We start from the raw sequence: 60948 nt of genomic DNA, 5'->3' as shown, positions 1-60948 counted from the left end.
TCGTTGCCATTTTTGAAAAAATTCGTTTTCTGTTTTTTTTTTTATTAAACTCAGTAAACCGTTTTACAACAACCATCATGCGGTTTTTGCCACTGTAGCTGCTGTACCGATTGTGTTCTGTCATGCTGTATGTTCTGCACAGCCTTCCATTCACTCCACAACTGTTTCGCTTTGAACCCCAAACACCTTCCCGCTTCCGACGAGTAATTTCATACACTGTATTCCACAACTCCCACAATAGGTTGATCAATGCTAATTATTAGCACTAATGAGAGAGATTTGGATCAGTTTTTCTGAGTTTTGTTACTAGAAAGCTTTTGTAACTTTCAAAAATTAATGAATAAGACGGTGTATTTTGCAGAATTTTACACTTTGTGTGAATTGAGAGTATTGTCTCTTTTTTGTTCTAGTTTGGACCAAGGTTTCGATCTTATCAAGAAACCAAGTTTCTTTTGGTGATCCTCATTTTGACTTATGATCCTTTTTTTTTATCAGATAGCCTAATGACTAGAAATATTCCACCGTTAAGGTGGATAAGTCGGGTGTCTGGGGTTCGAACCCCGTCCCTTGCATATAATATACTGCTTATGATCTTTTCTAATCAATAGAAAGAGTGTGGCGCCCCATTTCTAATCTTTTCCACAATTCTTCACTCTATTTCTATGTTTGCATTCTATCATAAACTAAATTTTATAAGTAATTTTTATGCTCCATTTTACTCTTTACAAATACAAGCTTATACTTCATCAAAAATTTTCCTCTCCAAGAGTTTATGCACTCCCATATCTTGTCCTTTACATAAGGAAAAATATCTTTCTTCTTTTTGCCAACGATTAAGGGAAGTCCAAGATAGTTACTCGTCCAAGATAGCTATTAGACTACGTTTGGTTGAAAAGAAAAAGAAAAGAGAGAGAAACAGTAGAGAGAAAGACAAGAGAAATAGACATTTTCTTTTGTTTGGACATCATAGAAATAGGGAAGAAAGATTAAATATTGATGGGTCCTACAACCTTTTTATTCTCTGCAAAATAGATAAGAAAGTGGGAAGAGAAGTCGCTTTTTGATTCATTTCCATTTTTGCCCTTTACATTTTTCAATTATTTACATATTCATAACAATTTATCAAAGACACATTTGGTTGGGCCCCACAGTTTTTAATTATTTTTTTACAAGGATATTATTGTCTTTTAAAAAATTAAACACATTTTTCTCTCTTTTATTTCTCTCTTATTTCTCTTATATCAATCAATACATTAAATCTACTCTATTTTTCATTTTTTTCTCTCTTCTCATACTCTCTCTCTCTCACCTATTTCTCTCTTCTAATTTTCTTCTCTCAACCAAACATACCCTTAAAGTTAAGTTGATTACCCCATATTTATTTTTAATTTTTCAATTTAATATCACATTTTGTTTCACATAATATTTCTTTAGGGATGATGATTAAACGGGGGCTCTACACCGTATATGTATCTAACTTCCAATTATGGTACTTACTTAGACGTCATAATGTTTATAGGTATTACCCTCTTATTAACCATAAAATCGTTGTTCAATCATCATCCACAAAAGTCAATCTTTTGATCCATTTCGAATTTATGTCAAATATGTGGGTCAACTATCAGTGTAATTTCTCATTTAGAACCATGCTTGTGAAATTTTTTAAAAACATTCTTTCATAGTATTAAGTATTAACTACTTGAGTTTATATAGTAAAAAAAAAAAAAAAAACTACTTGAGTTTTTGACCCCTAAAAATCACAATTGTGCACCATTAACCCTAGTTATTTAGAGCAATTTATGTTTTCCTCTTTATGATTTGATAGTCCTGTTTTCAATTTCCACAATTTTTTTTTATTAACTTGACATTATTTATTAATGTGACACTCTTCTTCAAAAGAAAATGTGACACTCAACTACTCTCATGAAAAACATGATTTTCTTTCTGATAAAAAAAAATAATGTTAATAAAAAAATAATAATAAGGGTTTTAAATTAAAACTGAGGTATTACCGTAAAAAAAAAAAAAAAAAATTTTTTTTGAGTAATATTGTGCAGGCTTCAGTTGACGTGGCAACAGTGGATTGGTGACATGACGTCGAAGCAACATAACATTGAAGCTGAGATCTTTGAATGTTATTGTTAAGACGAAGCTGAAGCAGCATTAGAATCGCGTTTTTGTATGTATAGGTGTCAGAGGTTTAAGAAAGAAAATAAAAAAAAATAAAATGAGGTCATTGTTTTTGTTGTTGATCGCTTTGTCTTTCAGCTATGTCTTTGGTGAACAGATTTTCCCTGTTCATATCGGTAATTTTCCACTCTTTTGAATCCCTTACTTTAATTTCTTAGGGTTTTCAAATTCAGTTGTAAAGTTTTAATTAATTAATATTCTTTATTTTGGGAGTTTAATATATGATAAGAATTTGAACAGGTAGTATATTTGGTGGTGGTGGTGGTGGTGGTAGTGGTGTTAGTAGTGGCAGCTCTCGTGAACCCAAATACAAGATCGAATTCCACCCTGAAGAATCCCCTTTTCACCCTGTAAGCTTTCTTATGTGTTATTGTGTGCACCATTTCTTATGGGATGTGATATTGGTGTTTCTTTTTAATTTTTTAAATAAATAATACTTCAAGATAAATATTGAATGTTAGCATGGTTGAAATGTTGTGTATATTGTTGTATCTATGCTGGTTCGGAATCAAACTATGGTTTTAACAAGGATCTTGCTGACGAGTGCCCCAAGGTACTCTTTAAGGATTCCTTACTATTTAAGATCCTCAAAGAATGCTGGCACTCCTGTTTAACAATGGTGTTGTGTATTGATGATATCGGAGAGCTTGGGAATAAGAGTGGGTTTCGTCATTTTTGTTAGGTTGGAAATTTAAGCGGTTTTAGAAATGTTCACTTACATTAAGGAAAAGATTGACTATTATAAAGAAACAGATATGAAATAATGTTTTTCTATATTATTCACATTGTATATTGGTACAATATATAGAAGCAGTTTTGATATCCTAATCATTGCTTCCTATAATTATTGCTTGATTTCCTCTAACTAATTACAATTTGATTTGATTGTTTGATCCTAAAATAACTCTCATCTTGAATGGTGAATCTCATAATATCTCTTAACTTGACTGTCTTGATTCTGTAACCTTAACACGCCCCCGCAAGATAGGGGTACCGTCAGATACTCCTATCTTGAATCGAAGGTCTTGATGTCGATGCCTGGACAGGGGTTTTGTGAGGCAATCTGCAAGTTGATCTTTAGTGGAAACATGTTGAACCCGAATCTTATTATTGCGAACATGATCTCTAACAAAGTGAATGTCGATAGCAATGTGTTTCATGCGACTATGGAAGACAGGGTTGACGGTGAGGTAAGTGGCACCGAGATTGTCACAGTAAATGGTAGGAATTGTGGGTAAATTTACATGAAGCTCAGAGAGAAGTGATGACAGCCATAGAACTTCTGCGGACGCAGATGCTAGAGCTCTGTATTCGGCCTCCGTGGATGATCTTGCAACAGCTTTTTGTTTAAAAGACTTCCAAGAAATGGGGTTCCCACCAAAGAATGTAATATGTGCAGACGTGGATGTATAGTCATCCCGATTTCCAGCCCAATCGGCATCACTGAATGCGTAAAGATTGTGGGAAGAAGAATTCTTCAAATGAAGTCCATGAAAGATGGTGGCTTTGAGATACCGAAGAAGTCTTTTCAAGGCTGTGAAGTGTGTTGATGATGGATGTTGCATGAACTGTGCAAGCTTATTTACGGTGTAGGCTATGTCAGGTCTTGTCATGGACAAATATTGAAGAGCCCCTATGATGCTTCGGTATTCCGTAATATTTGCTGCACTTGTACCATCATTTCTAGTAAGAGGAGAGGATGTTGACATTGGTGAATGAACAATCTTTGCATCTTTCATCTTTGTGCGATCAAGCAAATCATGAATATATTGGTGTTGACTTAGAAATAATCCTTGAGTAGTAGGAATGACTTCAACACCAAGAAAGAAGTGAATGGATCCTAAGTCTTTGATTGAAAACTTAGTGGCTAGTGTTGAAATGCACTTAACAATTGCTTGATCGTTGTTACCTGTAATTAAAATGTCATCAACATATACCAAGGTGTAGAGTTTGACATCACCTTTGAGGTAGATGAATAATGATGGATCAGACTTGGAGTTGACAAACCCGTAGGAGAGTAAAAAGGAATGTAAGGCGGTGAACCAAGCTCGAGGGGCCTGTTTTAGGCCATACAAGGATTTCTTTAGCTTGCAAACATGGTCAAGGTAATCTGGATGATGAAATCCTGGTGGTTGTTGCATGTATACAGTTTCTTGAAGTTTACCATGCAAGAACGCATTGTTCACATCCAACTGGCGAATGTGCCAACGTTGTTGAATGGCAAACGTAAGAACCAATCGGACTGTTGAAGGTTTAATCACGGGGCTGAATGTTTGATCATAATCTAGTCCAGGACGTTGATGAAATCCTTTTGCGACTAGTCGTGCCTTGTATCTATCAATCGAGCCGTCTGGCCGTCGTTTAACTCGAAACACCCACTTACATCCCAATGATATTAGAAGCCGTGTTTTTAGGGACAAGATCCCAAGTTCCTTGTTGCATTAATGCATTGAATTCTGATGCCATGGCGGCACGCCATTCAGCCGAAGCCATTGCTTGTGATACACATGTAGGTTCATGCGATGATGGTAAAGGATGTTTTGTGACCAATAAATATTTTTTGTTCGGCTTTTGTATGTTATTCATGGATCGTGTGATGGGTCTCAAAGATTCAGAGGATGACGTTGATATGCGTTCCAATGGTGGTGTGGTTTGTGGTGAGGAGTTATGTGTGGGTGATGGTGAATGTTGGATGTTATTTGAGTTTGAAAGTGTGGGTTCGGTTGATTGAGGTGTGGTTGAATTGGCATGGGTAATATTGGAGCTAGTTGGAGGGGATGAGCTGGAGATTTGTGGGTCTGCAATAGGAGGGATTGGTGGCATGGAAGTGTGAATTATGGTTTCGGTTGTGTTAGGTTGATGTGGGTAGGCTAGTATATTGGGGAGTGGGTGCCAAAAACTTTGTGGCAGTAATGGAGGTGAGGGTTGAGGGTTTGGCAAGGAGAAAGGGAACTCATCTTCAACAAAAACAACATGACGAGATAGATGCACCCTTTGAGTGGCTCGATCTAGACAAATGTAAGAGTGGTATTGAGTAGAATAACCAAGGAAAACACATGGTGTACTACGTGGGGATAATTTGTTTGAAGCATATGGACGTAGCCAAGGATAACAAAGACACCCAAAGACTTTGAAATTTTTATAGGATGGGAGTTTGTTGTGAAGACATTCAAAAGGTGATTTGAAACCAAGTAAAGGAGTGGGCATTCTATTAATGAGATATATAGAGGCTTGAAATGCATAACACCAATAATTTGAGGGAATAGAAGCATGACTTAATAGTGTGAGAGCGGTTTCAACAATATGTCGGTGTTTACGCTCGGCTAGTCCGATGTGCTCCGGGGTGTATGGTGGAGAGATGAAATGAGATATTCCATGTGTGGAGAAGTAGGATTTTACTTTGATATATTCTGTCCCTCCATCAGTGTAGATGGATTTAATTTTAAAGGAAAAATAGTTTTCAATAGTTTTTTGGAATTGAGGAAAGATTGTAACAACTTCAGTTTTTTGTTTTAATGGATATAACCATGAATAACGAGTGTAGTGATCAACAAAAATAAGGTAATAACGATAACCATTAACAGAGGTTACAGGAGAGGGGCCCCATACATCAGAAAAAATTAATTCAAATGGAATAGAAGTTTTTATTGATGATTCATGAAATGGTAATTTATGACTCTTATTCAAGAAACACGAGTTACATTTGGTACTAAAAATATTTGAACTTGAAGGTAGAAATGTCTTGAGAGCTTGGTGAAGTGTCTTGGGCGAAGGGTGGCCTAGTTGGGCATGCCAAAGGTTGTTAGTGGACCGTGATGCGTGAAGGTTGGTTGGTGGAGTAGGAAGTGAGGGCTGGAGGGTGTAGAGATCACCACTAGTTGGACCGCACATCAATGTTGCCCCTGTCTTGAGATCCTTCACAAAGAAAGAGAAAGGGTGAAACTCAACATACACATTATTTTGTTGACAGAATTTGGCAACAGAAATTAAATTGTGACTTGCTTTTGGAACACACAAAACATTTTTAAGATGAAAAGCAGTAGAAGGAGTAGAGAGATGAGTTGAACCCATGTGTGAAATGGCTAAACCTGAGCCGTCTCCAATCGTGACTGAGTCGGGGCCTTCATAGTTGGAGTGAAGACTTAAGTTGTTCAAGTCTGCAGTGATGTGATGATTAGCGCCACTGTCAAGGATCCAGTTTGCATTTGTAGTGGCATAATTAGCAGCAGGACTGGATTGCATAAGCTGTGGGCAATTCTTGGCTATATGACCAGAAAAATCACATAATTGGCAGCATGAAGGTGAACGATTTGCTCGTGGGTTGAAGTGGCCTTGGTTCCTTGATGGTACTTGATTGAGGGACCGATTCGAACCATGATTATTTGAGGCATTTTGGCGGCGTGGGACTGACTGCATCGGGTGGAATGAATTTTCCGGAAGATGATTCATATGTTGGTTCGACCCATGGCGACTGCCTCGACGAAAGGAGCCGCGTCCACGGAAATTCCGAGATCCATTTCGCTGATGGAAATTTGCTGTTGGAACAGCAACATCTGCAGGTGCATCTTCTTTCTGCAGGAATTCTTCATGTGCAATGAGATGGCTATGTAACTCCTCAAAGGTGAAGGAGCGCTCTCTAGTACGGATGGATGCGGCGATGTCGCGATATTCAGATCCAAGTCCGTTAAGTACATAGAGAGTGACGTCGTCATCAGATATGGCAGTATCCAAGACTGCTAGTTCATCAGCGATTCTTTTCACCTGAAATAAGAATTCAGTGACAGTTTGAGAACCTTTACGACTTCGCTGCAGTTGATTTTTCAGAGACATCACATGAGCTCGTGATGGATTTGCATACTTTGCTTCAATGGCCAGCCACAATTGACGAACTAATGTTTTTCTATATTATTCACATTGTATATTGGTACAATATATAGAAGCAGTTTTGATATCCTAATCATTGCTTCCTATAATTATTGCTTGATTTCCTCTAACTAATTACAATTTGATTTGATTGTTTGATCCTAAAATAACTCTCATCTTGAATGGTGAATCTCATAATATCTCTTAACTTGACTGTCTTGATTCTGTAACCTTAACAACTATCTATCAGGGTTATTGATTGCCGATGGCAAACCATGGAGGAAAGCCAAAAATCCGCCATTTTAAGCTGCCATATCTGCCATGGCACAGGCATCCTTCACAAAATGTCCTGGTGGTTGTTAAAAAGTCAGGCTTTGTCGATATTTGACAACACTGAAATCTATTTAGTACTGACACTTCATTTATGTTAGCATGTTTGTGTCGAGCCAGACATAAACCCATGTGGTTACATTCAATCACTTATATTTTTTCATTTTAAATTAATACTGGTGTTTTCATACAAGTGGTGTGTCCGTGTCTATGTCATTATTCCTAGTAGACAATTCAATAACAAATTTTTATGGATATAACTGAATGTCCCCCATCCGTCCCTTTGGGTGTGGTCGTAGTCAACTTTGTATATCTTTATCATATCGGCTTCTGATAAGAAGTTGCAATGTTGAATTTACAGGATGGTGACCAGGAATCTTTAGTTGTACCAGATAAAAATGGACAGAAATTTATATGTTACTTGCCTAAGGTGGAAAAGGAAAAAAGTGGAAAGCCTCTTATCCAGCACAATGTTAGCAGCATGATTGTTGAAACTGAGAAAAGGGTTAAACAGAAGACACCAGATGAACTGTTAGAAATATTGAAGGGTCCATGCTTTCTCAGAGTTAGTATTTTCATCTCTGTATTTACTTTGACCGGTGATATGTTAATCTTTATTAAATTTTATAAAAAGATAGTTTGGTTCCTAGAAGTCTTATTTACATTGGGTCATGTGTTTTTGCAGCAAGAAGGTTGGTGGTCTTATGAGTTTTGCTATCAAAAGAAGTTGCGACAACTGCATTTGGAGGATGACAAGGTATCCCCTTGATTGCATTCAGTTTTGGCCCTTCATTATGTTTTTGCAAACTTCTATTTGCTCCATCCTTTGGTTAGTAGCCCAATGTGATGGATTTGTTAGAGGAATTACATTCATGAATGAGTTTGAATCAATTCATTCAATGTTGCTGACGTGGCTGGTGCATTCTAAGAGTTGGGTCAGTTTATAATTTGAATAGCAACATTTTCATCATATTATCAAAAAAGTTTGAACTTCATACGGGGTTCAATCTTATTGGCTTTGGACTCTCACTTTTTACAAACTTATATAGACATAAATAGTGCATTTGCGTAAACTTTTTGGACCCCAACACAATCAAGTTGGGTTCCTTCCCAAGAAATTTGTATCATTCTCTCTTATAATACGATTCTTGTGTTGTTCTTGAGTAAAAGGCCAATTGACTTCAGAACATGGAAATCTGTCCTTTAGATTGCAAATGTTTTGCTCTATAAATACATCTTGGGAAGCAGGATCCATATGGGGAAGTGTGAGGATTGGCCAGCCTCCTTAATGTTAATCTCTGAGCTGAGGGTTTGTTTTGTCATTGTGGACGGCTTGCTAGGTGTCTATGTTATGAAGTCACCAGCCAGGTAAAGGAAATGTGGAGTGCTGATTTGGAACTCCAAACTGGGCAAGTACAGTACACTAACCTTCTCAGCTCTTAGCTTAGTAGGTGAAACAGCTGTAGGTTGAGCTTCCTATTCCAACTAAGAGAAGGTCGAGTATGGCAGTTGCCAGTTCCATCCGAGTGCTTATTGCGAGAACCTCTTAGAATATTCCAGTGTTCTAATAAAACACTCAACCTTGCTAGGTGCCACCCCACTCCTCCAACGCCCCCAAACAAATATTTGGCACTTGTTTGAATTTGAACTGTTCAGTTGGTTACGTTCAATGAATCTGACCATTAGATTCACCAACCTTTGGCTTTCCAACTTAGGAATCATTTCAAAAGGTAACTATTTACTTCTCTTCTTTTTCCTTCAGAGCCAAGGGTGATTTTTGTTTTGGAACTGGAATTTATCTCTATGTATGAATTGTTTTGATAATCGCCAAGTCATTGGGTATATTTGGTGATCATAAATGGCTTGCTGAGCATCCAGACCACCTTGTCACAAGAAAGGTATGGAAATATGATGGGCTGACTTGGAGCTCCAACTGGGTCTCTATATTGGGAAACCCTGTTGTTTCCAGACTAAATTCTTATACAGCTTCCATGAGGTTTGGGCCTTTGGTTCATTAATCGTTCTGGTGATGATTATTGATAGTAGAAGTCATTGAAGTGCTTTTAGAAGTTTCATTTATATGCTTCTGTTGTTTTATTTTATTCTGAATCTTGTAAAATCATATATTTACACATAATAAACAATAATCAATGTACATTTTTCTCCGTTACAGGTAGTCCAGGAGTTTGTCTTGGGTGTGTATGATTCGGAAGCAACAGCTGCATTTAACCAAAATCTTTCTGACATTTCTACATTTAAGGATCCCCGCTCAAAGGATGCTTCACAAAGGTACCTTCCCTAAATAGCTATTAATATGAATGGTTTCACTTGCATTGCATATGGTGTGATGGGAACAAGGATTTAATATATCATGTTCATTTAGGTATCATGCTCACCAATATACTAATGGAACCACATGTGATCTTACGAATAAACCAAGAGAGACTGAGGTATGAAGTCACATAAATCTAGTTCTGTTTTCTTTCCCTCGTCATACTGATTTCATAATATTATCACAGGTGAGGTTTGTTTGTTCTGAACCCAGAGCAATGATCAGTTCAATCACAGAGATTTCAACTTGCAAGTATGCACTTACAGTTCATGTCCCTACGCTATGCAAGCACCCGTAAGTCCTCTCTCTCCCCATCTTTATCTTTTTGTGAAGTTTGTGTTACCAGTTACCTCTACTAGTGCGCCTACCATGCATTTGATCTTTTAATTTATTTTTTTAGACTGTTTCAAGAGGAGAGACCAATATGGTACACCATTGACTGTAATGTGCTTCCAAAAGATTACAAGGATGCTAAAGTGAGACCAGAAAATGGAGATATGGAGATTGTTATGGTCACAGATTCAGAAATTAATGATTCAAAACAATGATGTAAATATACACAATGTGGACAGGTAAAAAGAGAAAGAAAAGGATGTAGTCAGCATGTATGATCTAACAATGAACAAAAAGCGACATTTGATCACGCTCTTTCTACAAGCCTTCCTTCCTAACAGTGGATAGACAGTGCTTTTTAATCTTTCATTATATCAGATTTCTAGAGATGTATATTTCATCTTATGGAAACTCTTGGAGCATATGCAAGATTTGTATTTTCTTCTGCGCATATTGTTATTATTTGGAAATAAGAAGAAAAACCATATTATCTGTGAACTCTTGAACTTGTGACACACGTTTAGCACTCGAGGGGCCTTAAATTTTGTTAGTAATAACGTCATTTCTTAGCACTTCGGCAATTGTTAGCATTTTGACATTGATCCTCTTTTTGCTAATACCATAAAACGAAATTGTTTTATTTTCAAAAGTTAAAAATTGTGTGCAAAAATTATTTTATTACAGTATAGAAAATGCTGATGCGTGAGTTTTGAAGATTTTAGGCATAATGGTGCTAAATTAGGGTTGGGAATAGGCCAGGCGGCCTACAGGGGCCTTTGGCCTGGCCTGTATAAGCCTGGCCTGGCCTGGTTATTAAAAATGTCAGGCTTAGGCTTTGAAAACGGCCTGTTTACGTAAATAGGCCAGACTTAGGCTTCTAAAAAGGCCTACGAAGCCTGATAGGCCGGCCTGTTTATAATAATAATTATTTATATAATATTATTATTTATATATTATAAAAAAATATTATTTATAATAATTATTATTTTTTGTAATCGTATTTGTTATTTTATTAGTTTTTAATTATTGTGTTAATCATATTATTAGCTTTTTCTTAATGTTGTAGAAATTATAAAAATTTAAATTCAAACTTTTTAAGGCCTGTTTAGCCTATTTAAAAAAACTATATAGAGAAGCTTTAATGTAACACATGCTTTTAAACAGGCTACAAGGTCAGGCCAGGCTTTTAAAAGGCTCAGGCCAGGCCAAAAAAAATAACATTTGATAGGCCGCAGGCCAGGCTCAGGCCTAAAAAAAATCGTAGGCCAGGCTTAGGCCTGTCAAGGCCTGGCCTGGCCTGTTCCCAACCCTATGCTAAATAAAAGAGGAAAAGTGAATTAGGATTTTAAGCATGTACTATTAATCTAAGACAAAAAGTAGGGACAGAATTGTCATATCCATATAACATTAATCATATTGCTCCTCACAAGCCTTTTCAACACTGGGTCGATTTTACCTTTGCTGAATTGAAGTAATTTTTTTTAGCCAATGCCTGACAAGGATTTTCGGGTTTGTACAGTACCTTATACATACTGCCCAATTTTAAATACAATTGCCTTCTATGATGGAACTATTGCATTGATTTAAGAAAGAAGGAATTTTCTAACCTTTGCAATTTTGCTCAGGATATTAAGCATTTCTCTTTGTTTTTTTCCTCTTTCGCTTTCCTATTTTTTCTCAACAATTTTTTCCCTCCTAATCTGTTTTCCCTCCATTTTATCTTGCAATTTTTATTAAAAAATAATACAATTTTGTCTTGACTAGAATTCGAACCCGCAAACCTTCGGTGTAAGGCAATATTTTCAACCACTATGGCAAGTATAACAATTGTAATTAAAATTATGTACAATAATTGATAAGCACCATCAATTTTAAAAGTATATCATATCAAAATTATTGTTGACTATATTATTCATCACGAAATATTTTTATGTCTTTCCTGATCAATGATTTTTTTTTTCTACCGGATCATAAATTTAGAGAATAATTATCAAGTGAGATTTGGAAAGCAATGTTTTAAAACCCGGACCGGTGATTGACCCGGTCGAGGCACTGGTTCACTGGTCTGACCAGTGTGGGTCACTGGTCAGACCGCACGACTATTGACCCGACATATATAAAAAATTTAAAATATTAACTTGAATTTCATAACAATAAAATTTAATAAAAAAAATTCCCTCCAAACTTTTTTAAATAAAATTTCAGTAATAATAGATAACTAGTACAATAATATTAAATATATTTCAGTAATAATAGATATCAAATAAATGCAAGTGGCCTAGTGGTGATAGATATAAATATAAGGAGTAATATTTATATTGGATTGACCCGCCATGAGAATTCTACATAGTAGAAGTTATGAAACGTGTCATAAGATATTCTCATAGTGATAGTGGTGTATTCCACCCTTTGACCTGAAACCACTATGTACCCTAGATGTAGGAGTTGAGTGCTTTATCACCATTCAAACGTTGGCTGTAATAGGATGATCATAAAGTTGGTTGATGGGTACTCCACGAATCATGCTGAGGGACATGAGTGATCTAGATGGAATTTGTCCCTCCTACATAACAGGAGAAATGTCTATGGGCCCAATATTGAACTAGACAAGGGTGACATGCTATGCCTTGTGTTCAATATAGACATGAGGACAACAGGGTAATTATACACACAATCATTATCACAGAAAGGTTTCGTCAGATCACATGACATTCTCGTCACTTGGGTAGCAGTGATGTGTTGCTAGATACCGCTCAGTGTTTATAATGTTAAATATGTGATTTAATATTATTGCCAACGTTACGAGAACCTATAGGGTCACACACAAATGATAGATAGATGAGAGAAATAAATAAGTAAGACTTATTTATAAAATAATAAGTAGGACTTATTTATAAAATAATAAGTAGGACTTATTAGTAATTAAATAATTAAGTATGACTTATTATTTAATTTATGGAAATAGAGAAATGCGGTCCACTGTAAGGTACGGTGTATTTAAGTGCTTGACTTGATGGTCACACAAGTGGTTCTATAAATATAACCCTTGTGGTGAAGTCTTAAAAGTTTAACCTAATTCATAAAGTTAGAAACTTAGCCGCCGCTCTCTAAACCCTATTCTCTCTGAATCTCCGTTGGAATTGGCTAGCACCGGTCATCGGAGAAGTTCTGTTCGTGTGGACGGAGTAGAGACATCGCTATTTTGCTTTGTTCGTGATCAGAAATTGTTTCTGAAGGTGTGAAAACACAAGAAGGGGGGGGGGGGGGGGTTGAATTGTGTTTTAGCCAAGTTAAAACTTTTTCAAGTTCTTAACTCAACTACGTTAGCAGCGGATAAATAACACAAATAAAAGCAAGATAGAGAGAGAGAAATCACACAAGCAATTTATACTGGTTCCTCTCACAAAATGAGAGTAGTCCAGTCCCCTTGCACTTCCAAGGGAGTTCACTATAATCACACAAGATTACACCTGCTCAAGCACACAAGCAAGAGACTTCTCAACAATGCTCAAGCACACAAGCTTAAGACTTCACACTTAAGCACACAAGCTTAAGTTTCCTCAAGTAATAGAAAAGTATACAACAATATACAAATGCTCTTAGATGAACCTAAAGAGAGCAAATACAATTAGTACAGAGTATTTGACTAAAGTGCAAAAACACTTAAGAGCGGTTCAGAGCTTGTATATCTCAAAGTTCAGAGTTTGTTCAGCGTACGTTCAATCCTTAATAATTGTATATATTGTAGCTGAATCTTCTAGTATATATATACTACTAGAAAAGAGTCGTTGCAAAAAAAGAACCGTTGGAGTTGATAATCTTTTGTCTTCAAGCAGTCTGTCTTGATGCAGTTTGGTTGTATCCAAAACTAAGAAAGAGTTTCAGTTACTTTGACTACTGCAGAGTGGACTTTCCTTATTCAGCTAACAAAACTGAAGACCCACGTTCTCAAGATAGGACAGACAAAACAGAGGTAGCTGAACTGATCAGGCTTGAAAGGTCCTTTTCTTCATTGGTAGAAGAGTTGACTGGAAAAGAGAATCTTCACAGCTTACAAAGAGATCTTCAGAGGTTGATGAAGATTGTAGACAGACACGAAGTTCTGAAGACTTCATCCTCTGAATGTTGTAACCTCTGAAGTCCAACATCTTCTGAGCGCTTGTGAACTTCTGAATTCACATCTTCTGAACTCCACTCAGGACTTAAATGATGCTTATATCTGCGCACTTAAAATAAATTTTTAGTCCTTCCAATTGTTAATTAATACTTTGTTATCATCAAAACCTTTATAGATTTAGGGGCAAACATTTTTAAATCAATTTTGTTCCAACAATCTCCCCCTTTTTGATGATGACAAACATCAGTATTAATTGACAATTGTTGTTAAATTAACTTATCATGTTTCTCTTAGGTTTATGAGGTTTGCAAGCTCCCCCTAAGATTGATACTCCATAAAGTCTGAACTTTATGTTTTATCCATGATATTTTAATTTAGTATAAAATTAAGATGGTTAGAAATAAAACAACTTTCATATCTTTCTTCAGAGTGAGAGGTTTGCAAGCTCTCCCCCTAAGTCTCATAAGGCTAAGTTAAAATTGCACTCTTAACTTATCCTTACTTATGAAATTTATTTTAGTTTCAACTAACTTAGTCTCCACCTTGAAATACGTAAAACAACTTAAACGTAACAACTTTTAACATAACAGATAAAAGCGAGATAAACGGCGTGGTTTCAGTTTTGGAACTTATCAATTAATGCGTAACTACTCCCCCTTTTGTCATTATCAAAAAGTAAAACAAAGTTATATAACCAAGACAGTCAAAGAAAAAAAAAAAAAAAAAAAAAAAAAAAAAAAAAAAGGAGTGGTTGTTACAAAGGTGAATTAATTGCAAAAACGAAAACCAACGCGCTCAAAGGTTTATAAAAGGTGAGCGAGTTAACATGCCTTCTTCACGTAAAAACAAGAATAAACGAGTAAATCAAGAGAGATCAGGAATAATGAAAAGATTTAGTTTACGCATCGCAGAGTTTAAGAGAAAGAAAGAAGGCGAAAAACGCGAAGACGATGAAAAGAAGAAAGAAGACAACAAGAAACCACAAGATGCTGAGATAATAATCATCTCATCAGATTCTGAAGCTGAAGAGAATGAAGATGATGCTGACTATGTTGAGTTCTTGGCTAGCTATGTTCCAGAAGAGGAACAAGAAGAAGAAGATCAAGAGCAAAACCCAGATCCCATTGAAATTTCATCAGAGGATGCTGAGGAGAAATCAGAGATTTCTTCTGAGTTTTATCCATCTGATTAGGATTAGGTTGTCTTTTTCTTTTTCTTTTTACCAATGTACTCAACATGGTTAGAGCATTAACAAAAATTTTCGTTTTAAAAAGCATCTTGTTTTCTTATGGTCTTATTTAACAAAGAAAAAAATAGCACAAGCAAAACAAACAAAACATATAACAAACCACATAATCAAGAAAATCAAACATAGCTTAAAAGAAAATTGTTCAGAGGATAAACAGAGAATAAAGAAAGAAAAAGGGCTTCTTGAAACATTTGCAACTGATCCGCCATAGCAGGAGCTCGATCTTCAATCACAGGTGCTGGTTCTTCAATCAAAGGTGCCTTGCCTTTATCAGAGGGTTCACCTTCCTCTGGATAATCTATCATCAGGACATCATCCTGGTTCAGCACATTCAGTACATCCTCGCCTGTGGTATCCTCATTGTGTAGCTCATTTGCCAACGCGGCAACTCTAGCAGCAGCTTCTTCCAGACGTTCATTCTCAATCCGTTGATCCTCAAGACGTTGCAGAAGAGTAGAATCAACCCAGCAATCTTTGAATTCAGACATACGCCTCACAGCAGCAGCTATAGCGACAAGCTTAGCACGCTCATGCTCTTCATGATTGAATGGTGTTAACCTTTTCAACTCAGCCCTAGCCAGACTGTTCCTCATGAAGCTTATACCATCCAGATCCCGCTTACCAATAACAGCCTTAATCCCTTCAGCAGCATCATCCAAAGCATTGCAAATCCTTGCCTTAATGCTTGAAACTTCTAGGTCCACATCAGAAGGACAAACTAAAAACCTGTCCTTTATTGTAGATAATCTAAGCAAATCTTCATGAAATTGAGTGGATAGATTACTAAAAGTGTTGGATGATGAGGGTGAAGGATTGGGAATGGTAGAGAGAGTAGGTGTTTCTGTAGCAGGGTTGTCAATAACCACAACTTCTGTATCTGAGGGCTTGGGAGCACAAGTGTGAATATGCTCAGGAGAAACATGTTCAGCACTTGGGTTAGGATGGGGTTCAGGGGTTGGTTCAGATGATGAAATGTCAGAAGTTGATTCAGGGTAAATATGTTCAGGAGATGGTTCAGGAGATTTATGTTCAGGGGATTTAGATTCAGGGTTTGGTTCAGGAGCAATTTGTTCAGGGATTGGTTCAGGAGATTTGTGTGGAGAGGGTTGTTTTGTGGGAGAGGTTGGTTTAGTGACAGGAATATCTGGTTGAGGTTGAGGTGATGTAGGTTTAGGAGGTGAGCTAGATTTGTGTTGAGTTGCATGAGAAGGAGGGTGATTATTGAGAGGGTCAGGGCTCAGATGTTTTTCAAGTTCAGATAGGGGGTTATCAGAGGTTGGAGTTTCAGAGGCTGGTAAAACAGTTCTGAGAGGTTTGGTGTAACCTAATCCAATCTCATTTTCATTAAAGACATACTTAGAAGACTTACCTTTATCTTTGGAAATAGGAGCAGGTCTTCTACGAAGTCTTTCAGCTAGTGTCTCTTCATCAGACTCAGTTTCATCTTCAGACTCAGATTCTTCAGATGAACTGTCTTCCTCAACAACAATAGGCTTTTTAGAAGCTCCCTCAGCAGCCTTGTTTGCAATTTCTTCATGCTTCCTCTTAGTTCTTTGCTCAGCCAAAGATTGCTCAACCTTAACCTTCTTTTGAGCCAAAAGATCTGGCTTGGGTAGATCCTCTTGAGTTACAGCCTTTCTCTTTTGCTTCCTAGAAGGATTATACTGATTTGCAGGAGCAGGAGGAATCATACTCCTGTCAACAACAAAACCTTCTTGTCTGAGCACTTCCAAGTAGTCCTGAATTACATGCTCAGCATCAGCTTCAGAAATAACTGGGTAGCCTTCTACATACAGACGATCTTCAAGTGTAGTAGTTATCTCTTGTGGAGGTGCAACAGGCTTAGAAGCAATAAGGCGCATCTTAGTAAGGAAACTAGCATGAAGAATTTCAGGAGTGAACTTCTTCTCCACAAGCTCTGGGTGAAATTTCTTTAGGTTCTGAACAACATGACCTTGATGCAGAAGGTCTGACAACAACCTAGGATAAACTATAGTAGTTTTCCTCTGAGATTTACTTGCAAAAATTGCTTCACAAATCCTTTCAAAGAAGTAATCTCCAAGATTTACCTTCTTTCCTGTCAGAAGGAAATACAGCAGATGACGATGAGTCCAAGAGATTGTATCAGTCCCTCCAACTCTTGGACTGATAGCTGCTATGATGATCTTGAAAAGAACTCGACATTCATCAGTCAAACCCTTTACTTTCCCTTTTAAGGAGAAGTCTGTGCATATGAGATGCAGAAGATCATCTCTGAATCTTGTATCCTTTTCAAACACATCTAACTCTATCCCAGAGTTAGGCAGACCAAGAAGAGCATTGAAATGAATAGGCGAGAGTGCCATGTTCATCCCACAGATATTTGACCTAATCTGTACACCTGTATAATCCAGCAAACCCATTTCCTTCCTAGTTTTACCTTTCAGACTAGGATCTCTTTCTATTGCAGCAAGCTCTTCCTTCTTAGCTTCATGCTTATCAAACACCTTTGCCTTCATCCAGAATTTCTTCAACAAATCTGGGTAGATAGGACCGTTAAGCATGTCGAAGTACTTATCCCAACCTTGAGTGATAAAGTACGGCTTAACGTCGAAACCATTAGCTTTCAAACCGTCGAAATCAACTATCTTTTCTGACAGAAACGTGAGTTCAGATTCTGGGAATTCCATCTCGTTCCCAACAATCTGAAGGTTCTTGAAAATAAACGGTGGAATCCTTTTAGACGAAGAAGATGAAGTACCAGCCATTGTTGGAGATTAGGGTAAGGTTTGGAAAAACTAACGAGAGAGAAAGAAAGTTTGTTGGAGGTTTAGAGAGAATATGAAAGTGTAGGTTGTGAAAGTGAATAGTGTGCAAGTGTATTGTGTAAGTTTTATTTAAATGCACACAGTTAACACGAAAATAGCAAATTTGGGAAGTTACGCTAATTGACAGAAAGTTGAATACCAAAAAATCATCATTAACCACCCACTACCTGACACACGTAGACCACGTGCAGAAATTTGCTCGGTAACTGCTATTTTAATGGACAACTGTTCAGCAGTGAATACTAAACGTTTCCCACTAAAATAGTTCAGAGCCTCTGAGTTATTTAAAATTCTCTATCAGAGTCAAGTACTTCAGAGCTTGTGTTTCAGATGATCTGAATCATAAGTTCTGATATACATAACCTCTTACACTTTAATTGCCAAAACAATTTTTTTATTCAGAGATTGAAAACATGTTCAGATGTTTCTTTATAAAATCAAATCTTTCAACAGATAAAGCTTTAGTAAATATATCAGCCCATTGATTTTCAGTATCAACAAACTTAATATCTATAATGCCTCTCTGAACATAATCTCTGATAAAATGGTGTTTAATTTCAATATGTTTGGCTCTAGAGTGTAGAATAGGATTTTTAGATAAATGAATGGCTGCAGTATTATCACAATATAAAGGAATATTGTTACTGCTTACCTGATAATCTTCTAACTGATATTTTAGCCAGAGTAGTTGTGTGCAACACTTAGCTGCTGAAATGTATTCTGCTTCTGCTGTAGACAAAGCTATAGTAGTTTGTCTTTTACTAGCCCAGGAGATAAGGTTTTCACCAACAAATTGACAATTGCCACTTGTGGATTTTCTTTCAATTTTATCTCCAGCATAGTCAGCATCACAAAATCCATTTAGCACATAATCATTTGATTTCTTATAGAGAAGTCCAAGATTAGTTGTTCCTTTCAGATACCTAAAGATTCTCTTTACAGCTGTAAGATGAGATTCTCTAGGATCTGACTGGAATCTTGCACATAAGCATACACTGAATAAAATATCTGGTCTAGAGGCTGTCAGATAGAGTAAGGAACCAATCATACCTCTGTAGACCTTCTGATCTACTTTTCCTTCATCATCTGACTTGCTCATGTTGGTAGTTGGATGCATAGGAGTATTCATTATCTTGCAGTCATCTAAATTGAATTTCTTCAGAAGTTCTTTAGTGTATTTTGATTGATGAACATAAGTTCCTTCCTTCTTCTGATTGATTTGAATTCCAAGAAAGAACTTCAACTCTCCCATCATGCTCATTTCAAATTCATCCTGCATTATCTTAGAAAAATTCTTGCACAAAGCAGCATTAGTTGAACCAAAAATAATATCATCAACATAAATTTGGATAATTAAAATGTCTTCTTTGGTTGTTTTTCTAAAGAGTGTGCAGTCAACCTTTCCTTTTTCAAAACCCTTTTCAAGAAGGAAATTACTGAGTCTATCATACCAAGCTCTTGGAGCTTGTTTCAGACCATACAGTGATTTCTTTAGTTTAAAAACATGTTCTGGGTTTGAGACATCTTCAAAACCAGGAGGTTGCTTAACATACACTTCTTCAGAAATAAAACCATTTAAGAAGGCACTTTTAACATCCATCTGATACAAGGTTATTCCATGATTAACAGCATAGGATAGAAGTAACCTGATTGCTTCAAGTCTAGCAACTGGTGCAAAGGTTTCAGTATAGTCAATCCCCTCTTGTTGACTATAACCTTGTGCAACCAATCTAGCCTTGTTTCTTACCACTTCACCTTGTTCATTCAGCTTGTTTCTGAATACCCATTTTGTTCCAATAATGTTCTTGTGTGAAGGCTTAGGCACTAGAGTCCACACATCATTCCTTTGAAATTGATTCAGCTCTTCTTGCATTGCTACAATCCAAGCATCGTCTTTCAGAGCTTCATCAATCTTTGAAGGTTCCATCATTGAGATAAGACCAACTAAAGATTCCTCATTTCTTAGTTGAGATCTTGTCTTTCTTGGACTATCCTTGTTGCCTAAGATCAGTTCCTCTGGATGTGATGATTTGTATTTGAAAGTATTTCTTGGGGACTCATCATCTTCAGACTCATCAACATTAGGTTCAGCAGTTGCTTCAGTTCTTTGTTGTTCAGAGTCTGTAGGAACTGTTGTGTTCAGAGGTTCTTCAGAGAATGGATGTTCCGAGTAGTTTGGAATATCTGAATATTGATCCTCTGATACCTGAAATCTAGACAAACCTTCCACAAGCTCTGACACTTGGTCAGGCTCTTTGTCATCAAATTTGACATGCATAGTTTCTTCCACAGTATGTGTTTCAGAAATATACAGTCTGTATGCTTTTGAGCGTTCAGAGTATCCTATAAAAATACCCTTATAACCTCTAGCATCAAATTTCTTTAGATGGACTTTGTTATTTAAGATGTAACAAGTACATCCAAACTGATGAAAATAAGAAATATCAGGTTTTCTTCCTTTGAACAATTCATAAGCAGTTTTGTTCAACTTAGATCTGATATAGATTCTATTTTGAACATAACATGCTGTGTTTACAGCTTCTGCCCATAAAAACTTTGCTACATTTGTTTCATGCATCATGGTTCTGGCCATTTCTTGCAGAGTTCTATTCTTCCTTTCTACAACCCCATTTTGTTGAGGAGTTCTGGGAGAAGAGAATTCATGCAAAATGCCATATTTTTCACAAAAGTTTTCAAAGGGTTCATTTTCAAATTCTCCACCATGATCACTTCTAACTTTTAAAATAGTGTAGCCTTTTTCATTTTGAATTTGTTTGCAGAAGATGCTAAACTCATCATAAGCTTCATCTTTTGTTCTTAGGAATTTTACCCAAGTCCATCTACTGTAGTCATCAACAATCACTAATCCATACTTCTTTCCATTGATAGAGGCAGTGTGAACTGGCCCAAAAAGATCAATGTGAAGAAGTTCCAATGGTCTTGAGGTAGAGACAATGTTCTTAGGTTTAAAAGATGATTTTGTAATTTTCCCTTTTTGACATGAACCACAAAGTGTGTTTGAGTGATATTTAATTTTAGGTAATCCTCTGACAAGGTCAAGCTTACTAAGCTTAGAGATTAACCTCCAGTTAGCATGGCCTAACCTCTTATGCCAGATCCATTTTTCTTCACTCAAGGTCAAAAGACACATCACTTTTTGTTCATTCAAATCAGAAAGATTAATTTTATAAACATTGTTCTTTCTCAGACCTTTGAATATCATGGTGTTATCAGATTGTTTAGACACAGTACATGATTCCTTATTAAAGACAACTACATAACCATTGTCGCAAAATTGACTTATGCTCAATAGATTATGCTTAAGTCCATCAACTAACCAAACATCATTAATAGATAGGGAAGAATTACCTACTGTACCTGTACCTATTATCTTTCCTTTTTGATTACCTCCAAAGCCAACAGATCCTCCTTCTTTCATAGTCAGCTTGGAAAATAGTTGTTTGTCACCGGTCATATGCCTTGAACATCCACTATCCAAATACCATGAATGATTCATGATACTTCTTTGAGTGGCAGGCTGTATGAGAAACAACTTTAATCATTGCGATAGAACTCTTCATCAAGGTTAATGATAAAGTCATCCCAGTGTTCTTCCTCTTCATTTTCCAAGTTCTGATTGTTAACTTGAGAACTTGTCAGCCATGTGTCCAGGACATAAGCCCTTCTTCCTTTGCATAGGACTTGTTTCCATACTTTAGGTAAGACATATCCTTTCCTAGTTGGTAAATCTGAATGGTACATAATTTCAGCTTTTGGTACCCATCTTCTGGGTCCACGCTTGTTAGTCCACAAATGCTTATTATGTTGTCTAGTGTTTGAGAAAGATTTTGGTTTGGAATAATAACCTTTTTGAAATCTTTTCTTTGTTTGAAATTTGTTATTGTTCCAAGATTTGGATTGTTTATGATTCCAGGGTTTGTATCTATTATCAATCCCATGTTCTGATTGATTATATCTACTGACTCTAGAATCATAAATAATCTGAGTCTTGTACTTCATCTGAGATTTGGAGTTAGAATTTTTCTTTTTAAAAGCTTCTGATGTTTTAGGATGACTAGCTTCAGGTACTGAAGTTCCTTTGAATCCAGAATTTGAAGTCTCAGATGTTGAAGCTTTCAGAACTTCTGAACTAATGTTCTCAGGTTCTGAACAACTTCTATCTTCTGAACTTTTCTTTCCAGATCCTGAGAAACTAGGTTCCTCTGAGCTGTCAGCTTCTAAATCACTCAGATCATCAATGTCATTTTCACAAATACCAGGATTCTTTCCTTCTTCACTAGGTGGAACAACATAATAAACCCAAGATTTTCCAACCTTTTTGGCAAAGGTCTTCAGCTTTGAATATGTTCTACCATATTCATAGCCAAGTCCTTCTCCTCTATGTCTTAAAACATTATAAATTCTATTAGCAGCTTTGCTCTTCCCAAGGTTGAGATGCACAAACTGTTGAAGAGCTATTTCCTGCTCATCAATAGGTTTGTGACAAACAGCACAACCCTTTTCAAAGTCATCTACTCTATTCAGAGTTTCTTGATATAGACCTTGAAAATGTTCTGTTTGCACAGTCAGAGTGTTAAGTTTTTCTTGTAAAACTTTTTGTTTACTTAACACTTTGAGATGTTTCTCAATGACCTTGTTAAGTGCAGTTATAAGTTGAGATTTAGAGCAGTCAGAAAATACCTCATCAGTTACTTCTGAATCTGATTCTGATTCATCGTCTGAGTCAACATCTGAGTCAGCTGAAGCCATCAGGGCTAGATTTGCCTCTTCTTCTTCCTCAACTTCTTCCTCAGATGATAGCTCTTCAAAAGTAGCCATCAGACTCTTTTTCAATTTGCTCTTGAATTGTTGCTTCTTTGAGCTGTATCTTTTGCTTTTGTCTTTAGCAGACATTTCTGGACAATCAGCAATGAAGTGTCCTGGCTTCTTACAGTTGAAGCAGTTCTTCTGATCATCCTTTTTGCTGACAAAATTTCTGGAGCTGTTACCTCTGAAATTTCTTTTGTTAAATCTGTTCCATTGCTGAAACTTGGTGAATAAGGCAAACTCATCCTCATTCATCTCATCCTCTTGACCATCAGCAGAAGATTCTTCTTCAATATCAAGAAGCTGAGTCTTAAGAGCCTTAGAAGTAGTCCTAGTTGACTGTAAAGCCACTGACTTGGACTTCTTCTTAGTTTCTGAGTCAGCATCCAGAACCATCTCATGGCTTCTGAGATTGCTTATCAGAGCTTCAAGACTCAGAGTCTTGAGATTTTGAGCTTCCTCTATTGCAGTGACCTTGGGTCTCCAAGCAATAGGAAGACTTCTCAGAATCTTCTGAACATGGTCATAGGTGGAATAACTTCTCTTAAGAGCTTTAAGACCAGATACAAGGATTTGAAATCTTGTAAACATAGTCTCAATGTTTTCATCTTGTTGCATAGTGAATAGTTCATATTGCCTTATCAAAAGACTAGCTTTAGCCTCTTGAACCTTTTCATTACCATCATAGGTAGCACACATAGAATCAAAGATAGATTTAGCAGTAGACTTGTCCTCTATTCTGACATAATCTTCATGTCTAATAGCACCAACAACAATGTCCTTTACTCTATGATGCTTAGTGTAGGTTTTTAAGTTAGCTGGTGTGAGTAACTTTCTATCCTCAATGGACAACCTTCCATGTTCATTTAAGTTTTCAAAAGTTACTCCCAGCTCAACCAAATCCCACAACTCATGATCAATAGCAGTAATATTGCTATACAGTCTTTCCTTCCACCACTCAAATAATGATGCATCACCATTGAATATAGGGGCTTTTCTATTGCCACTATGTTCATGTGATTCATTACTTAAGTAGTCATAACCAAAAGCATTTCTAGGACCACCACCAGCACCACTGGCCTCACCAGTTCTAGTGCTACTATCGTCTCCTCCAGACATAGTGTTCTCACAAGATCTTTACTGTCTCACTGTTAAGTGAAAGTAACAAACCAGGCTCTGATACCAATTGAAGGTGTGAAAACACAAGAAGGGGGGGGGGTTGAATTGTGTTTTAGCCAAGTTAAAACTTTTTCAAGTTCTTAACTCAACTACGTTAGCAGCGGATAAATAACACAAATAAAAGCAAGATAGAGAGAGAGAAATCACACAAGCAATTTATACTGGTTCCTCTCACAAAATGAGAGTAGTCCAGTCCCCTTGCACTTCCAAGGGAGTTCACTATAATCACACAAGATTACACCTGCTCAAGCACACAAGCAAGAGACTTCTCAACAATGCTCAAGCACACAAGCTTAAGACTTCACACTTAAGCACACAAGCTTAAGTTTCCTCAAGTAATAGAAAAGTATACAACAATATACAAATGCTCTTAGATGAACCTAAAGAGAGCAAATACAATTAGTACAGAGTATTTGACTAAAGTGCAAAAACACTTAACAGCGGTTCAGAGCTTGTATATCTCAAAGTTCAGAGTTTGTTCAGCGTACGTTCAATCCTTAATAATTGTATATATTGTAGCTGAATCTTCTAGTATATATATACTACTAGAAAAGAGTCGTTGCAAAAAAAGAACCGTTGGAGTTGATAATCTTTTGTCTTCAAGCAGTCTGTCTTGATGCAGTTTGGTTGTATCCAAAACTAAGAAAGAGTTTCAGTTACTTTGACTACTGCAGAGTGGACTTTCCTTATTCAGCTAACAAAACTGAAGACCCACGTTCTCAAGATAGGACAGACAAAACAGAGGTAGCTGAACTGATCAGGCTTGAAAGGTCCTTTTCTTCATTGGTAGAAGAGTTGACTGGAAAAGAGAATCTTCACAGCTTACAAAGAGATCTTCAGAGGTTGATGAAGATTGTAGACAGACACGAAGTTCTGAAGACTTCATCCTCTGAATGTTGTAACCTCTGAAGTCCAACATCTTCTGAGCGCTTGTGAACTTCTGAATTCACATCTTCTGAACTCCACTCAGGACTTAAATGATGCTTATATCTGCGCACTTAAAATAAATTTTTAGTCCTTCCAATTGTTAATTAATACTTTGTTATCATCAAAACCTTTATAGATTTAGGGGCAAACATTTTTAAATCAATTTTGTTCCAACAGTTTCTGCTTCAAAGGATCTGCCCTTCGAGAGGTAAACACATGAATCCTTAAAGTGTTTAAATTTGTGTTTGATTTGTGATTGATGATTTAATCAAGATCCGTTCATCGGGATTGTTCCGCTAAGAGGATTAATTTTTTGAAAAACCCCTCTTAAATCCCTTCATCGGGTCCACATGTCGAGGAGATATTCTCCCCATCACTTCTAGGAGGAATTCGTAACTTACTCATAGCGATTCTTGCTCGTTTGCGCGAGGAGTATTTATATCTTGCTTGTAAATTCCCCCGTATCATTGCGAGGAGAATTCCCCAAGGAGGAACCTTTCTCTTGCTCGTAACGCGTGCCACATTATCACGGGGAGGAATTCACGAGGAAGAATTTTGCTCCTGTAAGTTATTTATTTTTGAGTTCCTCGACTAGTTGTCGAGGAGGAATGGTGTTAACCGCATCTATGCTTCCTGTTTGCGCGAGCGCTTGTTTATGATGTTTGTTTCACTTGCCCGTGATTGTTGGCTATACGTAATGTCGAGGACGCATCAATGTAGGATATCGATGGAATCCTCGAGGAACGCGTCGTCAGTTTGAAGTGACATGAAGAGACAGACGTTTCGTCTGTTCATGCCACATGTGTGGGCTATGAAGAGACGCAATAATTGCCTAGGGAAACAACCCTTTATTGCCTCGTTTCACGAGGAAGCTTCTGGGCCGCACGATTGATCACGCCTTTTCATTTTTTTCGAGATTGGATCTTAGCCATTTGATAGCCTCTAATCATGGCCATTGGATTTGATCAACGGTTGTAACGTGATTTGGTGTGTTGCTTCGCGATGTAGGGTGCAGGGCCTATAAATAGAGAGAAAGAGGATCATTTGCAAAGTTTACTCTTTGCAACCTTTCTTCCTCTGCGTCTTGCTGCTGCTACTTCCTATTCATCATCAAAGCTTCAAGTTTGCAATTTCAAGCTCCAAACTTCGAATTCCCTCTTAACAAAGGTAAACCCAAGTTCTTTATTTGCTTTGATTTTGTTTATGTCTTCCCTTATCGTTTTTCCACCTTGAATTTGATTCATTCAAAATATAAGGGATGGATTATTGGATGTCTCGATGACCCGAAAGGAATCTATGAATATTATTTGCTATATAAATTGTTGCTAATATTTGGATGACTCTTGACTGTAAAGAAACATTATATATGAAGTCTTTACTCAGCCTTCAATGCGATGTTGATATGAATTGAATAGGATTCATTCAAAATATAAGGGATGGATTATTGGATGTCTCGATGACCCGAAAAGAATCAATGAATATTATTTGCTATATAAACTGTTGCTAATATTTGGATGACTCTTGACTGTAAAGAAACATTATGAAGTCTTTACTCAACCTTCAATGCGATGTTGATATGAATTGAATATGATCCATTCAAAATATAAGGGATGGATTATTGGATGTCTAGATGACCCGAAAAAAATCAATGAATATTATTTGCTATATAAACTGTTGCTAATATTTGGATGACTCAATGGCTGTAAAGAAACATTATGAATGTAATAGAAGATGCCTTTGATGCGATATCGATATGAATTGAATTTGATTCATTCATAATATAGTGGATGGATTATTGGATGCCTCGATGGCCCGAAAGGAATCAATGAATATTATTTGTTATATAATTTGTTGCTAGTATTTAGATGCCTTGTTGACCGTAAAAAAACATTACGAACTCTTTACTCATAACGTAAAAGTTGCCCGATGCCTTTGATGCAATATTATGAATTGAATTTGATTCATTCATAATATAAGGGATAGATTATTGGATGCCTCGATGATAATTTTTTCGTTCCAGTTCGCCGCAGCAATACATTTTTCTATTCTCATCATAGACGACCGCGCCAAGCCCCCTCCATCCATCAGGGGTCAAAGATGCATCACTGTTTGCCTTGAACAACCGATCGAAGGCTTTGTCCATTTATTTCCCGTTGCCAGCGATGTATGTTGTTGATGCGCCAATCTGCCATTGTTTGCTGGGTTTAAGATTGCTTCTAAACTGGTATGTTGTTTTCTGCCGTTGTGAGATACAATAACTTTTCTTAATCTAATTATCGGGTGGTATTCGTGAGTTTAATAACCCCAACTTCAACCGAAAGATGAACATACTTATCTCAATGATTTTTTTGAATAGCGAAATGTGTTGATGACCCTAAAATCTTAGATGAAGCCTTAGTGTGATAGTTGAAGGATGACAATAATCCACTTTTATATGGATGTGTTCATAATATAAAGGATGATATCTATCGTACATTTATAAAGTTTAGTATCTAAATGCAACTACTATATAAACTGATTCTGCAAATATAATGTTATGAAGTGTGTTGGATGTTGGAGATCAATGGAGGAAATGCTCATAACTATGATGCCTTTGAGGTTGAGGATCTCTACTACTACGAATATAATTGTCCCGGGAAAATGAGGTTTATAAGAAGGATAACACTGAAAAAGGTGGCTAGCCTTTCTGCGGCAAAGCAACAAAATATGAATTTGTAAAGTAAGAAAATATCATACTTTCACTTTCAATGTTGGGGGTATTCAATTCTGCTTTTAGAGAGGCTGATATTGTTATTTAATTGCCCAATTTTTTGTAACTAAGCTTGTTGTCTATGTCGTGTTTCCCTTGATATTTTATTTGATAACATTGTCCTTGGTTATATACTTCATTTGCTTTTCTATTTATATTAAATACTTGAAAGTATTATTGTTTAGTTACACACTGTGCTGTCCTAATTGTTGATTGTATGATCTAAATAAGTTTAATCTATTCTGCTAATGATTGAAAAGAAAGTTTTTGTTGAGTCTACAAGTAATAACATTGACATAGGATTTACATTCATAGTAGTTTGTCAACCTCTTAGATTTATTATGAGACCATTGTCCCTGAGTTTTGAAGAGACTGTGGAGGGAAAACTGATGTTTTGGTTGCAGGATAAGAATTGGGGGAAGAATAACGGATGCAAGGAACTTTGTCAAGGAGATAAAACCATATATCAAAGGTTTTTGATTTGTTTCTACGCATATTTTAGGCTGTAAGTGAATACAGAAACAAGTTTTAATTTTTATTTTTGTCAACTCTTATCATGGAGATAAACCATATATCAATCAAGGTTTCTACTACTTTTTTTCATGTATGGTGTGGAACCAATTGAAGTGCAGTTCAGGATATGAAAGAAAGTGCGATTATATTATTCAACGACTAAGAACAAAATTCTAAAATTTTAGAGGGACTAAAAAGAATACTTAAAGAAAAGGCAGGAAAAGAAATTAGAAGAACCGTGGTATACTTCCATTTCTTTTATTTTCTCATGGTTGTTTCCAGTTCTAATTTTCGGTGATGAACAAATTAATATTTGGTATCTTGGACATAGATGATGTGTTTATAATGGTTATTTTTCCTTAATATTCTAGTTGAATTTGATAACCTTTATCACAATTATTGCAGAGATGATATAGAAGATGAGCAGCAATATATACCTATTTGAAGGTGTAAAGCTTTCAGAAATGGAACAGCGTGAGTTAAGATACTAGTTGCGTTTTTGAGCTCTCCTCCAATTTTTCTTTAGTTACTTTATGATACATATTTATTTCCTTAAAATTTGTTTCCCTGTAAAAAAGTAGTGTCAAGCAATAGCAAATTATGTATAGGAAATGCTTTACCCAACCTACCCGAGTCTTTCTTTTTTTCTAATTTTTAAACTATACTCAAAATGTTTAGATTTGCCTTTTTTTTCTTATTGTCTTCTGATATTTTAATTTTTGGGAATACATCGAGTATTCCAATAATTTCTTAAAAGTCACATTTTTCTTTGACTAGTATGGTATCAGTATATACTTTGACAAAATGGAAAAGGGCAAACACTACTTTTATGAAATCTTTACTGAACTCCTCAATTTTCCATAATCTCCCTGTGCATTGAAACCATTTCTTAATCTCTGTATGATACTGAACTCCTCGATTTTTCATCTTTGTTCTCTCTATATGATACTGAACTCTCTGTACCTTTGTTCTATCATTCTGCGTACCTCATTTTGATGGTGCTAGTGTCTAAGTAAATACATTATGGGAGTGAGTTTTTGGCTTCTCTGTTAATGTGTCATCTACCATGAGTTTGGATATCCTTGCTAGATGTTTCTAGATATAATTTTCCTCGTCTCTTTTTCATGCAAAGAGGCATAGACATACTCATTTTCCTGTGATACCTTGACCTAAGATGTTTTATTCCTTTTTGCTCTATCTATCTGCTTTTCAGTTTCTCTATTTCTAGTCGTAACACTAAAATACTCGGTGCTCTGGATGTTTAAGTCCGTAAGATGAGGATGCTGTTTTCTTTTAGTATGAAATATGTCATAATATTTGTCTTGTACATGTAATATCTCAAATAGATGTACTATTCTATATGCTACTGTATGAGCCTCACCTCAACACAAGTGTGCTATTTGCTATGTATAACTATGCTTGAAACAGATTGTTTGCATTGTTATCTATTTAACTAAGATGTCCGACCTGTTTGTTAGGGGGATAAGAGGCATATACTTCTGTTATTCTTCAATTGTACATAAGATATAGAACTCTTCCATCATTATGCAGAGTTTTTAAAGAGCTCTATATTCACTAATATCTAAGATATATTTCTCTTTGCGGCATTCCACCTTTTGCTTGTTTTTGGTCTAAGGATGAGATTCTTAATGATAGTTGGTTGTATTCGCCAATTTTCGCAATAATAGCTTGTTCCACAGTAGGATTAACTGCGTTTTTTATGTTTCGAATCTATTTGCTTGTTTTTGAGGGATATTTATGTAATAATTAACAATTTAGAGATCGATATATTATATGAAATTAGAACACACTTACTTGTGAATCAACAATTATATGAAGCGCACCTGTAACGACCCAATTTTCAAATTATTAATTTTATGCGTTAAAATATTTTATTAACGTAGGATTTTAATTAAGTTAATAACTTGAGTTATTTATCGAGTACTTTAGTTATTAAGCGAGTAGAGTGAGTTAACGTATTATTGGGCCAAGCCAATTGGGCTTGAGGCCCAATGAGCCTTGAGTGTGTGTGAGGGGCGCCCATATGGCCATGAGGGAAGAGAGAATTCATTATTCTCTTTTGTTCTTGTGTTCTTGAGAGAAGAGAGGAGAGCTTGAGGAGCTAGGGCAAGAAGAAGAGCTAGAGATTCAAGATCTTCGTCGTGTTTTCTTCGAATCCAGGTATGAGAGTAGGTTCCTTAATCGTGGGTGACCCGAGGAAGGGGAGAATGTCGATTTCTCCTCACCCGAACTTCCTCCACCCCATTTTCGTTTTAGCTTAGAACGGATTTTCTTGATGGAAATCGTTCCTAAGGTTCTTAATATGCTTAACATGCTTTTAACATGATTAATGAACGGATTTAATGGTTAAAAACGAGTTTTATGAAAGATTAAACTCAAGAACTTTGTGTTCTTGAGAGTTTTGATGAAAAAGTGTCAATCTTTACTTTTTCGATGTTTATGATGTAGATCTGAGAAATGAACTGTACTTTTGTGTTTATCCATGTTTGTTATGCTTGAATACAAACTCTTTTGGGATTTATAACATGAAAAATGGGATTTTTGGGTGATTTGGTGTAGAAAACGCAAGTTTTGAACTGTCCTGACAGGAGACACTCGCTAGGCCTTCGCTCAGCGAACGTGTGGCGAACAGCTCGCCACAGCTCGCCGCAGCTCGCCATGAGCAGGTGATCCCCTGGTGAGGTTCGCTTTGGCTTGCTAAGCCTTCGCTCAGCGAATAGTTCGCTGATGCTCGCCGATGCTCGCCGTGAGTCAGTGACTTCCTGGCATTGTTCGCTTTGGCTCGCTGAGCCTTCGCTCAGCGAAGGCCTCTGTGACAGCAATTTTGTTGATGATTGTAAGTGTAATTAGGCACTTGTAACATGGTTTAATGGTATTCTTACATGATTGTTGATGCATGTTGATGCTTATAATGCTCATTGCTAATCGTTAATTGATTGTTAATCATGTATGAAGTATAAATGAAGAATATTAAGGTTTTGTTAAATCTTAATGATGAAGTATGTTGGATAGTGTTCCACATAGTAAATGAAGAGCTTTATGCTATATAACTGTGAGTGAATTCATGAAAAACATATACATGCATTCATGAATTAAATAGGATATTGGATATTCCAATAAAGAAGTATATCGGATTATATTTATCCGATAAAGAAGGATATTAGAGGTGAGATACTCTAATAAAGAAGATGGTACCACATGCATTAGATATGTCTAGGGTGACATTGCATGAAGTTGAAGCATTAGAATGCATTAGGTTATGTGTACATTTACGTGATAAGTGATATGTGACACATACTTGTTGAGGACAAAATCCTTATTTGATGTTTTAAAGATAAAAAACATGTTAATTAATTTTAATTATGATTATCTTGTTATCTACTAATGTGTTTTGTGAGAAATGTTTCAACGATAATGATATCATCTGTCAACGGTAACGTTATGGATGAGCAACCAATGGACAAGCAAAACATATAAGCAATGAGTAGAAACAAAAGAAGCATCTTAAAGTCTTGGCATAAATGATGAAGTGCTTCACAAAGATATTATTCCTTTGCCTCATCAAAAGTGGTAGTATTTTAAGGAAACACTTATGTAAGAAATATGCCAAACATGGCATAAATTGAATCATGGGCCATAAAGCCTTTTTGGACAAAAGTAATTAAAAGCCCCTTTGGACAAACAAATGAAGCTTCCATCAATGATTGAAGAAGATTTGAAATTCAAATGAAAGCCACATCACACAATGATGGCTTGGACGAAAATTGGCCAACAAGGTGAAGTCACACCATAAGCCAAGTTGTAGCAAGTCTCATTCTCATCAAGGGAACATAGAGGGGACAAGAATCCAACAACATCTATCCTTTTGTGAAACAAAGGACATGAGTCACCAAAAGAAGTACAATTATTCACATGATATTTTTTCCCACTTGCATACAAGTTGTCCAACCCTAAATTAGGAAAGATTCCTTCTTATGGACATATATGGGCCACGTAAATGCAGTGGTTGTCATTGGATTAAAAGTGTAGTGCAGATTGCCATAACGGTAATGTTACTGAAGCAACGATAACACACTATTCACAGCAAATTGACAGCACAACATTGTGACATGTCAAGTTGGATTTGAAATTCAAATCCCTCTCTCATACACTCCTCCAAGGTTATATTTGCCTATAAATACAATGGAGCTACATGAAGAGAAGATTAAGAGTTTGCAAAAAGAATCAAATCATATACTTAGTTGAAGCAAAAATCAACAAGTCATAAACTCTTCAAAAGCAAAGCAAATCATCAAAGATATATCATAAATTTGTGAAAAACAAATAGACAAAGCTTGCTATTATCAATCTCTCACTTGAGTTGATTTAACCCATATTCCCCACAAATATTGTAACCCTCTCAAGTCTTTCTTTCATGTTAGATTGAGTGTTTGTGAGAAAGTCTTTTCGAGTGAAGAAAAGCATTTTGAGTGAAAGTCTTTTCGAGTGAAGAAAAGCATTTGTGTAAAAGTCTTTTCGAGTGAAGAAAAACAGATTGTATTGATCCAGTTGTGATCAAGTTTTTGATGCGAAGCAGAAGGTTCTGATCTGAGCATTTTTAGTGGATAATCTCACAAGGACTGTGAGGACTGGACTAGCCCAAGTTGGGTGAACCAGGATAACTTATGTGTGTTTTTCTCTTGGACTCTAAAATCCTTAAAACATACTAAACTAACTAACTGAGTAATACCAGAGTGCTCTGGGCCTTAAACATTTATTTATTCAGCAACTAACTTAATATTTATATTGTTCAGTTATATTATATTGTTGCTAACTATATTTCTTTTTATATTGTTAATTGTGAACTAACCAATTAAAAGAAATATTGTCTTGAGTTATTTTAAACTAACTTAAAAGATTTTTAAAAAGGGTCACAATTCAAACCCCCCTTTCTTGTGACATTTATTGCTACTTCAATTGGCATCAGAGCCTGTCTCTACAGGTTTATACACTTAACAAGTGTTAGAGGAAAAAGATTCAGGAAGAAAAATGTCAAAAGAAAGATACATTCCAGAAGGAGGATCTGCTTCAAGACCACCTTTGTTCACTGGAAAAAATTACTATATTTGGAAAAATAAAATGCAATTGTTTTTAAAATCTCAAGAAGTAGGAATGTGGCGCATAGTCACAGAAGGAGATTATGTTCCTACTGTAACTTCTGCTGAGGGAGTCATTTCAGACAAACCTGAAGATGCATGGACAACTGCCGAACAACAAAAGGTACTCCTAAACTCTAAAGCTCATTTATTTCTATCCTGTGCTCTAAGCATGAAAGAAAGTGAAAGAGTAGATGAATGTGATACTGCTAAAAAGGTTTGGGACACTTTACAAGTTCACCATGAAGGAACTAGTCATGTAAAAGAAACAAGAATAGACATAGGAACTAATAAATTTGAAACTTTTGAAATGATTGAAAACGAAACTATTGATGAAATGTTTTCAAGATTTACTACTATCATAAATGAATTAAGATCTCTTGGAAAAACTTTTTCAACTAATGATAGAATTAGAAAACTTTTGAGATGTCTTCCAATCACTTGGAGACCAATGGTTACTGCCATTACTCAAACTAAAGATTTGAAAACACTTCCCATAGAAGATCTTATTGGTACTTTAAAAGCTCATGAAGTTATTCTTCAAGGAGATAAACCTTTAAAAAAGGAAAAAACCATTGCTTTAAAAGCTTCTCAAAAAGATATAAGTTTTTTAGAAGATGACTCTAAGGAATTAGAATCTACCCAAGAAGAGGCAGAAGGAGAACTAGCTCTCATTTCAGGCAAAATCCAACGTATGTTAAGAAGAAGAGATCAAATTAGAAGAAACTTTTCTTCAGGAAAAGATATGCAGAAAAATGACTTTGACAAAAGTCAAGTGACCTGCTTTGGTTGCAACAAACTTGGACATTACAAATCAGAATGTCCCTTAAACAAATCACCCAGAAATTTTCCCTTCAAGAAAAAATCCATGTTAGCTACCTGGGATGATGATGATGAATTTGAAACAAACAAAGAAGAAGAAGAAGCCAACATCTGTCTAATGGCAGATTCAGAAAATGATGAGGTATTTCTCTTTGATAAAACTCATCCTTATGAAGAATTAGAAACTAATTTTGATAGTTTATTACATGATTCTGAATTCTTATCCAAACAATGTTTTTTATTACAAAAAGAAGTTTCTGAACTAAAAGAAGAAAAGAAAAAACTTCAAATTGATATTCTTAATTTTGAAAAAATTAACAAAGACTTAATTGAGTCAAAAGAAAAACATGTTTGCTCTAGTGTTTTATCTAAGAAAATAGATGAAAATGTTGTGTTGAAAAATGAAATAAAAGAACTGAGAAATGATCTCACTGGGTTTATAAAATCAACTGAAACTTTTCAAAACATTATGGGATCACAATCTCAAGCTCTTAACAAAAATGGCTTAGGTTTTAATGAAGTTAAAAACAAAATTTTTGAAAATGTTCTTTTGCCAGCAAAAAGAGATTTTAAGTTGAGATGTTCATTTTGTAACAAAAATGGTCATCATGAATCAATTTGCTATCAAAAAGAAAGTTATGAAAGTTTTTACTATGAACCAAAACGTTATCGTCACTTGGAGAGAAAAAATAAACATTGTTCATTTTGCAAAAACTTTGGGCATCTTGAAAAAGAATGCTATTTTAAGAATAAACAAACTGTGAAAACTAACCCTCAAGGACCCAAGTCATTATGGGCACCTAAACGAAAATCTCAAAATGCAGGGATACTCTCAAGGTGCAAAGAAAAAGCCATGGTTTTTGGACAGTGGCTGTTCAAAACACATGACAGGAGATAAAAGGTGTTTTCTCTCCTTCATCAAAAAAGAAGGAGGGTCAGTTACGTTTGGTAATAATAATACTGCACAAATAAAAGGAAAAGGTATTATAGGTAATAATGATTCTGCAAAAATTGAAGATGTTCAATATGTAGAAGGTCTAAAACATAATTTACTTAGTATTAGTCAATTATGTGATAGTGGTTTTGAAGTTATTTTTAAACCAAATATTTGTGAAGTCAAACAAACTTCATCAGGAAAAGTTTTCTTTTCCGGATCAAGAAAGAAAAATTTGTATGTTTTATACTTAGATGTCATTCCAGCTGAATCATGTTTTATGTCTATCGAAAAAGATAAATGGATTTGGCACAAAAGAGCTGGTCATATAAGCATGAAAACAATTTCAAAATTATCTCAACTTGATCTAGTAAGAGGTCTTCCAAAAATTAAGTTTGACAAAGATAAAATCTGTGAAGCTTGTGTAAGAGGAAAGCAAGTCAAAAGTAGTTTTTATCCAAAAGATTTTATTTCAACTAAAAAACCTCTAGAACTACTTCACATTGATTTATTTGGTCCTGTCAACACCACTAGTCTTGGTGGAAAACAATATGGTTTTGTTATAGTTGATGATTTCTCCAGATACACATGGGTTTTGTTTTTGAAAAATAAAGATGAATCTTGTGATGCTTTTCAAAACTTTTGTAATCTTGTTCAAAATGAACAAAGCTCAAATATCATCTATGTCAGAAGTGATCATGGAGGAGAATTTGAAAATTCATCTTTTAAATCATTCTTTGATGAAAATGGTATTTTTCATAATTTTTCTTGTGCAAGAACTCCTCAGCAAAATGGAGTTGTTGAAAGGAAAAATAGAACTTTACAAGAAATGGCAAGAACAATGTTAAATGAATCAAATGTTGAAAAATATTTTTGAGCTGAAGCCATAAGTACTTCTTGCTATATTTTAAATAGAGTTTCAATAAGAAAAATTCTAGACAAAACTCCATATGAACTTTGGAGAAATAGAAAACCAAACATATCATATTTTCATATTTTTGGATGTTTTTGTTATATCTTAAACACAAAAGATAATCTTGGTAAATTTGATTCAAAATCAGATAAAGCTATTTTCTTAGGTTATGCTACTAATTCTAAAGGATATAGAATTTATAACTTGAAAACTCAAACCATGGAAATAAGCATGAATATTATCTTTGATGAATTTGATGATCTTATAATGCCATCAATTGATGATGAGCAAGAAAGACTAACTTCTCAGGATGTTCCAAATCAAAAGAAAGAAGATGATCCTCTTCTTCCTCCAAAAACCTTAAGAATTGTTGGGAATCATCCTCAAGATCAAATCATTGGAAGTTCCACTGATGGAATAAGAACAAGACTATCATTCAAAGACAATGATAACAACATGGCAATGATCTCTCAGATAGAGCCAAAATCCATTGGCGAAGCCATTATTGATAATTCATAGGTAGAAGCAATGAGAGAAGAACTTCTTCAGTTTGAGAAAAATCAAGTATGGTTACTTGTTCCATCTCCTACAGATCATTCAATCATAGGAACAAGATGGGTTTTTCGAAACAAGCTGGATGAAGAAGGTAAGGTTATTAGAAACAAGGCAAGACTTGTTGCTCAAGGATATAACCAGCAAGAAGGTATTGATTACGATGAAACTTTTGCTCCAGTTGCCAGGTTAGAAGCAATAAGAATTCTTTTAGCATATGCATCACATAAAAATATTAAATTATTTCAAATGGATGTTAAAAGTGATTTTTTGAATGGTTTTCTAAATGAAGAGGTGTATGTTCATCAACCTCCTGGTTTTGAAAATGAAAAGAAAAAAGATCATGTGTTCAAACTTTCAAAAGCTTTGTATGGTCTAAAACAAGCTCCAAGAGCTTGGTATGACAGATTAAGTGCATTCTTAATCAAGAACAATTTTCTAGAGGAAAAATTGACACAACTCTTTTTACAAAAATTGATAAATTGAATTTATTAATTGTTCAAGTCTATGTTGATGATATTATTTTTGGATCAACAAATGAAAAATTATGTGAAGATTTTTCCCATCTCATGCAAAATGAATTTGAGATGAGTATGATGGGAGAACTGAGATATTTTCTTGGTTTACAAATTAAACAAGAAATGAATGGAATTTTTATTTGTCAAGAAAAATATATTAAAGATCTTCTCAAAAAATATAAAATGAATGAAGCCAAAATTATGGCAACTCCCATGCATCCATCTACAAATTTGGGTAAAGATGAGGAAGGAAAAATTGTTCCTAAAAAAGAATATAGAGGTATGATTGGATCTCTATTGTACTTAACTGCAAGTAGACCAGACATAATTTTTGCAGTAGGTTTATGTGCACGTTTTCAAACTTCTCCTAGAGAATCGCACCTAACTGCTGTTAAAAGAATTTTCAGATATCTTGTCGGTACTACTAATCTTGGTCTTTGGTATAGCAAAGATTCTATTTTTGATTTAATAGCTTATTGTGACGCTGACTACGCTGGAGACAAAATTGAAAGAAAAAGTACAAGTGGTGCATGCCAATTTCTTGGAAAAGCACTCATAAGCTGGTCATGCAGAAAACAAAACACGATAGCATTATCTACCACTGAAGCTGAATATGTGTCAGCTGCAAGCTGTTGCTCTCAAGTTCTATGGATTAAAAATCAGCTTGAGGATTTCTCAATAAGGTACGAAAATGTACCTATTTATTGTGATAATACTAGTGCAATTAATTTGTCAAAAAATCCTATTCAACATTCAAGATCCAAGCATATTGAGATAAAACATCATTTTATTAGGGATCATGTTAATAAAAAGGAAATTGAATTGATTTTCGTTGACACTGATAATCAACTAGCAGATATCTTCACTAAACCTTTAGTAGAAGATCGTTTTAATGTGTTAAAAGAGAAACTAAAAATCATCCAAAATCCTAATATAAAATGATTATCCTAAGAAAGGAAATCTTATCTCTTATGACAACCTTCTTAAATGATCAGTTTAAAAAGGGCTACTACAATTAGTAATCATTACATCTAGGTAAAAATATATCTTCCCAATACAACCCTTCAAATCACTCCTCTCTCCTTTCTTTCTCGGTTAACAAACCACTTCTCAAACCAATCAAATCATTCACTCCTCACACACTCCAAACCTTTACTCTTCTTTCCTCTCCAACCGAACTCATCATCATCATCATCTCCAAACCCTTCTTCTTCCTTCATCTTCTTCACATCACAACTATGAGAACCAAACAAACAGCCAGGCGAGCTCCTCCATTCAACCACAACCATTCACCACCACGGTTCCGCAACCCATCACCACCACCATCTTCATCATTACCGCTAAACCTAAAACCTCTTCAAACACTCTTCCCTCCTTACTATGGTCAACCACCACCAAATCCAGTTGAACCATCACATCTCAAACCAAAAACAAAGAAAAAGAAACCATCTTTCTCTGCTCCTCCTCGTCGTTCTCAGAGAATTAGGGAAAACTTTGCAAGTCAACAATCTCAGAGCAATGTTGAAAAAATCTACATAGATGTTGATTCAACTGATGAAGAAGAAAGTGATGAGGAAGAAACTTTCGTTCCTCCATCGTCCAAATCCAACTCAAACCCTTCATCAAAATCCTCAAGCGAGGAAACTAAGTCAAATTCCACCATTCCCACTCAACCTCAAACTAAAAAGGGAAAAGAGAAAGTCTGTGAAACTTCCTCTAAGCCGAAACAGAGAATGGAAAAGAAAAAATCTGTGAATGCTATGTTTCAAGATGAAACACCAATGTATTCATCAGAAGCTGAGGAAAAGATTTTTCAAGAAAAATGGAGAACCAAGCCAATAGCACCAGGACGGTTTTTCAATTTTGAAGCTCTTCAATCACATCCTCTTGAGATAAAAGCCTACACTGACTTTCAAGGTTGGTCCTCCTTTCTATCTCTTAGAGAAACCTATTACCCTAGGTTAATTCAAGCTTTTTACTTTAAGGCTAAGTGTGATCGTGAAAATTGCACCATTAGAGCCAATGTTAAGGGAGTAGAGTTTGAACTAAACCCTGACATTATTGCTGACATTTTCAAAATTCCAAACAATGGTTTTAGAGCTTATGGTGAGAACTGGTATAGCTTAGCTAAAACCACTTTTGAGGAAGTGGGGATCCCTATTTTCACTTTAGAATCTCCAAAAGACTCTCGAAAAACCTCTGACCTAAACTTTTTGCCCAAAGTCTTTCACATCATGAGTCAAGGGAATGTTATGCCTAGACAAGGCAAGTATGAAAATCTGGATGATAATGAAATTATGGTCATTCATCATCTTTTTGAAATGAAAAAGCTAAATCTACCTTTCATCATAATCAATTTCATGATAGATGTAGCTAGCAAAAACAACAAAAAATTCTGTGTTTCTTATGGTATGGTCCTAACCAAAATCTTTGAATATTTCAAAGTTCCTATTGAAGGAGAAACCTCTGCAACCTTTTGCAAAAAATTTTCACTGAAAAATCTCAAACACTTCAAGAATGAACCTATCTCCCAAGCTCCTGTAAAAGTTTACACTAGAGCCAAGAGAAAAAGGAATGAGCAGTATGATGACACTGCACAATCTCAACAAATGCCTGAACCTTTTGTTGAAGATGAACTTGTTTCAAATCCACCTTTTGCGCCACACTCTGTTGAAACAGAAATTCCTCAAAATGAGGCTTTTATTTCTCCATCCTCATCACAAATGCTAGGTCCTAGAGCTGAGATTAACTTGAACATCCCTCTAGCCTATCCACAAAATGAATCACCAAATGCAGCTGCACCTCAACCCGAGCCACAGCCACAAATTGCTCCAAATTTAGCAGTCAATCAAATTGTGAACCAACCTGACCCTGACTCTGTGTTAAACCATCTCACCTCCTCATCCACTAGTAGTGCTCCATTATTTTCTTCTCCACCAAGCTTCAACCTTTCACCTATGTTAAATGAAAGCTTTAACAGTCACTTCTTCAACTTTTCACCACCTCAGAATCCTTTTTGTCAATCTTTCTTCACCCAAAACATTTCCATTCTTTCACCCACTTTGAATCTCCCAAACATTTCAAACTTCAATGCTGGACCATCAAATGCTGCACTTAGGCCTCCACCACAATTACCAAGATCCAATGTTGAGAGAACCACTTCCAAAACTAGGAGTGATGTGAAAAAATTGTTCCAAGCTATGCAACTCCTTGACTCTCATCTGACTTATAACATCCTTGAGAATTCCATCATGAGAGATTGGATTTCTAATGTTTTCTGTGAAAGGTTCAACCTTCCAAAACCTCCACTCAATCCATATCCAATCCCTGTTCATGTCATGCCTCAACGTTCAACATCATCATCATCATCAGATGGCTCATCACCATCAAGGCCTGCTCCTTAGATCACTTTTTGATGTGACAAAGGGGGAGAAAAGAAAAGAACACAGCTGAAGCTGCAGATGCTGGCACAACACAAAGCGCGCACATTTTGTTCTGTTCTGTTTTTAACTTATTTTGCTTTAAGCTATGTAATGTTAAAAGACTATGTTTTGTGATGCATTTTCATATGTATGTTGAACTAATGCGCCAGTATGTTATGCTATGATAGCATGCATCTGTAAGTTTTATTTTGAAATGATATTTTGAAAAACTTTTGCTGCAATGAAATGAATGCTTATGTCAGCAGGTTTATGAATCATTATTTTGATCACAGGAAAAAACAAAGCTATGCTTTGAGAAATTATGCAGTTGAGAGATATCTCAAAATTTTATCATGATCTCTTTTTTTTCTGTCAAGAGACAGTTTCAGGATTCATGATTGAAATATGTGATAAATTTCATATTGTTTGATTCTCTGAAACATGCTAAGTTTTTAATCCATGATATGTTTCTGCATTGAAGGCAGGTAAAAGATATTCAACCAAAAGGATAAGTAATGCTCTAATCAAAACATACAAATTGTTTTGGAAAGATCCTTAAAAATCTGATATGAAACATATATTCAAATTTTGAGCAAAACTATCATAACCATAAACATTCACTTTGGTAAAAGAATGACTTGTTAAAATTTGTCATATTATTTTTAATCAAAGTTTAAACTCAATTTGCTATTGAAAATAGAATGCTTAAATTGAGGGGGAGTTATTGACAAATCAAATGCAAAAGGTTATCAAAATCTTTTATCAAAAACTCAAAATCAAAATTAAGTTAAATGTTTGTCATCATCAAAAAGGGGGAGATTGTTGAGGACAAAATCCTTATTTGATGTTTTAAAGATAACAAACATGTTAATTAATTTTAATTATGATTATCTTGTTATCTACTAATGTGTTTTGTGAGAAATGTTTCAACGATAATGATATCATCTGTCAACGGTAACGTTATGGATGAGCAACCAATGGACAAGCAAAACATATAAGCAATGAGTAGAAACAAAAGAAGCATCTTAAAGTCTTGGCATAAATGATGAAGTGCTTCAAAAAGATATTATTCCTTTGCCTCATCAAAAGTGGTAGTATTTTAAGGAAACACTTATGTAAGGAATATGCCAAACATGGCATAAATTGAATCATGGGCCATAAAGCCTTTTTGGACAAAAGTAATTAAAAGCCCCTTTGGACAAACAAATGAAGCTTCCATCAATGATTGAAGAAGATTTGAAATTCAAATGAAAGCCACATCACACAATGATGGCTTGGACGAAAATTGGCCAACAAGGTGAAGTCACACCATAAGCCAAGTTGTAGCAAGTCTCATTCTCATCAAGGGAACATAGAGGGGACAAGAATCCAACAACATCTATCCTTTTGTGAAACAAAGGACATGAGTCACCAAAAGAAGTACAATTATTCACATGATATTTTTCCCCACTTGCATACAAGTTGTCCAACCCTAAATTAGGAAAGATTCCTTCTTATGGACATATATGGGCCACGTAAATGCAGTGGTTGTCATTGGATTAAAAGTGTAGTGCAGATTGTCATAACGGTAATGTTACTGAAGCAACGATAACGCACTATTCACAGCAATTTGACAGCACAACATTGTGACATGTCAAGTTGGATTTGAAATTCAAATCCCTCTCTCATACGCTCCTCCAAGGTTATATTTGCCTATAAATACAATGGAGCTACATGAAGAGAAGATTAAGAGTTTGCAAAAAGAATCAAATCATATACTTAGTTGAAGCAAAAATCAACAAGTCATAAACTCTTCAAAAGCAAAGCAAATCATCAAAGATATATCATAAATTTGTGAAAAACAAATAGACAAAGCTTGCTATTATCAATCTCTCACTTGAGTTGATTAAACCCATATTCCCCACAAATATTGTAACCCTCTCAAGTCTTTCTTTCATGTTAGATTGAGTGTTTGTGAGAAAGTCTTTTCGAGTGAAGAAAAGCATTTTGAGTGAAAGTCTTTTCGAGTGAAGAAAAGCATTTGTGTAAAAGTCTTTTCGAGTGAAGAAAAGCAGATTGTATTGATCCAGTTGTGATCAAGTTTTTGATGCGAAGCAGAAGGTTCTGATCTGAGCATTTTTAGTGGATAATCTCACAAGGACTGTGAGGACTGGACTAGCCCAAGTTGGGTGAACCAGGATAACTTATGTGTGTTTTTCTCTTGGACTCTAAAATCCTTAAAACATACTAAACTAACTAACTGAGTAATACCAGAGTGCTCTGGGCCTTAAACATTTATTTATTCAGCAACTAACTTAATATTTATATTGTTCAGTTATATTATATTGTTGCTAACTATATTTCTTTTTATATTGTTAATTGTGAACTAACCAATTAAAAGAAATATTGTCTTGAGTTATTTTAAACTAACTTAAAAGATTTTTAAAAAGGGTCACAATTCAAACCCCCCCTTTCTTGTGACATTTATTGCTACTTCAATACTTGGATAATTGATAATTGATTGTGTGAGTATTCGATTATATGTGTTTATGTACTTATAATTGAATGGTAGATTGTTGATGAATATGTATGAATGTATGATATATGCATGATTATTGAAGAAGTGTTTAAGTACTCTTTTACTTGCACTTGTATTTTGATTATGTGATCTAACTCTCATGCTTTGTGTTATGTGCTGGACCGTTGGGGGTTCAGATTCTCAGGTTGAGGATCCCGATCAGAGTTAGAGGATTGCTCGTGCTCGTGGTAGTGCGCTTTTTGGTGAGGAGTTTAGCTTAGACTACTCCTTAGATATATTTTGTATATCTTTTTGACTGGGTTGTATAGAATTGCTCTGATTAGGTATTTACCGGGTCGGGTTATTCGTTTGAATTGTATTAAGCCCGTGATGGCATATTTAACTTTGCTAATCCTGTCTTTTGTTGTAAACATAATATCCTTGTTGTTGATATGGCCTAGAGCCTAGGGATATTGTGTGAACAATTATGATTATCGTATGATATGCACTATGTTAATTATTTGTTTTTAATCTCCGCTGTGCTAGCATGATTTTAATTATGCCGTGATTTTGTATTATTACCATGTGACGCCTAGATTGTCTTAAGTGTTTTATTTATTTATATTCAATAAATACGCGTTAAGGGGTTTGGGTGTTACAATAGTGGTATCAGAGCAAGGTCGGTTCATGTGGAACCAATTAGGATTAGTTGCCCGTATATTCAACTTGTGTAGAGATAACACTGTTGATATTACCTTTGTAAGTCTGTTCTTGGATTGGTTGGTTGTTCAGGATCATGGCGGCAAGGGCTAACAATCAGATGGCAGATGCGATAGCTACTTTGACCAACATTGTGGCTAGAGATCATCAACCCGGGAGGGAAGATGAGATGAGGTTGGAGCGGTTCATGAAGCATAATCCGAAGCTTTTCACTGGAGGCTATGCTGCGGAGGCTGCTGTCAAGTGGATAGAGGAAGTTGAGATTGTCTTTGAGGCTATGAGGTGTACCGAGGAGAGTAAGCTAACCTTGGGTACCTATGTACTTCGTGAAGAAGCTAACAAGTGGTGGAAGAATGCTAAGCTGAAGATGGGAGTTGGTGGTGTGGTAATCACTTGGGAGATGTTCAAGGGAGAGTTCTTGAGGAAGTACTTTTCGGCTGATATTAGGAACAAGAAAGTGGTGGAGTTCATGGAGCTCAAGCAAGGGAACATGTCTGTGGCGGAGTATTCCGTGAAGTTTGAGGAGCTATGTGCGTTTAGTCCACACTACAACACCGTGGAAGCTGAGAATGACAAGTATGTCAAGTTTGAAAGTGGGTTGCGCCCGGACATCAAGCATCTTATCGGATTTTCTCAAATCCGAGACTTTGCAACTTTGGTGGATAAGTGCCGTATTTGTGATGATGATGGAAAAGCCAAGACTAACTACTACAAGGCTATGAGTGACAAAAGAGGGAAAGGTCAAGACTGTGGGAAGCCCTATGGTGACAAGGGGAAGAAAGTTGTTGAGACTAGTGGTGGAAAGAAGAGAGGTGGTGGACAATGCTACAAGTGTGATGAGATGGGTCATAAGTCTTATGAGTGCCCAAAGAAGGTGGACAAGTGTTTCAATTGTGGGAGATTGAGACACAAGTCGGATGTTTGTCAAGTGAAGGTGACTTGTTTCAATTGTGGTGAAGAGGGTCACAAGAGTCCTATGTGCAAGAAACCGAAGAAGACTATGGGAAAGGTGTTTGCTTTGAGTGGAGATGATGCGGATCAGGGGGATAATCTCATTAGAGGTACGTGTTTCATCTATAAACTCCTTTAATTGCGATTATTGATACGGGAGCAACACATTCTTTTATATCCGTTGATTGCATGAAGCGTCTTAGTATACCTGTGTCTGAAATGTCTGGTCGTATGGAAATAGAAACTCCTGCTAATGGTTCTGTAACTACCCGTCTCGTATGTCGTGACTGTCCCGTAACCGTGTTTGGTAGACACTTTGGAATGGACCTAGTGTGTATCCAACTTAGTGGAATAGATGTGATCTTTGGTATGAACTGGTTAATATTTAATCGAGTCCATATTAACTGCTGTGAGAAGACCGTTGTGTTTCCAAAACCGGAGGAGAGTTTGCATTTGATGAGTAAGAAGGAAGTAGTAGAATCGTTGAAGGAACCTGTAGAGGTGTAGGCGTTGTTTGCATCCTTGAAGATGGAAGGTGAAGTGAAGATGGAAGAGTTACCGGTTGTTTGTGAATTTCCCGATGTATTTCCGGAAGATGTGTCAGATGTACCTCCGAAAGAGAAGTAGAGTTTACGATCGATTTGGTACCTGGTACTAGTCCGATATCTATGGCACCGTATCGAATGTCAGCGTCAGAGTTGAATGAGTTGAAGAAGCAACTAGAGGAACTACTTGAAAAGAAGTTTATTCGACATAGTGTATCGCCGTGGGGTGCACCTGTGTTGTTGGTTAAGAAGAAAGAAGGGAGTATGAGATTGTGTATTGATTACCGACAGTTGAACAAAGTGACGATCAAGAACAAGTATCCACTTCCGAGGATAGATGATTTAATGGATCAGTTGGTTGGAGCTTGCGTGTTTAGTAAGATTGATTTGAGATCCGGATACCATCAGATTAGAGTGAAAACGGAGGATATACCAAAGACTGCTTTTAGGACGAGGTATGGTCATTATGAGTATTCGGTGATGCCTTTCGGTGTGACCAATGCACCTGGTGTTTTTATGGAGTACATGAATAGGATTTTTCATTCATTCTTGGACAAGTTTGTTGTGGTATTCATCGATGATATTTTGGTTTACTCAAAGTCTGAAGAGGAACATAAGGAGCATTTGCAGATTGTTTTGCAAATTTTGAAAGAGAAGAAGTTGTATGCCAAGTTGTCGAAGTGTGAATTTTGGTTGAAAGAAGTAAGTTTCCTTGGTCATGTGATTTCAAGTGGAGGAATAGCGGTTGACCCAGCGAAAGTTGATGCCGTATTGCAATGGGGAACGCCGGAGTCTGTTTCTAAGATAAGAAGTTTTCTTGGATTGGCTGGTTATTATAGAAGATTCATTGAAGGATTTTTGAAGTTGGCTTTGCCTTTGTCGCAGTTGACTAGGAAGGATCAAGCGTTTGTTTGGGATGTAAAGTGTGAAGAAAGTTTTCAAGAGCTTAAGAAGAGGTTGACTACCGCGCCTGTGTTGATTTTACCGGATGCTAAGGAATCTTTCGTCGTGTATTGTGATGCTTCGAAGATGGGACTAGGAGGTGTGCTTATGCAGAAAGGTCAAGTGGTAGCGTATGCGTCGAGACAACTGAAGGTTCATGAGAGGAACTATCCGACACACGATCTTGAGTTAGCCGCAGTTGTGTTTGTTGGAACAAAATTGATTTAAAATGTTAGCCCCTAAATCTCTTAAGGTTTTGATGATAACAAAGTATTAATAAACAATTGGAAGGACTAAAAATTTATTTTAAGTGCGCAGATATAAGCTCTGAATGAACCTCAGAAGATGTGTATTCAGAAGTTCAAGCACTCAGAAGATGTTGGTCTTCAGAAGCTACAAACTTCAGATGATGAAGTCATCAGAACATCTTGTCTGACTAGAGCTTCATCAACCTCTGAAGATCTTCTTGAAATATGTGAAGATTCTCTTTGCAAGTCAACTCTTCTACCAATGAAGAAAAGGACCCTTCAAGCCTGATCAGTTCAGCTACCCTCAGTTTGTCTGTACTCTCTTGAGAACGTGAGTTTTCAGTTTTGTTAGCTGAATAAGGAAAGTCCACTCTGCAGTAGTCAAAGTGTCTGAAACTCTTACTCAGTTTTAGATACAAACAAACTGCATCAAGACAGACTGCTTGAAGACAAAAGATTATCAACTCCAACGGATCTTTTTGCAACGACTCTTTTCTAGTGGTATATATACTAGAAGAATCAGCTACAACATATATACAATCATCAAGGATTGAACGTGCGCTGAACAAACTCTGAATACTGTGTATACAAGCTCTGAACCTCTTATCAAGTGTTTTTGCACTTTAGTCAAATACTCTGTACTCTTTATATTTGCTCTCTTTAGGTTCTTCTAAGAGCATTTGTATATTTTCATACACTTTACTATTACTTGAGGAAACTTAAGCTTGTGTGCTTAAGTGTGAAGTCTTAAGCTTGTGTGCTTGAGCATTGTTGAGAAGTCTCTTGCTTGTGTGCTTGAGCAGGTGTAATCTTGTGTGATTATAGTGAAATCCCTTGGAAGTGCAAGGGGACTGGACTACTCTCGTTTTGTGAGAGGAACCAGTATAAATTGCTTGTGTGATCTCTCTCTCTCTCTTAACTTGTTTTATTGTGTTATTTATCCGCTGCTGTTGTAGTTAAGTTAAGAACTTGAAAAAGTTTTAAACTTGACTAAAACACAATTCAACCCCCCCCTTCTTGTGTTTTCACACCTTCAATTGGTATCTAGAGCTCTGGTCTGTTACTTTCACTTAACAGTGAGACAGTAAAGATCGTGTGAGAACACTATGTCTGGAGGAGACGATAGTAGCACTAGAACAACCGGTGAAGCCGGTGAGGCCAGTGGTGCTGGTGGTGGTCCTAGAAATGCTTTTGGTTTTGACTACTTAAGTAATGAATCACATGAACATAGTGGCAATAGGAAAGCCCCTATATTCAATGGTGATGCATCATTATTTGAGTGGTGGAAGGAAAGACTGTATAGCAATATTACTGCTATTGATCATGAGTTGTGGGATTTGGTTGAGCTGGGAGTAACTTTTGAAAACTTAAATGAACATGGAAGATTGTCCATTGAGCATAGAAAGTTACTCACACCAGCTAACTTAAAAACCTACACTAAGCATCATAGAGTAAAGGACATTGTTGTTGGTGCTATTAGACATGAAGATTATGTCAGAATAGAGAACAAGTCTACTGCTAAATCTATCTTTGATTCTATGTGTGCTACCTATGATGGTAATGAAAAGGTTCAAGAGGCTAAAGCTAGTCTTTTGATAAGGCAATATGAACTATTCACTATGCAACAAGATGAAAACATTGAGACTATGTTTACAAGGTTTCAAATCCTTGTATCTGGTCTTAAAGCTCTTAAGAGAAGTTATTCCACCTATGACCATGTTCAGAAGATTCTGAGAAGTCTTCCTATTGCTTGGAGACCCAAGGTCACTGCAATAGAGGAAGCTCAAAATCTCAAGACTCTGAGTCTTGAAGCTCTGATAAGCAATCTCAGAAGCCATGAGATGGTTCTGGATGCTGACTCAGAAACTAAGAAGAAGTCCAAGTCAGTGGCTTTACAGTCAACTAGGACTACTTCTAAGGCTCTTAAGACTCAGCTTCTTGATATTGAAGAAGAATCTTCTGCTGATGGTCAAGAGGATGAGATGAATGAGGATGAGTTTGCTTTATTCACCAAGTTTCAGCAATGGAACAGATTTAACAAAAGAAATTTCAGAGGTAACAGCTCCAGAAATTTTGTCAGCAAAAAGGATGATCAGAAGAACTGCTTCAACTGTAAGAAGCCAGGACACTTTATTGCTGATTGTCCAGAAATGTCTGCTAAAGACAAAAGCAAAAGATACAGCTCAAAGAAGCAACAATTCAAGAGTAAATTGAGAAAGAGTCTGATGGCTACTTTTGAAGAGCTATCATCTGAGGAAGAAGTTGAGGAAGAAGAAGAGGCAAATCTAGCCCTGATGGCTTCAACTGACTCAGATGCAGACTCAGACGATGAATCAGAATCAGATTCAGAAGTAACTGATGAGGTATTTTCTGACTGCTCTAAATCTCAACTTATAACTGCACTTAACAAGGTCATTGAGAAACATCTCAGAGTGTTAAGTAAACAAAAAGTTTTACAAGAAAAGCTTAACACTCTGACTGAACAAGCAGAACATTTTCAAGGTCTATATCAAGAAACTCTGAATAGAGTAAATGACTTTGAAAAAGGTTGTGCTGTTTGTCACAAACCTATTGATGAGCAGGAAATAGCTCTTCAACAGTTTGTGCATCTCAACCTTGGGAAGAGCAAAGCTGCTAATAGAATTTATAATGTTTTGAGACATAGAGGAGAAGGACTTGGCTATGAATATGGTAGAACATATTCAAAGCTGAAGACCTTTGCCAAAAAGGTTGGAAAATCTTGGGTTTATTATGTTGTTCCATCAAGTGAAGAGGGAAAGAATCCTGGTATTGTTGAAAATGACAATGATGAACTGAGTGATTTAGAAGCTGACAGCTCAGAGGAACCAAGTTCCTCAGGATCTGGAAAGAAAAGTTCAGAAGATAGAAGCTGTTCAGAACCTGAGAACATTAGTTCAGAAGTTCTGAAAGCTTCAACATCTGAGACTTCAAATTCTGGATTCAAAGGAACTTCAGTACCTGAAGCTAGTCAATCTAAAAGATCAGAAGTTTTTAAAAGAAAAAATTCAAACTCCAAATCTCAGATGAAGTACAAGACTCAGATTATTTATGATTCTAGAGTCAGTAGATATAATCAATCAGAACATGGGATTGATAATAAATACAAACCCTGGAATCATAAACAATCAAAATCTTGGAACAATAACAGATTTCAAACAAAGAAAAGGTTTCAAAAAGGTTATTATTCCAAACCAAGATCTTTCTCTAACACTAGACAACATAGTAAGCATTTGTGGACTAACAAGCGTGGACCCAGAAGATGGGTACCAAAAGCTGAAATAATGTATCATTCAGATTTACCAACTAGGAAAGGATATGTCCTACCTAGAGTATGGAAACAAGTCCTATGCAAAGGAAGAAGGGCTTATGTCCTAGACAAATGGCTGACAAGTTCTCAAGTTAACAATCAGAACTTGATAAATGAAGAGGAAGAATACTGGGATGACTTTATCATTAACTATGATGAAGAGTTCTATCGCAATGATTAAAGTTGTTTCTCATACAGCCTGCCACTCAAAGAAGTATCATGAATCATTCATGGTATCTGGATAGTGGATGTTCAAGGCATATGACTGGTGACAAACAACTGTTTTCCAAGCTGACCATGAAAGAAGGAGGATCTGTTGGCTTTGGAGGTAATCAAAACGGAAAGATAATAGGTACAGGTACAGTAGGTAATTCTTCCCTATCTATTAATGATGTTTGGTTAGTAGATGGACTCAAACATAACTTATTGAGCATAAGTCAATTTTGCGACAATGGTTATGTAGTTGTCTTTAATAAGGAATCATGTACTGTATCTAAATAATCTGATAACTCCATTATATTCAAAGGTCTGAGAAAGAACAATGTTTATAAAATTAATCTTTCTGATTTGAATGAACAAAAAGTGATGTGTCTTTTGACCTTGAGTGAGGAAAAATGGATCTGGCATAAGAGGTTAGGCCATGCTAACTAGAGGTTAATCTCTAAGCTTAGTAAACTTGACCTTGTCAGAGGTTTACCAAAAATCAAATATCACTCAAACACACTTTGTGGTTCTTGTCAAAAAGGAAAAATTACAAAATCATCTTTTAAACCTAAAAACATTGTTTCTACCTCAAGACCATTGGAACTTCTTCACATTGATCTTTTTGGGCCAGTTCACACTGCCTCTATCAATGGAAAGAAGTATGGATTAGTAATTGTTGATGATTACAGTAGATGGACTTGGGTAAAATTCTTAAGAACAAAAGATGAAGCTTATGATGAGTTTAGCATCTTCTGCAAACAAATTCAAAATGAAAAAGGCTACACTATTTTAAAAGTTAGAAGTGATCATGGTGGAGAATTTGAAAATGAACCTTTTGAAAACTTTTGTGAAAAATATGGCATCTTGCATGAATTCTCTTCTCCTAGAACTCCTCAACAAAATGGGGTTGTAGAAAGGAAGAATAGAACTCTGCAAGAAATGGCCAGAACCATGATGCATGAAACTAATGTAGCAAAATTTTTATGGGCAGAAGCTGTAAACACAGCATGTTATGTTCAAAATAGAATCTATATCAGATCTAAATTGAACAAAACGGCTTATGAATTGTTCAAAGGAAGAAAGCCTGACATTTCTTATTTTCATCAGTTTGGATGTACATGTTACATCTTAAACAACAAAGTCCATCTAAAGAAATTTGATGCTAGAGGTTATAAGGGTATCTTTATAGGATACTCTGAACGCTCAAAAGCATACAGACTGTATATTTCAGAAACACACACTGTGGAAGAAACTATGCATGTCAAATTTGATGACAAAGAGCCTGACCAAGTGTCAGAGCTTGTGGAAGGTTTGTCTAGATTTCAGGTATCAGAGGATCAATATTCAGATATTCCAAACTACTCAGAACATCCATTCTCTGAAGAACCTCTGAACATAACAGTTCCTACAGACTCTGAACAACAAAGAGCTGAAGCAACTGCTGAACCTGATGTTGATGAGTCTGAAGATGATGAGCCCCCAAGAAATACCTTCAAATACAAATCATCACATCCAGAGGAACTGATCTTAGGCAACAAGGATAGTCCAAGAAAGACAAGATCTCAACTGAGAAATGAGGAATCTTTAGTTGGTCTTATCTCAATGATGGAACCTTCAAAGATTGATGAAGCTCTGAAGGATGATGCTTGGATTGTAGCAATGCAAGAAGAGCTGAATCAATTTCAAAGGAATGATGTATGGACTCTAGTGCCCAAACCTTCACACAAGAACATTATTGGAACAAAATGGGTATTCAGAAACAAGCTGAATGAACAAGGTGAAGTGGTAAGAAACAAGGCTAGATTGGTTGCACAAGGTTATAGTCAACAAGAGGGGATTGACTATACTGAAACCTTTGCACCAGTTGCTAGACTTGAAGCAATCAGGTTACTTCTATCTTATGCCGTTAATCATGGAATAACTTTGTATCAAATGGATGTTAAGAGTGCCTTCTTAAATGGTTTTATTTCTGAAGAAGTGTATGTTAAGCAACCTCCTGGTTTTGAAGATGTCTCAAACCCAGAACATGTTTTTAAATTGAAGAAATCACTGTATGGTCTGAAACAAGCTCCAAGAGCTTGGTATGATAGACTCAGTAATTTCCTTCTTGAAAAGGGTTTTGAGAAAGGGAAGGTTGACTGCACACTCTTTAGAAAAACAACCAAAGAAGACATTTTAATCATTCAAATTTATGTTGATGATATAATCTTTGGTTCAACTAATGCTTCCTTGTGCAAGAATTTTTCTAAGATAATGCAGGATGAATTTGAAATGAGCATGATGGGAGAATTGAAATTCTTTCTTGGAATTCAAATCAATCAGAAGAAGGAAGGAACTTATGTTCATCAATCAAAATATACCAAGGAACTTCTGAAGAAATTCAATCTAGATGACTGCAAGATAATGAACACTCCTATGCATTCAACTACCAACATGAGCAAGTCAGATGATGAAGGAAAAGTAGATCAAAAGGTCTACAGAGGTATGATTGGTTCCTTATTCTATCTGACAGCCTCTAGACCAGATATTTTATTCAGTGTATGCTTATGTGCAAGATTCCAGTCAGATCCTAGAGAATCTCATCTTACTGCTGTAAAGAGAATCTTTAGGTATCTGAAAGGAACAACTAATCTTGGACTTCTCTATAAGAAATCCAATGATTATGTGCTAAATGGATTCTGTGATGCTGACTATGCTGGAGATAAAATTGAAAGAAAATCCACAAGTGGCAATTGTCAATTTGTTGGTGAAAACCTTATCTCCTGGGCTAGTAAGAGACAAACTACTATAGCTTTGTCTACAGCAGAAGCAGAATACATTTCAGCAGCTAAATGTTGCACACAACTGCTCTGGTTAAAATATCAGTTAGAAGATTATCAAGTAAGCAGTCACAATATTCCTTTATATTGTGATAACACTGCAGCCATTCATTTATCTAAAAATCCTATCCTACACTCTAGAGCCAAACACATTGAAATTAAACATCATTTTATCAGAGATTATGTTCAGAGAGGCATTATAGATATTAAGTTTGTTGATACTGAAAATCAATGGGCTGACATATTTACTAAAGCTTTACCTGTTGAAAGATTTGATTTTATAAAGAAACGTCTGAACATGTTTTCAATCTCTGAATAAAATTTTTTTTTGGCTATTAAAGTGTAAGAGGTTATGTATATCAGAACTTATGATTCAGATCATCTGAAACACAAGCTCTGAAGTACTTAACTCTGATAGATTATTTTAAAAACTCAGAGGCTCTGAACTATTTAAATGGAAAACGTTTGGTATTTGATACTGAACAGTTGTCCATTAAAATAGCAGTTACCGAGTAATTTTCTGCACGTGGTCTACGTGTGTCAGGTAGTGGGTGGTTAATGATGACTTTTGGTATTCAACTTTCTGTCAATTAGCGTAACTTCCCAAATTTGCTATTTTCGTGTTAACTGTGTGCATTTAAATAAAACTTACACAATACACTTGCACACTTCTCACTCTCACAACCTACACTTTCATTTTCTCTCTAAACCTCCATCAAACTTTTCTTTCTCTCTCATTAGTTCCAAACCTTACCCTAATCTCCAACAATGGCTGGTGCTTCGTCTTCTTCGTCAACTAAGATTCCACCATTTTTGTTCAAGAACCTTCAGATTGTTGGGAACGAGATGGAATTTCCAGAATCTGAACTCACGTTTCTGTCAGAGAAGATAGTAGATTTCGACAGCTTGAAAGCTAATGGTTTCGACGTTAAGCCGTACTTTATCACTCAAGGTTGGGATAAGTACTTCGATATGCTTAACGGTCCTATCTACCCAGATTTGCTGAAGAAATTCTGGATGAAAGCAAAGGTGTTTGATAAGCATGATGCTAAGAAGGAAGAGCTTGCTGCAATAGAGAGGGATCCTAGTCTGAAGGGTAAAACTAGGAAGGAAATGGGTCTGCTGGAATATACAGGTGTACAGATTAGGTCTAACATCTGTGGAATGAATATGAGTTTCTCGCCCATTCATTTCAATGCTCTTCTTGGTCTGCCTAACTCTGGGATAGAGTTAGATGTTTTTGAAAAGGATACAAGATACAGAGATGATCTTCTGCATCTCATATGCACAGACTTCTCCTTGAAAGGGAAAGTAAAAGGATTGACTGATGAATGTAGAGTTCTCTTCAAAATCATCTTAGCAGCTATCAGTCCAAGGGTTGGTGGGACTGATACAATCTCCTGGACTCATCGTCATCTGCTGTATTTCCTTCTGACTGGGAAGAAGGTAAATCTTGGAGATTATTTCTTTGAAAGGATATGTGAAGCCATTTTTGCAAGTAAATCTCAGAGGAAAACTACTATAGTTTATCCTAGATTGTTGTCAGACCTTCTGCATCAAGGTCATGTTGTTCAGAACTTAAAGAAATTTCATCCAGAACTTGTGGAGAAGAAGTTCACGCCTGAAATTCTACATGCCAGTTTCCTTACTAAGATGCGTCTTATTGCATCTAAGCCTGTTGCACCTCCACAAGAGCTATCTGCTAAACTTGAAGATCGTCTGTATGTGGATGGATATCCAGTTATTTCAGAAGCTGATGCTGAGCACATCATTCAGGACTATTTGGAAGAGCTCAGAAAAGAAGGATTCATTGTTGATAGGAGTATGATTCCTCCTGCTCCTGCAAATTTGTATAATCCTACAAGGAGACCTAAGAGAAAGGTTGTTTCTCAAGCTGATCAACCTAAGCCAGATCTCTTGGCTCAGAAGAGGATTAAGGTGGAGCAAGCTGATGCTGAAAAGAGAACCAAGAAGAAGCATGAAGAAACTGCAACCAAGGCTGCTGAAGGAGCTTCCAAAGAGCCTATAGTTGTTGAAGTTGACAGCTCATCTGAAGAGTCTGAATCTGAAGATGAAACTGAGTCTGATGAAGAGACACTGGCTGAAAGACTTCGTAGAAGACCTGTTCCTGTTCCTAAAGGTAAAGGTAAGTCTTCTAAGTTTGTTTTTAATGAAGCTGAAATTGGGATAGGTTATACCAAGCCTCTTAGGACTATACTTCTTGAACCCACAATTATTCCAACCTCTGATAACCCTCTTTCTGAATTAGAAAAACATCTTAGCCCTGACCCCCTCAATAATCAAACCTTTACTCACAAATCTTCATCACCCCCTAAACCAAATTCACCTCAACCCCAATCACAAAAAGAAACACCTACCATTCCATCATCTGAACCAAAATCACATATTCCAATCACTGAACAAGCTTCTCCCACAAAACAACCCTCTCTACATAAATCTCCTGAACCAACAGCTGACCATAAATCTCCTGAACCATCCCCTGAACACATTTATCCTGAATCAACCTCTGACATCTCATCATCTGAATCAACTCCTGAACCCAATCCTAACCCAAGTGCTGAACATGCTTCTCCTGAGCGTATTCACACTTGTGCTCCCAAGCCTTCAGAGGCAGAAGTTGTTATTATTAACAATCCTGCTAATGAATCACCAAATTTCTCTCCCATTCCTAATCTCTCACCCTCTTCATCTAACCCTTTTGATAATCTATCCACTCAGCTTCATGATGACTTACTTAGATTATCTAAGATAAAGGACAGGTTCTTAGTTTGTCCCTCTGATGTGGATTTAGAGGTGTCAAGAATTAAGGCCAGGATTTGCAATGCTTTGGATGATGCTGCTGAAGAGATTAAGGCTGTCGTTGGAAGAAGAGATCAGGATGTTATAAGCTTCATGAAGGTCAGTTTGGCTAGGGCTGAGTTGAAGAGGTTAACGTCTTTCAATCATGAAGAGCATGAGCGTGCTAAGCTTGTTGCTATATCTGCTGCTGTGAGGCGTCTGTCTGCCTTCAAGGAGTGCTGGGTTGACTCTACACTTTTGCAAAGTCTTGAGGATCAACGGATTGAGAATGAACGTCTAGCTGAAGCTGCTGCAAGGCTTGCTGAAGAAATTCCTGAGATGAACCAAGAGGATGCTCCAGATGATGATGTTCTGATGATTGATTATCCAGAGGAAGGTGAACCCTCTTCTGATAAAGGCAAGGAACCCGTTGTTGAAAATCAAGTACCTTTGGTTGAAGATCAAGCTCCTATGGTTGCTGATCAGTTGCAGATCTTTCAAGAAGCCCTGAGGGAACAGCAGGAAGGTTTGGAAAGGCAAAGAGCTGCTCAACAAACATTGGAAACCAAGGTGGATGGTTTAGTTTCCAATGTGGGATCGCTGAATGACAAATTTGACCAACTCTTAGCTTTCCTTAAGAAACCCTAGGATTCTATGCACTTGTTTATGTTTTGCTTGATTATTTCTTTCATGTTTTTATCCTCTGAACTTGATATTTATATTTTCTTTATTTTGTCTGAACACTTTCTTATTTTGGATTTTCACTCAGTTATGTGTTTTGTTATATTTTTATGTGTGTGCTATTTTTTTTCTTTGATAAATAAGAACATAAGAACACAAGATGTTTTTAAAACGAAAATTTTTTATTAATGATCTAACAATGTTGAGTACATTGGTAAAAAGAAAAAGAAAAAGACAACCTAATCCTAATCAGATGGATAATACTCAGAAGAAATCTCAGATTTCTCCTCAGCATCCTCTGATGAAATTTCTATGGGATCTGGGTTTTGCTCTTCTTCTTCTTCTTGTTCTTCTTCTGGAACATAGCTAGCCAAGAACTCAACATAGTCAGCATCATCTTCATTCTCTTCAGCTTCAGAATCTGATGAGATAATTATAATCTCAGCATCTTGTGGTTTCTTGTCGTCTTCTTTATCCTTCTCATCTTTCTCGCGTTTTTCTTCTTCCTTCTTTCTCCGAAACTCTGCGATGCGTGAACTAAACCTTTTCATTCTTCTTGATCTTTCTTGATATACTCGTTTATTCTTGTTTTTATGTGAAGAATGCATGTTCACTTGTTCACCTTTTTATAAACTTTTGAGCGCGTTGTTTTTTGTTTTTGAAATAAATTCACCTTTGTAACAACCACTCTTCTTCTTTGACTGTCTTGGTTATATAAATTTTTTTACTTTTTGATAATGACAAAAGGGGGAGTAGTTACGCATTAATTGATAAGTGATAAGTTTCAAAGCTGAAACCACGCTCTCGTTTTTATCCATTAAACTTACGCCTTTATCCATTAAGTTAAAAGTTGTTACTTTTAAGTTGTTTTACGTATTTCAATGAGGAGACTAAGTTAGTTGAAACTGAAATAAATTTCATAAGTAAGGATAAGTTAAGAGTGCAATTTTAACTTAACCTTATGAGACTTAGGGGGAGAGCTTGCAAACCTCTCACTCTGAAGAAAGATATGAAATTTGTGTTATTTCAAATTATCTTAATCTTATACTAAATTAAAATATCATGGATATAACTTAAAGTTTTGGCTTTAAGGAGTATCAATCTTAGGGGGAGCTTGCAAACCTCATAAACCTAAGAGAAACATGATACGTTAATTTAACAACAATTGTCAATTAATACTTATGTTTGTCATCATCAAAAAGGGGGAGATTGTTGGAACAAAATTGATTTAAAATGTTAGCCCCTAAATCTCTTAAGGTTTTGATGATAACAAAGTATTAATAAACAATTGGAAGGACTAAAAATTTATTTTAAGTGCGCAGATATAAGCTCTGAATGAACCTCAGAAGATGTGTATTCAGAAGTTCAAGCACTCAGAAGATGTTGGTCTTCAGAAGCTACAAACTTCAGATGATGAAGTCATCAGAACATCTTGTCTGACTAGAGCTTCATCAACCTTTGAAGATCTTCTTGAAATATGTGAAGATTCTCTTTGCAAGTCAACTCTTCTACCAATGAAGAAAAGGACCCTTCAAGCCTGATCAGTTCAGCTACCCTCAGTTTGTCTGTACTCTCTTGAGAACGTGAGTTTTCAGTTTTGTTAGCTGAATAAGGAAAGTCCACTCTGCAGTAGTCAAAGTGTCTGAAACTCTTACTCAGTTTTAGATACAAACAAACTGCATCAAGACAGACTGCTTGAAGACAAAAGATTATCAACTCCAACGGATCTTTTTGCAACGACTCTTTTCTAGTGGTATATATACTAGAAGAATCAGCTACAACATATATACAATCATCAAGGATTGAACGTGCGCTGAACAAACTCTGAATACTGTGTATACAAGCTCTGAACCTCTTATCAAGTGTTTTTGCACTTTAGTCAAATACTCTGTACTCTTTATATTTGCTCTCTTTAGGTTCTTCTAAGAGCATTTGTATATTTTCATATACTTTACTATTACTTGAGGAAACTTAAGCTTGTGTGCTTAAGTGTGAAGTCTTAGGCTTGTGTGCTTGAGCATTGTTGAGAAGTCTCTTGCTTGTGTGCTTGAGCAGGTGTAATCTTGTGTGATTATAGTGAAATCCCTTGGAAGTGCAAGGGGACTGGACTACTCTCGTTTTGTGAGAGGAACCAGTATAAATTGCTTGTGTGATCTCTCTCTCTCTCTTAACTTGTTTTATTGTGTTATTTATCCGCTGCTGTTGTAGTTAAGTTAAGAACTTGAAAAAGTTTTAAACTTGACTAAAACACAATTCAACCCCCCCCCCCCCCCCCCCCCCCTTCTTGTGTTTTCACACCTTCAGTGTTTTCATTGAAAGTATGGAGGCATTATTTGTATGGATCTAAGTTTGAAGTCTTTAGTGATCACAAGAGTTTGAAGTACCTATTCGATCAGAAGGAATTGAATATGAGACAAAGAAGATGACTCGAATTTTTGAAGGACTATGACTTTGAGTTGAGTTATCACCCCGGAAAAGCTAATGTGGTGGCCGATGCGTTGAGTAGGAAATCGTTGCACATGTCATCACTTATGGTGAAGGAGTTGGAGTTGATTGAAGAGTTTCGAGATTTGAGTTTAGTGTGTGAAGTGACTCCTAAGAGTGTTAAATTGGGAATGCTGAAGTTGACGAATCCTTTTCTAGAGAATATCAAAGAATGTCAAAAGACGGATAAAAAGTTAATGGAGAAGTTGGCACTAGTAGTTGAGGAAGGAAAAGAAGCTAATTTCAAAGTTGACGAGAATGGAGTTGTGAGATTTCATGGAAGAGTGTGCGTGCCCGAGATGAAGAAGATGATTTTGGAAGAAGGTCATAGGAGTGGAATGAGTATTCATCCTGGAGTAACCAAGATGTATCAAGATTTGAAGAAGTTATTTTGGTGGCCAGGAATGAAGAGGCAAATTTCTGAGTTTGTTTATGCTTGCCTAGTTTGTCAGAAGTCGAAGATTGAGCATCAGAAACCGTCTGGTTTGTTGCAACCATTATTTATACCGGAATGGAAGTGGGATAGTATTGCGATGGATTTTGTGGGAGGTTTACCCAAGACTACTAAAGGTTATGAAGTGATTTGGGTGGTAGTAGATCGTTTGACGAAGTGTGCGCATTTTATTGCTATTAAGAAAGGTACCTTGGTGCCTAAGTTGGCCGAGATTTATGTGGAGCAAATTGTGAAGTTGCATGGTATTCCGTCGAGTATCGTTTCGGATCGAGATCCGAGGTTTACTTCGAGATTTTGGGAAAGTTTACAAGAGGCTTTAGGGACTAAGTTGAGGTTGAGTTCGGCTTATCATCCTCAGACGGATGGCCAATCGGAAAGGACAATACAATCTTTGGAAGATTTGTTAAGAGCTTGTGTTTTGGAGCAAGGAGTAAGTTGGGATTCATGTTTACCGTTGATCGAGTTCACGTACAACAATAGTTTTCATTCGAGTATTGGAATGGCACCTTTTGAGGCTTTGTATGGGAGGAGGTGTAGAACACCGCTTTGTTGGTTTGAATCCGGAGAGAGTGTGATTCTTGGTCCGGAGATTGTGCAAGAGACTACGAAAAAGATTAGAATGATTCGAGAGAAGATGAAAGCGTCACAGAGTCGTCAAAAGAGTTACCATGACAAGAGGAGGAAGGACATTGAATTTCAAGAAGGTGATCATGTTTTCTTAAGAGTTACATCGACTACCGGAATTGGACGTGCTTTGAAGTCGAGGAAGTTGACGTCGAAGTTTATTGGTCCTTATCAGATTTTGAAAAGAATGGGGAAAGTGGCGTATAAGATTGCTTTACCGCCATCATTGGCGAATTTGCACGATGTGTTTCACGTGTCACAATTGAGGAAGTATGTTAGAGACCCGTCACATGTGATTGAATCGGATGATGTTCAAGTGAGGGATGACTTAACAGTCGAGACTGTGCCTTTGAGGATTGAAGGAAGAGAAGTGAAGAGGTTGAGAAACAAAGATATCGCCTCGGTGAAGGTGGTATGGGGAGGACCCGCTGGTGAGAATGCGACTTGGGAATTGGAGAGCAAGATGATGAGTTCGTATCCAGAATTATTTCCAGGTAATTTTCGAGGGCGAAAATTCTTTAAGGAGGGTAGAGTTGTAACGTAGGTAATTTTCAAATTATTAATTTTATGCGTTAAAATATTTTATTAACGTAGGATTTTAATTAAGTTAATAACTTGAGTTATTTATCGAGTACTTTAGTTATTAAGCGAGTAGAGTGAGTTAACGTATTATTGGGCCAAGCCAATTGGGCTTGAGGCCCAATGGGCCTTGAGTGTGTGTGAGGGGCGCCCATATGGCCATGAGGGAAGAGAGAATTCATTATTCTCTTTTGTTCTTGTGTTCTTGAGAGAAGAGAGGAGAGCTTGAGGAGCTAGGGCAAGAAGAAGAGCTAGAGATTCAAGATCTTCGTCGTGTTTTCTTCGAATCCAGGTATGAGAGTAGGTTCCTTAATCGTGGGTGACCCGAGGAAGGGGAGAA

The 60948-nt window shown here is 36.3% G+C and overlaps 2 protein-coding genes across 2 annotated transcripts; both read left to right on the top strand.

The window, feature by feature from the left end:
* The first annotated feature begins 2096 nt into the window (after nucleotides 1-2096).
* Nucleotides 2097-10546, top strand: LOC123884103 (protein OS-9 homolog). Its single transcript, XM_045933112.1, has 8 exons — nucleotides 2097-2306; nucleotides 2431-2540; nucleotides 7745-7948; nucleotides 8069-8140; nucleotides 9557-9672; nucleotides 9767-9833; nucleotides 9903-10009; nucleotides 10116-10546. The coding sequence occupies exons 1-8, from the start codon at nucleotides 2228-2230 to the stop codon at nucleotides 10261-10263; spliced, it is 903 nt and encodes a 300-aa protein (XP_045789068.1). The 5' UTR covers nucleotides 2097-2227; the 3' UTR covers nucleotides 10264-10546.
* A 22835-nt stretch (nucleotides 10547-33381) lies between these two features.
* On the top strand, nucleotides 33382-35512 carry LOC123884100 (the record flags this gene model as incomplete). Its single annotated transcript, XM_045933110.1, has 2 exons — nucleotides 33382-34950; nucleotides 35219-35512. Coding segments are annotated over exons 1-2 (1779 nt in total), but the record flags the coding sequence as incomplete, so codon positions are not given.
* Nucleotides 35513-60948: the final 25436 nt, after the last annotated feature.

Source organism: Trifolium pratense, linkage group LG5, assembly GCF_020283565.1.
Source record: "Trifolium pratense cultivar HEN17-A07 linkage group LG5, ARS_RC_1.1, whole genome shotgun sequence".
Classification (NCBI taxonomy): domain Eukaryota; kingdom Viridiplantae; phylum Streptophyta; class Magnoliopsida; order Fabales; family Fabaceae; genus Trifolium; species Trifolium pratense.
The sequence above is the reverse complement of the archived record's forward strand: the minus strand, read 5'-3'. Positions and strand labels throughout refer to the sequence as shown.

What these genes read in the sequence shown, in the direction of transcription:
- LOC123884103 (XM_045933112.1), top strand. Translation starts at nt 2,228, where the DNA reads ATGAGGTCATTGTTTTTGTTGTTGATCGCTTTGTCTTTCAGCTATGTC. An exon ending in TCAAAGGATGCTTCACAAAG is followed by an intron (nt 9,673 to 9,766) that starts GTACCTTCCCTA and finishes ATGTTCATTTAG; the next exon opens with GTATCATGCTCACCAATATA. An exon ending in CCTACGCTATGCAAGCACCC is followed by an intron (nt 10,010 to 10,115) that starts GTAAGTCCTCTC and finishes TTATTTTTTTAG; the next exon opens with ACTGTTTCAAGAGGAGAGAC.